The following is a 70,859-nucleotide window of genomic DNA, read 5'->3' as shown; positions in this document are numbered from 1 at the left end:
TATCAGATTTAGCTCTTTGTCTTAAGCAGATATGAAACAGAACAAAATACATAAAGCAACTCTTCTCCAATATTGGACACTGATTGATCCTGTGATCCTGGGCAGAATGGAAACACAAATTGAGTTCCACTTTGACCCCAGCTTTCCACATAAGGGCATTTTTAAATCATGGTTGAGAAACATGAGATCAAAGGAGAATGCCACAGTTCTGCTGGAAGGAAGCAAGAGAACCCAGAGCCTGGAATTTCTGCAGAGGATGGAGTTGCAGATCAGGGCCCTGAAGAGGCGAGGATTATACAGAAGGAGCTCCAGAGCTCTGTGGAGCTGCAGCACTGGGCGTCAAGTCTGAAACTCAGCAAGCACAAGGAAAGCTCTGGGGGCTTGGCAGAGGGAGCAGGGCAGATATGAAGGTGATCTCACATCCAGCATAGTGGAGTTCTGGGGTCCTGAGAACCCAGCAGGACATGAGGGCCATGCAATGGAGACTGCAGGACATGGTGCAGGACACACCCGATGTGTCAAAGGTCAGGTACCATGTTAAGCCCTGTCAAAGCCCCAAACAGACCTGTTCAAAAGGGAGTTGGTCTGTCAGCAAGCTAACACCTACCGGGAGAGTTCCAGTGCTCCTCAGAGGACACAGCACCCTTCAGACGCCAACTGTGGTCCCTGCAACGCCAAGCAGACATACCGGGAAACAGCTGTGGGTCAGTGATGAGAGCAGAAAGGCAGTCTACGCTGCAAAGAACAGGGTGAGGCTGACTACTGGCTGCTACAAAACCCCCCAAGCCAAAGGAATGCAAACACTTGGCCCCTTCCTCCTTCCTTACAGGTGTCCTCTGCAAAGGAAGACAAAGAGCAAATAAGAAAGCCAGGGCAAGGCCAGTGTGTAGCCCTGCTCATGAGACATGGACATGGCACACATAGATCTACACAGACGATGGCCGACAGGGGCTCCACAGAAGAATACAAAACAAGTCAGTATTTCAACAGAACAAGCCAAAGTGTGGACACCAAATAGCAAAGAACAAAATACAAAAAGCAAGAGGAAGAAAGACTGGTGGAGAGGTGGCCAACTGTAATGGGGCTCCCACATTCAGGCACAGTAACTAGAAGAGTAAGCAGGCTGTGGCTTGGCAGGCTCCTCCCAGCCATTGTGGGTTCAGACCCACCTGCCCAGGGACCTGAGGCCTGGCAGCACCGCCAGAAGACAGTGGGGAAGGACAATGTCTTCCACAGTGTTGGGGGAACTGGATCTGCTTGTGCAAGAGTGAAATTGGAACATTACACCCTACACAAAAATGAACTCAAAGGGTCAAAGACACATTTAACCTGTAAAACCCTGGATGAGAAACCCTGGTCTTGGCAAAGATTTCTCAGCTGTGGCACCAAAAACACATACAGCAAAAGTGAAGATAAGCAAGGGGGCTGCGTCAGCCGAACTCCTGCACAGCAGAGCAACACTCAGCAAAATGAAAACACAGCCAGGCAATGGAGAAGACACTTCCAAATAATAAATCAGGAAAACCGGTTAGTCCCCAAAATATGTGCGGCCTCACACACATCAATGGCAAAATTAGCAGCCAGAATAAAGCTGAGCGAGAGATCCAGACATTCCTCCAGAGAAGGTGACAGCTGAGCCAGGACACTAGAAGGTGCCCTATGACTGTTTCCAGGAGAAAACCAGCAAATGCCACCTCATGCCTTCCATGATGGCTGCTGTGAAGATATGAGCAATAGCACATGCTGCTGAGAGTGGGAGGAAAGGGCTCTCTCCTGCATGCTCACCACCGAAAGCAGCACAGATACCAAGTCTAGTGAAACTTTTTGCTTTGTTGTGGTCTGATTGACAAATAAAAGCTGCATACCTTTGAGGCGCCCAGCCTGGTAACTGGAAGCATCTCTGCTCTGTTGCATGATGAGCAAGCTGACGTCGCTGGGTGCTCCTGAGGGACGCACTTGTAAGTGCTGTCCTCCTGAAGGAGCCCTGTGAGATGGAGGACAGACAAACACCCTCAGAGGCGTAGAAAGAAAGAAACGAGGTTATCCCTGCTTGTGACAACTTCATGTGTGCACATAAAATACTAAAGAGTCTAACAAGAAAAACAAACAAAAAAACAGGAGGAGGAGGAGAAGGGTAAGGAGAAAGAAGAGAGAAGAAAAAGAGGAGAAGGAGGAAGAGTAGAAAGAAGAGAGAAGAAAAAGAGGAGAAGGAGGAAGAGAAGAAAAAGACGCAGAGGAGAGGAGACGGAGGATGAGGAATAGAAGGAAGAGAGAAAAAAGGAGGAGATGGAGGAGAAGGAGGACCTGGAGGAGGAGGAGGAGAAATAAAGGAGCCCCTCTAGACTCAGGTTTCAGAGCCAGTACACAGATGGCTGCAGCCTGGACAAGCAGGCACTGCAGGAAGACACCTCCCCAGGGACGGAGTGAGGTTCTACCTGCTTGGTCATGTGTGACTGCAGGTGTGCAGATTGGCTTTCTTAAGGTTGTCCTCTAAACAGCACAGTACAACAATTCTATCAGGCATTGAAAGCTGTCTATATGATCTCAAGTGCAGAGGAAGACAAGCTTAGGCTATATGCAAATACAGTGCCACTTTACTTAAGGGGCAGGAGCATCTGTGGATTTTGGTACCCTTGGGGGGTTGACTGTAGCTCTGATAGAAATAAATCTTGGAGATTAAAATTCTATACAACAATATTAAAAGTAAAAGTTTAAAATATTTAGGATGATTTCATGAGAAATCTATGCATGCCGCCAGCAGATGGCTCCCGGCTTAACCCTGGGCTTGGCTGGGACGGTTGGCTTCCCAAGCTGTGGCACTAGTCATTCTGGTTGGGCACCAACAGTCACTCTGCTTTCCTCTTCCCAGGCAGCATTCCACCAACTGCAGGAGAGGCTGATAGCCTCTGAGGAGCTATGTGAGGTGGTGAGGGGTGCGGCCCAGTAGCGGTGTGCAATGTCCCTGTGGGATCCAGGGGCTGGGCTAAGCCATGATGCCAGGTCAGACAGGTCAAGTGCATAGTTACCCATTGTGTTACAACTCAGTGGTTTATCAGGATGCAACTCCACCAAAAGCCAAGGAGAATCTGTGCTCAAGAGTGTTGAAAGAAAACCAAGACTAGTGCTTCTGAATTTCCTTGTTCATGAATTGGAAGATTCACTAGTATTGAGATGTTCATTTTTCCCACATTTGACTTAAAATTCCCCAAAATCCCAATTAATTTCTAAGCAGTTTTTAAAATAGAAATAGACATTGACTCAAAAATGTATACAGAAATGCAAAAGCCATAGGAAAATCAAAACAAATTTTAAAAAGGCCCAGTTGGAGGACATACCTTGTCTGTTTTCCAGAGCTTTCTTAAACCACAGTTATGAGGTAGCCTGGTTATCATTAGAATAGTGATTCTTATCATTAGAATAGTTATAAGCAGATTTATCAAATTAAAATCCAGAAATGCATGCACACTACTATACTAATGAAGTTTACAGAGGCACCGAGAAAGGGAAGTGATTTCAACTGACATTGCTCATAAGGAAACATCCACATGATGAAGTGAAATGTCCCCACTGTAAACTATGTCTGACCATGAAAAAACCAATATTGTGAATATTTTAGAAGCCAATGGGAAGTGTCCTCAAAGTCCTGAGCTGTGCCAGGACACCTCAGGACACAGAAAGCACAGGCTATGAAAGTGATGTAAAACCTTGCTTAGTAGAAGATACTATTAAGAAAATAAAAAAGGCAAGTTATGACCTGGAAAAACATTCAAGATAATCCCAAGGAACCACCCACATCCGGAATACAGAAAGGACTCCAACCTTTCAGTAATAGAAGGATAAGCAATGAAATGGGCAAAATGTAAGTGGGTGGGTATCGAAAACACATGCCTTCAACTCTGAGGGCCTTCTTACTCGTGCTCATTTTGGGATCAGGTAACTGACAGCTGCACTAAACATATGGTCACAAAATAACTGAGGGAAGCAGCAGAAACACTACTTGTTGGTGAGGGTCTTTGGGGGGAGATCTTCCTTGTCTCACAGGAAACAATGTACAATGGAAGAGCTATACTAGATAAAATATGAGAGCCTCAAAGTTGACCTCCTGCTGCAAAAGGTTCAGCACACATGAACTGCATTCCTTACCATTCCTGTGCTGAAGTGGCAGTGGGAGCAGGTGGACTGCACCATCCTCACTTCCTGTGCTGGAGCTGAGTGGGAGCAGGTGGACTGCACCGTCCTCACTTCCTGTGCTGGAGCTGAGTGGGAGCAGGTGGACTGCACCGTCCTGACTTCCTGTGCTGGAGCTGAGTGGGAGCAGGTGGACTGCACCGTCCTGACTTCCTGTGCTGGAGCTGAGTGGGAGCAGGTGGACTGCACCGTCCTGACTTCCTGTGCTGGAGCTGAGTGGGAGCAGGTGGACTGCAGTGTCCTCACTTCCTGTGTTGGAGCTGAGTGGGAGCAGGTGGAATGCACCGTCCTGACTTCCTGTGCTGGAGCTGAGTGGGAGCAGGTGGACTGCACCGTCCTCACTTCCTGTGCTGGAGCTGAGTGGGAGCAGGTGGACTGCACCGCCCTCACTTCCTGTGCTGGAGCTGAGTGGGAGCAGGTGGACTGCACCGCCCTCACTTCCTGTGCTGGAGCTGAGTGGGAGCAGGTGGACTGCACCGTCCTCACTTCCTGTGCTGGAGCTGAGTGGGAGCAGGTGGACTGCACCGTCCTCACTTCCTGTGCTGGAGCTGAGTGGGAGCAGGTGGACTGCAGTGTCCTCACTTCCTGTGTTGGAGCTGAGTGGGAGCAGGTGGACTGCACCGTCCTCACTTCCTGTGCTGGAGCTGAGTGGGAGCAGGTGTACTGCAGTGTCCTCACTTCCTGTGCTGGAGCTGAGTGGGAGCAGGTGGACTGCACCGTCCTCACTTCCTGTCTGGAGCTGAGTGGGAGCAGGTGGACTGCACCGTCCTCACTTCCTGTGCTGGAGCTGAGTGGGAGCAGGTGGACTGCACCGTCCTCACTTCCTGTGCTGGAGCTGAGTGGGAGCAGGTGGACTGCAGTGTCCTCACTTCCTGTGTTGGAGCTGAGTGGGAGCAGGTGGACTGCACCGTCCTAACTTCCTGTGCTGGAGCTGAGTGGGAGCAGGTGGACTGCACCGTCCTGAATTCCTGTGCTGGAGCTGAGTGGGAGCAGGTGGACTGCAGTGTCCTCACTTCCTGTCTGGAGCTGAGTGGGAGCAGGTGGACTGCACCGTCCTCACTTCCTGTGCTGGAGCTGAGTGGGAGCAGGTGGACTGCACCGTCCTCACTTCCTGTGCTGGAGCTGAGTGGGAGCAGGTGGACTGCAGTGTCCTCAATTCCTGTGTTGGAGCTGAGTGGGAGCAGGTGGACTGCACCGTCCTCACTTCCTGTGCTGGAGCTGAGTGGGAGCAGGTGGACTGCAGTGTCCTCACTTCCTGTGCTGGAGCTGAGTGGGAGCAGGTGGACTGCACCGTCCTCACTTCCTGTCTGGAGCTGAGTGGGAGCAGGTGGACTGCACCGTCCTCACTTCCTGTGCTGGAGCTGAGTGGGAGCAGGTGGACTGCACCGTCCTCACTTCCTGTGCTGGAGCTGAGTGGGAGCAGGTGGACTGCAGTGTCCTCACTTCCTGTGTTGGAGCTGAGTGGGAGCAGGTGGACTGCACCGTCCTCACTTCCAGTGCTGGAGCTGAGTGGGAGCAGGTGGACTGCACCGTCCTCACTTCCTATGCTGGAGCTGAGTGGGAGCAGGTGGACTGCACCGTCCTCACTTCCTGTGCTGGAGCTGAGTGGGAGCAGGTGGACTGCACCGTCCTCACTTCCTGTGCTGGAGCTGAGTGGGAGCAGGTGGACTGCACCGTCCTGACTTCCTGTGCTGGAGCTGAGTGGGAGCAGGTGGACTGCAGTGTCCTCACTTCCTGTGTTGGAGCTGAGTGGGAGCAGGTGGACTGCACCGTCCTCACTTCCTGTGCTGGAGCTGAGTGGGAGCAGGTGGACTGCAGTGTCCTCACTTCCTGTGCTGGAGCTGAGTGGGAGCAGGTGGACTGCAGTGTCCTCACTTCCTGTGCTGGAGCTGAGTGGGAGCAGGTGGACTGCACCGTCCTCACTTCCTGTGCTGGAGCTGAGTGGGAGCAGGTGGACTGCACCGTCCTCACTTCCTGTGCTGGAGCTGAGTGGGAGCAGGTGGACTGCAGTGTCCTCACTTCCTGTGTTGGAGCTGAGTGGGAGCAGGTGGACTGCACCGTCCTCACTTCCTGTGCTGGAGCTGAGTGGGAGCAGGTGGACTGCACCGTCCTCACTTCCTGTGCTGGAGCTGAGTGGGAGCAGGTGGACTGCAGTGTCCTCACTTCCTGTCTGGAGCTGAGTGGGAGCAGGTGGACTGCACCGTCCTCACTTCCTGTGCTGGAGCTGAGTGGGAGCAGGTGGACTGCACCGTCCTCACTTCCTGTGCTGGAGCTGAGTGGGAGCAGGTGGACTGCAGTGTCCTCACTTCCTGTGTTGGAGCTGAGTGGGAGCAGGTGGACTGCACCGTCCTCACTTCCTGTGCTGGAGCTGAGTGGGAGCAGGTGGACTGCAGTGTCCTCACTTCCTGTGCTGGAGCTGAGTGGGAGCAGGTGGACTGCAGTGTCCTCACTTCCTGTGCTGGAGCTGAGTGGGAGCAGGTGGACTGCACCGTCCTCACTTCCTGTGCTGGAGCTGAGTGGGAGCAGGTGGACTGCACCGTCCTCACTTCCTGTGCTGGAGCTGAGTGGGAGCAGGTGGACTGCAGTGTCCTCACTTCCTGTGTTGGAGCTGAGTGGGAGCAGGTGGACTGCACCGTCCTCACTTCCTGTGCTGGAGCTGAGTGGGAGCAGGTGGACTGCAGTGTCCTCACTTCCTGTGCTGGAGCTGAGTGGGAGCAGGTGGACTGCACCGTCCTCACTTCCTGTCTGGAGCTGAGTGGGAGCAGGTGGACTGCACCGTCCTCACTTCCTGTGCTGGAGCTGAGTGGGAGCAGGTGGACTGCACCGTCCTCACTTCCTGTGCTGGAGCTGAGTGGGAGCAGGTGGACTGCACCGTCCTCACTTCCTGTGCTGGAGCTGAGTGGGAGCAGGTGGACTGCACCGTCCTCACTTCCTGTGCTGGAGCTGAGTGGGAGCAGGTGGACTGCACCGTCCTCACTTCCTGTGCTGGAGCTGAGTGGGAGCAGGTGGACTGCAGTGTCCTCACTTCCTGTGCTGGAGCTGAGTGGGAGCAGGTGGACTGCAGTGTCCTCACTTCCTGTGCTGGAGCTGAGTGGGAGCAGGTGGACTGCACCGTCCTGACTTCCTGTGCTGGAGCTGAGTGGGAGCAGGTGGACTGCACCGTCCTCACTTCCTGTGCTGGAGCTGAGTGGGAGCAGGTGGACTGCAGTGTCCTCACTTCCTGTGTTGGAGCTGAGTGGGAGCAGGTGGACTGCACCGTCCTCACTTCCTGTGCTGGAGCTGAGTGGGAGCAGGTGGACTGCAGTGTCCTCACTTCCTGTGCTGGAGCTGAGTGGGAGCAGGTGGACTGCACCTTCCTCACTTCCTGTCTGGAGCTGAGTGGGAGCAGGTGGACTGCACCGTCCTCACTTCCTGTGCTGGAGCTGAGTGGGAGCAGGTGGACTGCACCGTCCTCACTTCCTGTGCTGGAGCTGAGTGGGAGCAGGTGGACTGCACCGTCCTCACTTCCTGTGCTGGAGCTGAGTGGGAGCAGGTGGACTGCACCGTCCTCACTTCCTGTGCTGGAGCTGAGTGGGAGCAGGTGGACTGCACCGTCCTCACTTCCTGTGCTGGAGCTGAGTGGGAGCAGGTGGACTGCAGTGTCCTCACTTCCTGTGTTGGAGCTGAGTGGGAGCAGGTGGACTGCACCGTCCTCACTTCCAGTGCTGGAGCTGAGTGGGAGCAGGTGGACTGCACCGTCCTCACTTCCTATGCTGGAGCTGAGTGGGAGCAGGTGGACTGCACCGTCCTCACTTCCTGTGCTGGAGCTGAGTGGGAGCAGGTGGACTGCACCGTCCTCACTTCCTGTGCTGGAGCTGAGTGGGAGCAGGTGGACTGCACCGTCCTGACTTCCTGTGCTGGAGCTGAGTGGGAGCAGGTGGACTGCAGTGTCCTCACTTCCTGTGCTGGAGCTGAGTGGGAGCAGGTGGACTGCACCGTCCTCACTTCCTGTGCTGGAGCTGAGTGGGAGCAGGTGGACTGCAGTGTCCTCACTTCCTGTGCTGGAGCTGAGTGGGAGCAGGTGGACTGCAGTGTCCTCACTTCCTGTGCTGGAGCTGAGTGGGAGCAGGTGGACTGCACCGTCCTCACTTCCTGTGCTGGAGCTGAGTGGGAGCAGGTGGACTGCACCGTCCTCACTTCCTGTGCTGGAGCTGAGTGGGAGCAGGTGGACTGCAGTGTCCTCACTTCCTGTGTTGGAGCTGAGTGGGAGCAGGTGGACTGCACCGTCCTCACTTCCTGTGCTGGAGCTGAGTGGGAGCAGGTGGACTGCACCGTCCTCACTTCCTGTGCTGGAGCTGAGTGGGAGCAGGTGGACTGCAGTGTCCTCACTTCCTGTCTGGAGCTGAGTGGGAGCAGGTGGACTGCACCGTCCTCACTTCCTGTGCTGGAGCTGAGTGGGAGCAGGTGGACTGCACCGTCCTCACTTCCTGTGCTGGAGCTGAGTGGGAGCAGGTGGACTGCAGTGTCCTCACTTCCTGTGTTGGAGCTGAGTGGGAGCAGGTGGACTGCACCGTCCTCACTTCCTGTGCTGGAGCTGAGTGGGAGCAGGTGTACTGCAGTGTCCTCACTTCCTGTGCTGGAGCTGAGTGGGAGCAGGTGGACTGCACCGTCCTCACTTCCTGTCTGGAGCTGAGTGGGAGCAGGTGGACTGCACCGTCCTCACTTCCTGTGCTGGAGCTGAGTGGGAGCAGGTGGACTGCACCGTCCTCACTTCCTGTGCTGGAGCTGAGTGGGAGCAGGTGGACTGCACCGTCCTCACTTCCTGTGCTGGAGCTGAGTGGGAGCAGGTGGACTGCACCGTCCTCACTTCCTGTGCTGGAGCTGAGTGGGAGCAGGTGGACTGCAGTGTCCTCACTTCCTGTGTTGGAGCTGAGTGGGAGCAGGTGGACTGCACCGTCCTCACTTCCAGTGCTGGAGCTGAGTGGGAGCAGGTGGACTGCACCGTCCTCACTTCCTATGCTGGAGCTGAGTGGGAGCAGGTGGACTGCACCGTCCTGACTTCCTGTGCTGGAGCTGAGTGGGAGCAGGTGGACTGCACCGTCCTCACTTCCTGTGCTGGAGCTGAGTGGGAGCAGGTGGACTGCACCGCCCTCACTTCCTGTGCTGGAGCTGAGTGGGAGCAGGTGGACTGCACCGTCCTCACTTCCTGTGTTGGAGCTGAGTGGGAGCAGGTGGACTGCACCGTCCTCACTTCCTGTGCTGGAGCTGAGTGGGAGCAGGTGGACTGCAGTGTCCTCACTTCCTGTGCTGGAGCTGAGTGGGAGCAGGTGGACTGCAGTGTCCTCACTTCCTGTCTGGAGCTGAGTGGGAGCAGGTGGACTGCAGTGTCCTCACTTCCTGTGCTGGAGCTGAGTGGGAGCAGGTGGACTGCACCATCCTCACTTCCTGTGCTGGAGCTGAGTGGGAGCAGGTAGACTACAGTGTCCTCACTTCCTGTGCTGGAGCTGAGTGGGAGCAGGTGGACTGCACCGTCCTCACTTCCTGTACTAGTGTTGAGTGGGAGCAGGTGGACTGCACTGTCCTCACAATGTGGTCAAGCTGAGTGGGAGCAGGGTGCACTGCATGTCCCCTAGCCTGTACTGGAATTGTATCTTGGCAGGCCAAGTGAAGGACCTCATGGGTGTCTGACCTCTCTCATGGCTTCACTCTGAAGCCACACATTTTGCTGGTATGTAGAGGCAGCTTCTTGGCCTGCAGTGTCTCCACCTTCCTTGGGATCCTCTTTCTGATTTCCAACTCTGGGCTTTATTGTGTGTGTAGCTCTGGATTGGAACTTACCATTCTTTGTGCAAAATCTGACCTGTTGAAATCTGAGGCAGTAGTGGCTTGGCTTGAGCCCTAGCTTTTTGTCCTCTCTTGTATTTCAAGTAGGTCTTCATTTCCCATCTGTTCTGTCTGTGGACAACCAGCTCCTGCATGGGACATAAAGACAAGAGGCTTCCAGAGGCTGCTCAGGAGATCCCCACAGGCACACTGTCCTACCAGGTGATACCTGCACTTGTCTCCTCTCTCTCTCTCTCTCTCTCTCTCTCTCTCTCTCTCTCTCTCTCTCTCTCTCTTCGCTCTCTCTCTCTCTCTTCTCTAGCTCCATCTTAGTAACTCTGCTTTCCTGATAGTGGCTGGCATAGGATTTGCATTGAGAATAGTTCCAGAGGAACAGATTCTTATTCTCTGCATTGCTTCTGTGATTTCTGATTTGTTCTCAGATATTACGGGGGTTTTTAAAATATTCTGTTTTTAGTTGTAGTTGGACACAACCCTTTATTTCACTTATTTATTTTTATGTGGTGCTGAGCATCGAGTGCAATGCTTCACATTGGGAGGTAAGCACTCTACCCCTGAGCCCCGCCCAGTCCAGATATTACTGTTTCCAGGTCTGAGTGCAAGGGCGGCATCATTCCCATCACCTTCTGCACAGGTCAATGCACAGAGCAGGCAGAGGGGCCAGATGCTCTTTGACAGGGGGAATGCAGTGGTGCTGGACATTGCTTCCAGCTGGAGAAACAGCCTGAGCCAGGACTTGAACTCCCAGATGATTGCAGATGTAGAGATCTGAAAACCCCACGACTTCCCAGGAAGAGAGATGCACCTCCCGTAGCCGCAGGGCCTAGAATTCTGAAAATCAAACCCATCCATTCCAGGAGTCTGAATTACAGTAAAAGTTGAATTCTCAGTCTCAGAGGGTCTTTCTTACTAAATCTAGGCCACTCACTGGGTAGAAATGGAATTCTTAAAATGGGATCAGGGCATATGCCCAGGTTCTGAAGCAGCTGTGGACCTTGGATGTCTGAATTCTACGCACTGCTCCGGGTAGTAACGCCAGCTTTCCCACCTGCCTGTGGAGGGTCCCAGCTGCCCACACCCCACTGCAGTGGCCTCCTTTCAGATTGTTACCTTGTGGAGCTGTTGGCTGTCCTGCTTCCTCTTCTTGCTTCTTTACCCATAGCCAACTCAAGTCTCAGGAGATTTCCAAGAGCAAGGTAAAAAGTGTGAGCACTGTGGTGCGAATGAGGCGCCCCCAACCTCCTGTTAATATAGGACATTCAGAGGTAAATGCCCAGATTGTGAGAGCTGCGAGCTAACCATCCCAGTGCCAGCGGGCTGGCTGGGTGGTAATATCAGCAAGTGGAGTGTGGCCAGGAGGGTGCGTCCCTGGGGGCTGCCCTGGAAGGGCTCCTTCCCCTCTCTCCTTCCCAGATGCCATGTCCTAGGCTTCCCTCCACCCCACCCTCTGTCAGGATGTGCGGACTCACCTGGGCCCAGAGCTCTGGAGTCAGCTGATTGTGCTCAAAACCTCTGAAATTGTGACCTTGTAGTAATTTTTCTTTCTCTAAGCTGTTCTTGTCAGGCATTTTGGTCACATGGGGAAATCTAGGTTACTCAGAAACTGGCAACAGAGAAGTGGGCTAGTTACTGTGACCAACCCGAACAAGTGGTTCAGAAACCTCTGGAACTGGTTTGCAGGATTGGGGAGAAGTCTAGAGACACAGGCTGGAGAGGCCTCAGAATGCTGTGAGCAGAACTGAATGGGCACTTTTGATGGGCTTCCAGGAGTGCGAATGGCAACAGCAACGCCGACAGCCAAGAATGCACTGCTAGGCCTCAGAGGGAAAGGGGACTACGTGGGAAACTGGACAGAGGCCATGCGTGCCATGTTCTGGCTAAGAACTTGTCCATATTTGCCCATGTCTGAGATGGTGAGGGTGAATTGAAGGGAGTGGACTAATTAATCTGGTGGAAGAGATTTCAAGGCAGCATGTCCTTCAGGCCAAGGCATGGACATTTCTGGCAGTTTTGGCTGTTTACTGTGAGAATCAGAAGCATAGCAAAGAAAAAGGATTTTAAAAAATTACAGTTTAGTAAAAAAAAAAAAAAAAAACAAGTGAATCTGCACAAGAAGAGTGAAGTTGTTGAGACATTACAGTCACTTAAGAATCATAGGTACCTCAAATACCGACTACAGGAGAGATGGTCCCAGGGCATCTCAGGAAATGGCAAGACCACACCCATTTCAGGCTCAGGGGCGTAAAAGCAAAATGTCCTTTGAGAAGAGGACAGTGGGGCATCCTGCTTGCACAGGGGGGCCTAGGAAGTTGTTTTTCCTCACTCAATCACACTCGCACTCAGAGCTGCCGCAGACATGGCTCCTGGAAACTTAGCTTCGGCTTGAGATAGTGGTGGACCTGGGGTCCACCACGTGGTGCTGGTTCAGCAGATGCTGGAGTTAGGGGCCTGGAGGCTTCCACCAAGATTCAAAAGAAGGTCTGGAGGCCAGGCATTTGGCCCACCCTTCTTCCTAGGCCCCTCTTCTTCCTTCTGGAGTGGAATGTCTGCTCTGTGCCAGTGTATATGGGACATGTATGACTGGATTCTGAGTTCCACTAGGGCTCAGAGGCAAGAGTTTGCCTGGAGTCTCAGACGAGACTTTGGGGCAGCGCTGGGACTGATAAGACTAAGGGGGTCTGGGAGATGGAGCTTTTGGAAACCAGGGACAAAGCATTATGTTTTGGGTACCAGGAGTCCCTAAAAGCTCTGAATTTGAAGAATGTTCAGGTAAAATGACTGGATTGTGAGAGCTGTAGCCTGGTCAGTCCATCTTTGTTCGAATGGACTGACTGAGTGGTGACTGTAGGCAGGTGGCCAAGGCTGGAGGAGGTGGGTCCTTGGGGTGTGCCATCTTCTGTGTGCCCCTCGGCTTCCTGGCTGCCATGAGCTGAATGCTCCCCTCCAGCTCCCTTCTGCCGTGATGTTCTGCCTCACCTGGGCCCACATCAGCCATGGACTGAGCCTCAGAAACTGTGAGCCCAAATAAACGTTTCTTCCTCTAGCTTGTTCCAGTCACATGTTTTGGTCACAGCAATGAAAAGCTGCTTAACAGAGGAGGTGTGTTATACTCCAAAAGAGTGGCCTGATGTTATAAACTTGTATCAATGGAAACCTCGAGTGTATGTGTGCAAATGGATCCTAAAGCTTTAGGATCAAGGTGGAAGAAAATAAAAACAGATAAACCCAAATTTATGGGCTCCCTAGGCAGAGATTCAAGAATGCACACTTTAGTTCAAGGGGATAGAAAATTGTTTGGTCGTCTGACTTAAAAAGGCTCCAATGGTGGCTTTCTTGAAACGTGAGAATCCCCCTGGCATGTTTTAGCTCAGGGAATTGGGGTGCTGGGCTGTTTCTTCATACAAGACCTTCTTAGCCATCCGAGTTCAGAGGAGACCTCTACCAGGTGGGTGCTGGGAGCTCTGTGGTGGCCGGTCCTGTTGTCACAGGTACAGTGGAGACTGCACAGCAGAGTAGGGTCCTAATATAGCCCTAGGCATCAGAGCACTGGTAGCATGGTCATCAGAAAAGGTGGGAGGGGACCCAAAGGGACAGTGGAACCAGCAGCAAATACCAGAGTCTGGTGTTGGCATTGCCAGGGGAGTCCATGGGCGGCCCTTAGTCTTGCTTGATCTGTATACGTGGGATTTTAGTAGACAGACGTCTGAGTTTAGTTCCCCAAACAGAATCCCCCTCCAATGGGCTTGGTGGGCCTGGGGACCAGAAGGCAAACTGGGCAGTGGGAAGAATCCCCTGGGTGGTCCCCTGACCCACAAGTGAGGGCTCCTTTGGCTGAAGACACTTGGCCCGCTTGGCCCTGCACCACCAGCAGGCCCAGAGGAGCCAGAGTGTCACAGACAGGGCCTCTCTGGGTGGACCGCTGCTGCCCGCTTCCGAGTCTGCAGTTTCTTCCTAACCAGGGAGACAACTCTGAACCTGTCTGCTCCGGTGTGTCTGCGGGATCTGCGCAGAACATCTAATCTCCCTAAACTGCTTCAGCGTTCGCACCCATCCACTGAACACCTGCCCGAGAGCTTGTGCCTTGCCGCAGGCACCTCCGTGCCCTGCTTCCTGCTGGGAATAGGGAATGAGGCCTGGATCTGGGTCAGGGCAGCGGCACCACACCTGGCCTGTCTCCTGTGGTCACGGCAGCACTCTCACCTGCCCCTCACCTCTGTTCCTCGAGGTCACTGAGGGGATGGGAAGAAGTGCTGTAACAGGCCTGCAGAGCACGAATCTTTATTTTACCTTCCTTAGTGCCATTATTTCAGAGAGGGCACTGAGAAGAGGAGTCTGTGTCTAGAGGAGTGTGGCCAGTGCCTATGTGGCCTTCACGGATGTCTTTAAGAATGGGTGAGGGTGGGGACCCTGGCTCCTGAGGAGCACCAGGATGGTGTGCAGGGCAGCGGGTGCAGGAGGACATGGCAAGGGGTCTGCTGTGTGTGCAGGTTCTGGGGAGGATCCTCCTGTAGAGTTCCACCCTCCCGAGCCTCAGCACATTGCTCACCGCCTAACTGTGGAACTCGGTACTTCCCCTGGTGTCTGTCGAAGGAGCCAGGACCTGCAGGGTCAGGACTCAGTGAGGTGCTTGCATTCAGCACCTTCGAGGAAGGCTGAGTGGTTGAGGCTCTGACAGCAGGTGGCAGGGAGGCCAAGGTGCAGAGTACTCCCGAGCTTCCTGAAGCAGAGGTCAGGAATCGGACCAGGTCCTGGTGTTTACCCTACAGACTGCGGGCTGCAAAAAAGGACCTTCTTTGTGACTTGTCCACAATCCCTCAGCATCTAGAAAGTTCAGCTGTTTGTCTTTTGAAGCATAGGAATGAACTTTTCCACAGCAGCAGATTCATCAACTCTACCACAGTTATGGAAACCTGGTCTGTCTGGGCTGAGTAATGGGCGAGCTGGAAGAAAAATGTCTTCAAACTTAAAACTGGGGCATGCGGCCCACCAAGTGTACATACAAGGAAAGAGAACAGCAGCTGCCCTGGAAGATCTCTGGCCTTTCACTGCTGCCTGCAGAGCCCTCGGCAGACCTCGGCAGCCCTCGGCAGGAGGGGTCTACGCATTCGCACACTGGCACAACCATCTTGCCAGGGATCTTCCCTCTGGGCACACAAAGGCCCAGGGTCTGAGCTCTTTCACCAGCCCTGAGACCTGCACAGAGCTGAGCTCCTGACCCTGCCACAGGATCGTCTCACTGGTCAGCTCTCCCTGGGCATCTTGCTTGGCCATCAGAGCTTGGGGGAGAGGAATGATCACCCATGTTCACTTTGCACATGAGAAGTCTGAGTGTGGAAGGTCAGGGACTTGGTAGAGTCATGGGAAACCCTCAGCTACCTGAGCCAGTGAGACGATCCTGTGGCAGGGGGCTGTCTGTGAGGAGCAGGGGTGGAGGGGCAGGGGCTGTCTGTGAGGAGCAGGGTGAAGGGGACAGGGGCTGTCTGTGAGGAGCAGGGTGGAGGGGACAGGGGCTGTCTGTGAGGAGCAGGGTGGAGGGGACAGGGGCTGTCTGTGAGGAGCAGGGGTGGAGGGGGCAGGGGTCTCTTAGGAGCAGGGTGGAGGGGGCAGAGGTCTCTTAGGAGCAGGGGTGGAGGGGGCAGGGGCTGTCTGTGAGGAGCAGGGTGGAGGGGACAGGGGATGTCTGTGAGGAGCAGGGGTGGAGGGGACAGGGGCTGTCTGTGAGGAGCAGGGTGGAGGGGACAGGGGCTGTCTGTGAGGAGCAGGGTGGAGGGGACAGGGGCTGTCTGTGAGGAGCAGGGTGGAGGGGCAGGGGCTGTCTGTGAGGAGCAGGGTGGAGGGGACAGGGGCTGTCTGTGAGGAGCAGGGGTGGAGGGGGCAGAGGTCTCTTAGGAGCAGGGTGGAGGGGGGCAGGGGTGGAGTGGTGCAGGGGCCTACTCTGAGGAGCAGGGGTGGAGGGGCAGGGGTCTGTCCGTCAGGGGGCAGGGGTGGAGTGGTGCAGGGGCCTACTCTGAGGAGCAGGATGGAGGGGCAGGGGTCTGTCCGTCAGGGGGCAGGGGTGGAGTGGTGCAGGGGCCTACTCTGAGGAGCAGGGTGGAGGGGCAGGGGTCTGTCCGTCAGGGGGAGGGGTGGAGTGGTGCAGGGGCCTACTCTGAGGAGCAAGGTTTTCTCCTTTTCCTCGTGCAGCGCAGTGCTCTTTGACACCAGCTGAAGGACATCTGTCACTGGGCCAGGAAGGCATGTGGCCATGGCATGGCCTGGATTTTTCTGAGGGAAAGCTCCTCACAGGAGGAATCGATGGCCTCTGAAGATGGTCTGTCCTGACAAAGACTTGGAAGACATTGCTGCCCATGGTCCTGGGTTTCCCGTGGAGGTCGAGGGTCGGGATGATCAGGGAGGTGGGGGTTCTGCATGTGCTGACAGTGGCCGGCCGGCCTCTCCAGGCCCCTGGGCCACCCTGCTGCCGGCTTGGCATGACTTCAGCCTGGCCGAGGAACGTCTGTGAAGCCTTCTGGCTCCCACACGTCTCAGGACCCGGAGTCCCCTGGAGCTCCTTCTTGTCCCCTTGGAGAAACTCAGCAGGCTCCAGCTGCTAGGTTGGGGGCCTTAGCTGCCACCTCACTCACTGGCCCTAGCTCCCACTTACTGGGCTTCTGGGACTCAGCTGCAGCACACGGGCTTCAGGGAGCAGAGCAGATCCAGGTGCCACCTGGTCTTCCCATGGTTGACTTTCCCCCCCGGCACTGGAGGGCGTTGCTGGCTCAAGCGCAGCACCCTCACCCCGTCACCTGCCACCAGCAGCAGCCCCAGTGGTGCAAGTGACTTGGAATTGTGACCTCAAGGAGGCGACCCTGAGGCCTGTCTGCCAGGATGATCCAGGACCGCCCCAGCAAGCTCTACTTTTCAGTGACATTTTTATCTGTGTCACTGTTTTAACAAGTTAAAACCAGAGGCATGAAAATGGGAAGTGCAGGAAGCAGCCCAGGGACTTGCTGATGGGCTGACTGAATGGCAGAACCCAGTGGAGGCCCTGGGAGCCCGGCTGAAAGTCAACATTCGAAAGAGGTCCACGGGTGGCATCATTTGCAAGACCCTGATGAGTGTGCTTTGGACATCTGAATGTGGGAGAGCCTGCCTTACCTGCCTGGTGGGGGCAGAATGGGCTCCCACTGGACAGGGCCGGTTCTGCTCAGGTTGGGGCCAATAACACCAGCCTCTTGGAGTCGCAGGTGGCTCCTCTGATCTGGTGGACCAGACAGGAGCCTGGGAGGCATCTGATCTCTGAACCCTGCTTTACATGTGTTTTCATGGTGGCCTGAGAAAACCTCTTGCTTGGGGGGAGTCAGAAGTGTCCGTGATCTTTATCGTACTGGAGTTTCTTGGTGGAAACTCCCAGAAATGAACCCAACCAAGATGACTGCAGTGAAGAGGCAGTGTTGGAGTGATTCAGGGTGTTGCACCTATAGGCGATGCAGCCGGGCCCATAGGAGCAGGACTGAGAACCTGAAGCCTGCCGAGGCCAAGGCAGGCGCGTCCCCATCTCTCCCATGTCCACCTGTCTTCTTGCTGTCTCTGTCTCTTTCCATGTGGCTTCCTATCACTGCTCCTATTTTCACTTATTTTCTGCATAAGCTCTGCCCTTCCACTCCGTCTGAGTCTCACTAGCTTTGTGACCTCAGCATGTCACTTACCACATGTCAGATCATAGAGGTGCATGTAGCCCTGTGTGCACAGGATTTCAGACCCTTCACTGGCTCAGGGAGAACAAGAAGCCATCACCCTCACTGAGCATCACAGGGTCCACATCAGTGCTGTGCTGTCTGTTCTCCCAGGGGTGACAGCAGTGACAATACTTACTGTCACCCCTGCCAGAACAAAGTGCCATCAGAGAATATGGACATGGCACTTTGTATCTCCTCTGTGGAGTCCCGCAGGTCGAGCTGTTCCAGCTGACTTCTCAGGAAGGGCACCTGCACCCTGGGAAGGAGGACCCTGAGGTGGCTGTCACATAGATGCCCATTTAATGTACACATGCCACATGGTCACAGATATGGATGTGGTGCTTTATTTATCAAGAAGCATGAATCACATAGTATGTAAAGTGTTGGATATAAAAACCAGAAGACAGACATGACTCTCCCACAGTTACCAGCTGTGGACAAATGCTACATGTGGGGAGATGACCCTTCCCTTCTGCTCTCTTTGTGGCCGTGGCTGCTGGAAATGTCCAGGGAGATGCAGCTTTCTAGAAGCCTTCAGCTCCCGAGTCCTGACACCACGTGACATGAAGAGGACTCTTAGCAAGCATATCAGATAATCACTCATCTGCAGGGGCAAATCTCTGCCCTGCCCTTTGCCCACCACAGCCTGCACTCCCCGGGTGGCCAGGGAAAGCTCTGCGTACACCGTGGCACATTGGGCAGACATGGTGGATGTTTCCTCTCGTAGAGGGAAGAAAGGAGACCATCAGAGTGAGGAAGGAGGAAAAGCAAGTAAGATCAGTGATGGGCAAGAGGCTGGCTAGCGTGGACATGAAGAGGGTGGCTTCATAGCTTCTCTTCTATAAGAGGAGCCTGCTAGATATGACACAAAGGGACACTCCACAGGTCTCCAGTGTGTTTATCCTGCTCATCTCTGTGTGCCATGAGTTCCCCTCCTGGACACCTCCTCCAGGGAGCCCTGGCCCTGGCAGCTGGGGTGGGCAGTGTAGGAAGGCCTTTCTGTGGGTACTGGGTACTGACGGCTTGGTCTGCCACAGGACCTCCTTGGTAAATCATGTCAACACAAGCAGAACATGACCCAGCAAATGACAAACACACACTTGTCTAGCGGAAGCAGAGACTGGACAGCTGGCCAGACCCTATTACAGCTCAGGGATGCACCCTGAGCCCATGCAGGGCTGCCTGGCCCCAGGTTTGAATGCATCTGTGTTGAAAACTGGTCTCTCCACTCTGCCCTCTGGTACCTAAGGCAAATAGGGAAAGAAGGGGGCGTCCACTCTGTCTTTCCAGGGCCAACAGCTGGGGTGCTGGCTTGAGGTCTCCTCCGGCTCCACTGAGTCAGGGACCCACCCTGCTGCTCTACAGTAAGACGCAGCTGCACTGGCTACCAGGCTGGGTTGCTGCCTCCTGGCCAGTGGGCTCACCTTACAGGTCTTGGCCTGCTAGAGGGAGCAGGGGCAGCAGTAGGAAGTCACTTCCCCAGGACACAGCTGCCCTTAGGTGACCTGGAGTCATCACAATATGGGACAGGTGGCTTGGCGAGGCCTGGGGTGCTCATTACTTCTGAGCATATTGTAAATGGACCCCTTTTGTTCTCTGGGCAATGATTAAGGTCACCCTGTTGAAATGAACTATGTACCAAGAGCACATCACTAAGTAAAACCCAAGACTTTAGAGAGGATAAAAAAAAATTCTTCATCAAGTTCTTCTCCCTCTGCTAAAATCTGAAATCTGCTGAATCTAATTTGTACAGTCAAGTGGTACACAGGTGTGGAGAGCGGAAGTAGGACATTGACTTTCACCTGGTGACTGCTGCTCTGAGTGAGGTCCGGGAGCCAGGGCAGCGCCATGTGCCCAAGCTGTTGGGTGGGGGTTACAGGAGCAAGCCCCGCTGCAGTAGCCGAACACCATGCGCAGCTTCCTAATCTGCTCTAGAATCCAGTCTCCTTGTCCTGCTCTAACTTAAACCTCATCTGCCCAGCCCCACCCTATACCAAACCCAGGCAGAACAGCCACCAACACCTGGGCCACTGCACCGTCTCACTCCATCTCCTGAGACCACAGCCTGCTCCAACCTCCCTACTTCCCAAGTCCTCCTGCAGGGGCTGCGACTCCAGGGGAGGGAGACCGCCAAAGCCTCTCAGGCTCCCGCCATTCACTCAGGGCAGGGCAGAGGAGTGGGAGAAAGGGATGCACATGGCTCCTGGAGAGCTCCTCCCACTTTTCTAACTTCTCAGTTCCCCAGATCTAAAGGAATGTGTTTTCTTCCTGTTACCATGGAAACAACTAATAACATGGGGTGTTGTTTTGTTTTTCCAAGTTTCAAAATACTTTCCAAACCTTTCAGAATTTCTTCTAGGGCAGTTTTAATACATTGGGTTTCTCATTTCAGGCTGGAAAATTTATGTTCCTTGCACTACTTGTATGCTGGAAGAGTTTCTGATACGACCTATGTATTCTGCTCTGAATGTACAGCTACATGTAGGTAAGCAGAGCATGCCTGGCCACATCCCAGCAAGGTACCACTGGGGCCCTTCCTGCGCTTTGCCTCCTCCTCCCCTACCACATCTGCCACAGGTCTGCACTGGCTTGAGAAGCACCAGCTGCGATCTGCGATCAGCAGACCTCTGGGTGGAATCTGTAATGTCCACTTCAATCTCTGGGTGTTTTCAAATGCTTGGTATTTAAAATAACGTGGATAAGATATTTAAATTTTTAATTATTTTTTTCTTAAAAATGTTTGGCATTCAAGAAAAAACGCAAGTCACCTAGATTTTTTGGTCGCAACATTTCTAGCTGCATGAGAAAGGCAGGTGTTGGCATTTCCCTGACTCAAAGCAGAGCAGTCAGGTGCTGGGGAAGAGGGTGCCAGCATGCCCTGGAATTCCTGTCTGAGCTCCTGTCAACCCACACAGATGCACAGCTGGACTCACACACACAGCCTGGTCCCTGACTGCCCTCAACTGACACAGGGACTTTCACCTGGGCTGCACAAGTCCATCCCCCTGCAGATGTGGTGCCAACTCAGTCACTCCAACCCACTTCCAGTCAAGAATTCAAACACATTATCCCTTGAAATCACAAAAACACAAAGGCCAGCACACTTGGGTTGGCCCTAAGAACAGTAGCACAGCTGCCGCTCTCCGGACGTTCCTAGGGGATTACAAGCAGGAGCTGCACCCATGAGAAAGGAGCATGCACATGGGCAGGAGTGAATGTAGGACTGGACAGGGTCACCTTCCCCTGGATTCCCCTCATCACCTCCCTCTATGAACTAGCCCTGTGTCCTCCTTGATCTCATATACATGGTTCAGCTTGATTTTGCTTATTACCAAATTATGTGAATCATCAATAATGAGATGATTCACATAATTTGGTAATAACTACTACAGTTCAGGAAAAGTCTAACAACGTTTATGATAATGCAATGCATAATCAGAAGTTCAGGTCCACGATACAGCGTGGCCTATGCCTTAGCTGTGCAGGAGGCAGGTGGGGAGTGAGCCTCAGCCTCCAAGGTAGCCGCCACTCAGGCAGGAGGCAGGACAGGGTGTGGTCATGAAGGGCTGGTAGCTTTGCAAATTGCAAACTGCAGGGCCCCTTGGAACTGCCTCTCCTTGGAAGCCTGCAGTGGCAACCACACTGCCCTCCAAGGATGATGAGCCTTCCAGTCAGCCAGCCTTCACTGACAGGGATATTCATGCCTGGCAACCACTGCAGGCCATATCTACCCTTGGAAGTGCACGCCCTCCTGACACCTAGAAGGCAGTCACTCCAGGGAACAGCAGCAGCTTTATAAGATCAGAGAATTTTTGGAATTAATTGTACCCTCACAAGGATTTCAAATAATTTGGAAATAAAAATTTTGGTCTACATCCCATGAACATGAATACATTTATAAAATAGCCCATTGTTGATCTGAGGTCATTGATTTAAAATATAATTGGTAAATTTATAGGGAGGAAGTGAGGGAGGGATAAGGACAGAATTAGCCTGAATCGTATTTGGATTGGTTTTATACAAACACATATTTGTGGTTGTATCTCAACACTATCCAGCAAATATGAAGATGCTTGAAGGGAAAGAGCAGAATTTTAAATTCACTTTAGAATTAAACATCAATAAGACTCTTACCACCTCTTCTGACCAAATTCAGGAATGAAAAAGGGGTAACTAACTAAGGTCCCTGGAAACCGACTTCCCTTCCACACTCCTCAGCTGGTGCCGGTGGCCATCTGCTATCTAGGCCACACTTGATGACACCCTGTTCTTGTCTTGCACATGTGTCTGAGGCAGGACCATCTGATCTGACTGGGGCTAACAGAAATCAGGCAGAGCTTGATTAAGAATGGAGCAGAGGCAGAGCCACTCCAAAGCAGTGGGCCAGGATGAGCAGCGCTTGGCCCTCGCTGCGCACCGTGAGCAAAGCCTTGGAGGGTAGGTGGGTGTGCAAAGGGCCGGCTACGGTGGAGGGCATGGCTCAGGACCAGGCCACTACTTGACCAGCTCCTGATAGAACTCGGAGCGCAGGAAGCGAGGCAGTGAATCCTTCTCCATCAGGGCATGGACTTTCTTCTGGGCAGAGTCAAAGCTGCTCAGGGAAGGCTCCACCAGGTTCTTCACCGTGAGGTCCTTGGTGAAGTGGTCGATGTTCACCTGTGGACCAGAAGCAAGGCTGCAGGGTCAGCCCAGGCTGCAGGTGGAGAGGGGCGGAGAAGGAGGCTGAAGGTACCAATAAAACACCTGAGGGAAGAGTCCTAAACAGGGAGAAGGCCGGGTGAGTCAGCCCTGAGGCCAGGCACGCACACTTCGGTGACTCAGACTCTCCCAGCCGCCCTCAGACCCCGGCCCCACCAGAGCCTGCACAGCAGGCAGCACACTGTTGAGCCTAGCAAGACCAAGGAGACACTGCTTTACAGAACACACACGCACACACAAACACATACACATGCTCACACACATTCATGTGAACACACACGCACATGATCATACACATACACATGAACACACATGCATGTCTGCACACACCTGCAAATATGTACATATGCACATGCTCACACACATACACATGAATGCACATAAAACGTGCACACATGAACCCATACATATGTGCACACATGCACCCACATTCATGCATGCATGCGCACACACACACCTGCACATGATCACACACATGCACCTGCACATGTGTACACATGCACATGCTCTCATACACACATATGAACACCCATGCACATGTACACACACATATACATGTGCACACATGCACCCATGAACATGCATACACATGTACCTGCACATGTTCACACCTGCACACGCTCACACATGCACATGCTCACACACATACACTTAATCATGCTCACACATGTACACACATGCTCACACATGCACATGCACACACACGTACATGATCACATATGTACATGCACACACAGACACACACCTGCATGTGTTCACACATGCACATATTCACACACATGCACCTGCACACACATGCACATGCTCACACAGCACCCACACATGTACCCATAAACATGCTCACACATGCACATACATGCACCCACACATATGAACATCATGCACATGCATGCTTGCACACACACACACACACACACACATGCACACACATAGAATGTTCAGTGGCTTTGAGACCAGAACACTAAGGAGTGTGTCTGAGCCAGGGGTCTTGCCACGGAATCCCACACCTTTCTGCCGCAGCATCTGCTTTCACACCTTGCAGAGGGAGCGGAGAGAAAAGAAGATTCTGACCAGGGACCATGACCTCATCCATGACCTCATCCATGACCTCATCCATGACTCTAGAAAATCAAGAAAGTGAGGAAACAGGAGAGAATGATCACATAGCTGCTGACAGTTGTTGAGTGGTTCATCTTTGCCAGTGGTGTGCTCTTCCTGTGGATAAACTTGGGGACCCTATAACCACATCAAGAGGGTACTGCCATCTGTCTTCATTTCTCAGCTGAAACAGGTGTGGAAACAGTATGCGATTTGCTCAAGGTCACAGTGGTGAAAAGCAAATCAAGAAGCCAGCAAAGCCATGGAAGGTGGTGGGCTCACACGTGCTGTGTGCAGGGCCACGCACTGCCCAAGCTGGGCATCACTCATATCAGGACTGTGTGGCCGGTTCCCCTGTGGCTGAGCAGGGCACAGCCTCAAGAACATGCCTGAGTGTGATTTGAAAAGTATGTTTGTACTTCACAATATGCTTCAATGACTCTCAAGGGGTCTGAGTGTAATAGAGAAGAAAACAGAATCAAAAGGGCCAGTGGTCCTGAGTTGGAACCCTGGAGGAGGTTTGAGGGTCTCTCCTGGGTTTACTGGAGGTCCCGCCACTGAACAGAGCCATTTCCGGAATTCAGAGACTTAGGAGCAGCAGTAGGCTAATCAGAGACTAAGGCAGGTCTGGGGAGGACAGGGCAGGAAGACAGCAGGACTGAGCTGTGCCTGTAAGCTCAGGGCAAGTGCCCGGTACCGGCCTGGTGGAAGAGCAGTGGTGGGAGGGGAGCAGCCTGCAGGAGGACAGGGCCAAGACCTGCCTTTCATGCCAGTTTTCTGGCTGGCAAGCTCAAACTGCAAGTCCAGGGGCAGGAGTCTGGGCAGAGGGGTGGCCACAGCAGACTCCTCTATTCTCGGTTCAGAGTTCCTCCCACTGTATTGGCACCTCCTTTCTCCACAGAAAAGTCTTAACTGGGTGGCTCCAGAAATCTTCACAGTAGCTGATTTTAGGACTGTCAAAAAAGAGTCTCTACAAAAGAGTTCAATGTAGATTAACTTCCTATTTTCGAGTTGCCCACTTTTACTTGGCCACTGGCCGGGAAGAAATCAGCACTGCAGGTGCTGAACGCCCCTTTACTTGTTTTTCACAAACCTGTACCCAGTATAGTAGTTTGTAGAAGTGTGTAAACAAGGCCTCTGGCCTTGAGCTGGGCTTCACAGAGAGGTCTACCCTTCTAAGAGAAGTTACAACAGGGCTCCATGGTAACAGCTGGCAGGGGGAGGGAAGAAAGGGGAGAAGACGCTCTCCCCTCCTCAGGAGCTGTCCTTGAGGGGTTAACATGCCCAGAACAGTGAAAGAAAAACTGCTTTTATGTGAACTTCTACAGATTGTGAACTTCTGAGCCCCTCCCCTTACACTCTGAAACTCCCTGAACTCGGGGTTCAGGGGATTGATTGATTACAGCAAAAGCTGTGCCCTCTGAACATGCAGCCAAATAAAACTGTTCCTGCTCTCTTTAGTGCCTTGCCTCCTCCCTACATCAATAACTTAAATGTAGGGCTGGGATTATGGCTCAGTGGTAGAGCGCTCGCCTAGCACGCGCAGGACTCGGGTTTGATTCTCAGCACCACATAAAAATAAAGGCATTGTGTTGTGTCTATCTACAAAAAAAAAAAAGATTCTCTCTCTCTCTCTCTTTAAAAAAAATATAAATTAGATGTAGGCAAATGATGCAATGCACAAGTTGTTTCCGTATCCAGCTACACATGGCCATTTCATTTTAAAAATCTTAGTTCCAATCTCTACGATTGTATCTCTCAGACAGGTCCTGAAAAGCGAGCTGAAGTAAAAATTCAGAGAAACAAAAAACTTGGATGACTACTTTTTGTAATATAGATCAATCTTTTCAAATTGAAAAAGTGAATATTTACATCAAAATGCAACATTAGCAAAATACATTAAACATAGATGAATGCAAAACGTCCATAGTCAAGAGAAACAGGCTCTGAGAGAACACAGGCCTGAGAGAATTGCACAAAGCCACACATCTAGTATGGGTCTGCTGGATACAGGCATCCACTGACCTCAGGAACACTAACCAGACAGTCCTGGTGTGCCAATGCCAAAGAAGGATCCACCGCTCGGCTGTCCTGCTCTGGCTCATTACCAGGGGCAGGATCCACCTCTCTGCTGTCCTGCTCTGGCTCATTACCAGGGACAGGATCCACCTCTCTGCTGTCCTGCTCTGGCTCATTACCAGGGACAGGATCCACCTCTCTGCTGTCCTTCTCTGGCTCATTACCCAGGGGCAGGATCCACCTCTCTGCTGTCCTGCTCTGGCTCATTACCAGGGGCAGGATCCACCTCTCTGCTGTCCTTCTCTGGCTCATTAACCAGGGGACAGGATCCACCTCTCTGCTGTCCTGCTCTGGCTCATTACCCAGGGGCAGGATCCACCTCTCTGCTGTCCTTCTCTGGCTCATTACCCAGGGGCAGGATCCACCTCTCTGCTGTCCTGCTCTGGCTCATTACCCAGGGGACAAGATCCACCTCTCTGCTGTCCTGCTCTGGCTCATTACCAGGGGCAGGATCCACCTCTCTGCGGTCCTGCTCTGCCTCATTACCAGGGGCAGGATCCACCTCTCTGCTGTCCTTCTCTGGCTCATTACCCAGGGGACAGGATCCACCTCTCTGCTGTCCTGCTCTGGCTCATTACCCAGGGGGCAGGATCCACCTCTCTGCTGTCCTGCTCTGGCTCATTACCAGGGACAGGATCCACCTCTCTGCTGTCCTGCTCTGGCTCATTACCAGGGACAGGATCCACGTCTCTGCTGTCCTGCTCTGGCTCAATACCAAAGGGACAGGATCCACCTCTCTGCTGTCCTGCTCTGGCTCATTACCAGGGGCAGGATCCACCTCTCTGCTGTCCTGCTCTGCCTCATTACCAAAGGGACAGGATCCACCTCTCTGCTGTCCTGCTCTGGCTCATTACCCAGGGGGCAGGATCCACCTCTCTGCTGTCCTGCTCTGGCTCATTACCCAGGGACAGGATCCACCTCTCTGCTGTCCTGCTCTGGCTCATTACCCAGGGGCAGGATCCACCTCTCTGCTGTCCTTCTCTGGCTCATTACCCAGGGACAGGATCCACCTCTCTGCTGTCCTGCTCTGGCTCATTACCCAGGGACAGGATCTACCTCTCTGCTGTCCTTCTCTGGCTCATTACCCAGGGAAAGGATCCACCTCTCTGCTGTCCGGCTCTGGCTCATTACCCAGGGGGCAGGATCCACCTCCCTGCAGTCCTGCTCTGGCTCATTACCCAGGGACAGGATCCACCACTCTGCTGTCCTGCTCTGGCTCATTACCCAGGGGGCAGGATCCACCTATCTGCTGTCCTGCTCTGGCTCATTACCAGGGGCAGGATCCACCTCTCTGCTGTCCTGCTCTGGCTCATTACCAGGGGCAGGATCCACCTCTCTGCTGTCCTTCTCTGGCTCATTACCCAGGGAAAGGATCCACCTCTCTGCTGTCCTGATCTGGCTCATTACCAGGGGCAGGATCCACCTCTCTGCTGTCCTGCTCTGGCTCATTACCCAGGGGACAGGATCCACCTCTCTGCTGTGCTGCTCTGGCTCATTACCCAGGGGGCAGGATCCACCTCTCTGCTGTCCTGCTCTGGCTCATTACCCAGGGACAGGATCCACCTCTCTGCTGTCCTGCTCTGGCTCATTACACAGGGACAGGATCCACCTCTCTGCTGTCCTGCTCTGGCTCATTACCCAGGGACAGGATCTACCTCTCTGCTGTCCTGCTCTGGCTCATTACCCAGGGGGCAGGATCCACCTCTCTGCTGTCCTGCTATGGCTCATTACCAGGGGCAGGATCCACCTCTCTGCTGTCCTTCTCTGGCTCATTACCCAGGGACAGGATCCACCTCTCTGCTGTCCTTCTCTGGCTCATTACCCAGGGGACAGGATCCACCTCTCTGCTGTCCTGCTCTGGCTCATTACCCAGGGGGCAGGATCCACCTCTCTGCTGTCCTGTTCTGGCTCATTACTCAGGGACAGGATCTACCTCTCTGCTGTCCTTCTCTGGCTCATTACCCAGGGACAGGATCCACCTCTCTGCTGTCCGGCTCTGGCTCATTACCCAGGGGGCAGGATCCACCTCCCTGCAGTCCTGCTCTGGCTCATTACCCAGGGACAGGATCCACCACTCTGCTGTCCTGCTCTGGCTCATTACCCAGGGGGCAGGATCCACCTATCTGCTGTCCTGCTCTGGCTCATTACCAGGGGCAGGATCCACCTCTCTGCTGTCCTGCTCTGGCTCATTACCAGGGGCAGGATCCACCTCTCTGCTGTCCTTCTCTGGCTCATTACCCAGGGAAAGGATCCACCTCTCTGCTGTCCTGATCTGGCTCATTACCAGGGGCAGGATCCACCTCTCTGCTGTCCTGCTCTGGCTCATTACCCAGGGGACAGGATCCACCTCTCTGCTGTGCTGCTCTGGCTCATTACCCAGGGGGCAGGATCCACCTCTCTGCTGTCCTGCTCTGGCTCATTACCCAGGGACAGGATCCACCTCTCTGCTGTCCTGCTCTGGCTCATTACACAGGGACAGGATCCACCTCTCTGCTGTCCTGCTCTGGCTCATTACCCAGGGACAGGATCTACCTCTCTGCTGTCCTGCTCTGGCTCATTACCCAGGGACAGGATCCACCTATCTGCTGTCCTGCTCTGGCTCATTACCAGGGGCAGGATCCACCTCTCTGCTGTCCTGCTCTGGCTCATTACCCAGGGGGCAGGATCCACCTCTCTGCTGTCCTGCTATGGCTCATTACCAGGGGCAGGATCCACCTCTCTGCTGTCCTTCTCTGGCTCATTACCCAGGGACAGGATCCACCTCTCTGCTGTCCTTCTCTGGCTCATTACCCAGGGGACAGGATCCACCTCTCTGCTGTCCTGCTCTGGCTCATTACCCAGGGGGCAGGATCCACCTCTCTGCTGTCCTGTTCTGGCTCATTACTCAGGGACAGGATCTACCTCTCTGCTGTCCTTCTCTGGCTCATTACCCAGGGACAGGATCCACCTCTCTGCTGTCAGCTCTGGCTCATTACCAGGGACAGGATCCACCTCTCTGCTGTACTGCTCTGGCTCATTACCCAGGGACAGGATCCACCTCTCTGCTGTCCTGCTCTGGCTCATTACCAGAGACAGGATCCACCTCTCTGCTGTCCTGCTCTGGCTCATTACCAGGGGCAGGATCCACCTTTCTGCTGTCCTGCTCTGGCTCATTACCCAGGGACAGGATCCACCTCTCTGCTGTCCTTCTCTGGCTCATTACCCAGGGACAGGATCCACCTCTCTGCTGTCCTGCTCTGGCTCGTTACCCAGTGACAGGATCCACCTCTCTGCTGTCCTGCTCTGGCTCGTTACCCAGGGACAGGATCCACCTCTCTGCTGTCCTTCTCTGGCTCATTACCCAGGGGCAGGATCCACCTCTCTGCTGTCCTGCTCTGGCTCATTACCAGGGGCAGGATCCACCTCTCTGCTGTCCTGCTCTGGCTCATTACCCAGGGACAGGATCCACCTCTCTGCTGTCCTGCTCTGGCTCATTACCAGGGGCAGGATCCACCTCTCTGCTGTCCTGCTCTGGCTCATTACCCAGGGGCAGGATCCACCTCTCTGCTGTCCTGCTCTGGCTCATTACCAGGGGCAGGATCCACCTCTCTGCTGTCCTGCTCTGGCTCATTACCCAGGGGACAGGATCCACCTCTCTGCTGTCCTGCTCTGGCTCATTACCCAGGGGGCAGGATCCACCTCTCTGCTGTCCTGCTCTGGCTCATTACCAGGGGCAGGATCCACCTCTCTGCTGTCCTGCTCTGGCTCATTACCAGGGGCAGGATCCACCTCTCTGCTGTCCTTCTCTGGCTCATTACCCAGGGGACAGGATCCACCTCTCTGCTGTCCTGCTCTGGCTCATTACCCAGGCGGCAGGATCCACCTCTCTGCTGTCCTGCTCTGGCTCATTACCAGGGACAGGATCCACCTCTCTGCTGTCCTGCTCTGGCTCATTACCAGGGACAGGATCCACCTCTCTGCTGTCCTGCTCTGGCTCATTACCAAAGGGACAGGATCCACCTCTCTGCTCTCCTGCTCTGGCTCATTACCAGGGGCAGGATCCACCTCTCTGCTGTCCTTCTCTGGCTCATTACCCAGGGGACAGGATCCACCACTCTGCTGTCCTGCTCTGGCTCATTACCCAGGGGGCAGGATCCACCTCTCTGCTGTCCTGCTCTGGCTCATTACCAGGGGCAGGATCCACCTCTCTGCTGTCCTTCTCTGGCTCATTACCCAGGGGACAGGATCCACCTCTCTGCTGTGCTGCTCTGGCTCATTACCAAAGGGACAGGATCCACCTCTCTGCTGTCCTGATCTGGCTCATTACCAGGGGCAGGATCCACCTCTCTGCTGTCCTGCTCTGGCTCATTATCCAGGGGACAGGATCCACCTCTCTGCTGTCCTGCTCTGGCTCATTACCCAGGGGGCAGGATCCACCTCTCTGCTGTCCTGCTCTGGCTCATTACCAGGGGCAGGATCCACCTCTCTGCTGTCCTGCTCTGGCTCATTACCCAGGGACAGGATCCACCTCTCTGCTGTCCTGCTCTGGCTCATTGCCCAGGGGACAGCATCCACCTCTCTGCTGTCCTTCTCTGGCTCATTACCCAGGGGGCAGGATCCACCTCCCTGCAGTCCTGCTCTGGCTCATTACCCAGGGACAGGATCCACCTCTCTGCTGTCCTGCTCTGGCTCATTACCCAGGGACAGGATCCACCTCTCTGCTGTCCTGCTCTGGCTCATTACCCAGGGACAGGATCTACCTCTCTGCTGTCCTGCTCTGGCTCATTACCCAGGGACAGGATCCACCTCTCTGCTGTCCTGATCTGGCTCATTACCAGGGGCAGGATCCACCTCTCTGCTGTCCTGCTCTGGCTCATTACCCAGGGGGCAGGATCCACCTCTCTGCTGTCCTGCTCTGGCTCATTACCAGGGGCAGGATCCACCTCTCTGCTGTCCTTCTCTGGCTCATTACCCAGGGACAGGATCCACCTCTCTGCTGTCCTGCTCTGGCTCATTACCCAGGGGACAGGATCCACCTCTCTGCTGTCCTGCTCTGGCTCATTACCCAGGGGGCAGGATCCACCTCTCTGCTGTCCTGTTCTGGCTCATTACTCAGGGACAGGATCTACCTCTCTGCTGTCCTTCTCTGGCTCATTACCCAGGGACAGGATCCACCTCTCTGCTGTCCTGCTCTGGCTCATTACCAGGGGCAGGATCCACCTCTCTGCTGTCCTGCTCTGGCTCATTACCCAGGGACAGGATCCACCTCTCTGCTGTCCTGCTCTGGCTCATTACCAGAGACAGGATCCACCTCTCTGCTGTCCTGCTCTGGCTCATTACCCAGGGACAGGATCCACCTCTCTGCTGTCCTGCTCTGGCTCATTACCAGGGGCAGGATCCACCTTTCTGCTGTCCTGCTCTGGCTCATTACCCAGGGACAGGATCCACCTCTCTGCTGTCCTTCTCTGGCTAATTACCCAGGGACAGGATCCACCTCTCTGCTGTCCTGCTCTGGCTCGTTACCCAGGGACAGGATCCACCTCTCTGCTGTCCTGCTCTGGCTCATTACCCAGGGGGCAGGATCCACCTCCCTGCAGTCCTGCTCTGGCTCATTACCCAGGGACAGGATCCACCTCTCTGCTGTCCTGCTCTGGCTAATTACCCAGGGGGCAGGATCCACCTCTCTGCTGTCCTGCTCTGGCTCATTACCAGGGGCAGGATCCACCTCTCTGCTGTCCTTCTCTGGCTCATTACCCAGGGGACAGGAACCACCTCTCTGCTGTCCTGCTCTGGCTCATTACCAGAGACAGGATCCACCTCTCTGCTGTCCTTCTCTGGCTCATTACCAGGGGCAGGATCCACCTCTCTGCTGCCCTGCTCTGGCTCATTACCCAGGGGACAGGATCCACCTCTCTGCTGTCCTGCTCTGGCTCATTACCCAGGGGGCAGGATCCACCTCTCTGCTGTCCTGCTCTGGCTCATTACCAGGGGCAGGATCCACCTCTCTGCTGTCCTTCTCTGGCTCATTACCCAGGGGACAGGAACCACCTCTCTGCTGTCCTGCTCTGGCTCATTACCAGAGACAGGATCCACCTCTCTGCTGTCCTTCTCTGGCTCATTACCAGGGGCAGGATCCACCTCTCTGCTGTCCTGCTCTGGCTCATTACCCAGGGACAGGATCCACCTCGCTGCTGTCCTGCTCTGGCTCATTACCCAGGGACAGGATCCACCTCTCTGCTGTCCTGCTCTGGCTCATTACCAAAGGGACAGGATCCACCTCTCTGCTGTCCTGCTCTGGCTCATTACCAGGGGCAGGATCCACCTCTCTGCTGTCCTGCTCTGGCTCATTACCCAGGGGGCAGGATCCACCTCTCTGCTGTCCTGCTCTGGCTCATTACCAGGGGCAGGATCCACCTCTCTGCTGTCCTGCTCTGGCTCATTACCCAGGGACAGGATCCACCTCTCTGCTGTCCTGCTCTGGCTCATTACCCAGGGGACAGGATCCACCTCTCTGCTGTCCTGCTCTGCCTCATTACCCAGGGGGCAGGATCCACCTCTCTGCTGTCCTGTTCTGGCTCATTACCCAGGGACAGGATCTACCTCTCTGCTGTCCTTCTCTGGTCATTACCCAGGGACAGGATCCACCTCTCTGCTGTCCTGCTCTGGCTCATTACCAGGGGCAGGATCCATCTCTGCTGTCCTGCTCTGGCTCATTACCCAGGGACAGGATCCACCTCTCTGCTGTCCTGCTCTGGCTCATTACCAGAGACAGGATCCACCTCTCTGCTGTCCTGCTCTGGCTCATTACCCAGGGGACAGGATCCACCTCTCTGCTGTCCTGCTCTGGCTCATTACCCAGGGACAGGATCCACCTCTCTGCTGTCCTGCTCTGGCTCATTACCCAGGGACAGGATCCACCTCTCTGCTGTCCTGCTCTGGCTCATTATCTAGGGGGCAGGATCCACCTCTGATGTCCTGCTCTGGCTAATTACCAGGGACAGGATCCACCTCTGATGTCCTGCTCTGGCTCATTACCAGGGACAGGATCCAAATCTCTAGTGTCCTGCTCTGGCTCATTACCCAGGGACAGGATCCACCTCTCTGCTGTCCTGCTCTGGCTCATTACCCAGGGACAGGATCCACGTCTCTGCTGTCCTGCTCTGGCTCATTACCCAGGGGACAGGATCCACCTCCCTGCTGTCCTGCTCTGGGTCATTACCAGGGAAAGGATCCACCTCTCTGCTGTCCTGATCTGGCTCATTACCAGGGACAGGATCCACCTTCCTGCTGTCCTGCTCTGGCTCATTACCCAGGGACAGGATCCACCTCTCTGCTGTCCTGCTCTGGATCATTATCAAAGGGGCAGGATCCACCTCTCTGCTGTCCTGCTCTGGCTCATTACCAGGGACAGGATCCACCTCTCTGCTGTCCTGCTCTGGCTCATTACCCAGGGGACAGGATCCACCTCTCTGCTGTCCTGCTCTGGCTCATTACCCAGGGACAGGATCCACCTCTCTGCTGTCCTGCTCTGGCTCATTACCCAGGGACAGGATCCACCTCTCTGCTGTCCTGCTCTGGCTCATTACCCAGGGGTAGGATCCACCTCTCTGCTGTCCTGATCTGGCTCATTACCAGGGACAGGATCCACCTTCCTGCTGTCCTGCTCTGGCTCGTTACCCAGGGACAGGATCCACCTCTCTGCTGTCCTGCTCTGGCTCATTACCAGGGAAAGGATCCACCTCTCTGCTGTCCTGATCTGGCTCATTACCAGGGACAGGATCCACCTTCCTGCTGTCCTGCTCTGGCTCATTACCCAGGGACAGGATCCACCTCTCTGCTGTCCTGCTCTGGCTCATTACCCAGGGACAGGATCCACCTCTCTTCTGTCCTGCTCTGGCTCATTACCAAGGGACAGGTTCCACCTCTCTGCTGTCCTGCTCTGGCTCATTACCCAGGGGGCATGATCCACCTCTCTGCTGTCCTGCTCTGGCTCATTACCAGGGACAGGATCCACCTCTCTGCTGTCCTGCTCTGGCTCATTACCAGGGGCAGGATCCACCTCTCTGCTGTCCTGCTCTGGCTCATTACCAGGGGCAGGATCCACCTCTCTGCTGTCCTGCTCTGGCTCATTACCAGGGACAGGATCCACCTCTCTGCTGTCCTGCTCTGGCTCATTACCAGGGATAGGATCCACCTCTCTGCTGTCTTGCTCTGGCTCATTACCCAGGGGACAGTATGTTTCTCTTTTGCTCATTACCAGGGGGCAGGGTCCACCTCCCTGCTTCCCTTGTCTGGCTCTTTACCAGGCGATAGGATCCACTTCCTTGATACCCTTCTCTGGCTTATTTACAAGGGGCAGAAAATACTTCTCTGGTGCCCTGCTCTTGCCCATATCAGGGGCAGAATCACCTTTCCGGTCCTCTGCTCTGCCTTATTATCAGGGAGCAAAATCCACCTCTTTGCCCTGGCTGGTTATCCAGGAGAAGGTATCTACCTCCCTACTGCCCTCTCTGGCTCACAATGCAGGGCCTGCATTTGGAACCCATGCATAGGATTATTCCATTCCATCAGCCTGTGTCATTTAGAAGGGAGGTCTATGTTATTTTAATTGGAAGCTTGTTATTCGTGTCCTCTGTTTTCTTGTTCTAGTAGGTTATCCAGCCAGGATTTATTTTGAAACTATTTAAGAATCATATTTTCATACCAATGATAACTTCAAAGGGACCTTGAGAGCAATGTTTTCCTGGAGCTTAGAACAACTTTCAAAGGTCTGGGTGATTTCCACCATTTTTAGGTATTTCAACAAATCATAGAATCCTATGAATAGGAATGACGTCAGTAGGAATGCAAGCTGCAGAGGAGAATATACTGGGAATAGGGAGTGTAGTCCTAACCCAACTTCAACGTAACCTCCACTCCAGTTCACCTGCTCACTGTACACAGGGTGCATAGGGACAGAAATAGGATGCTGGACCCGAATGGCAGCCCAGGAGGGAGAGCTCGCAGTGGGCATGGAGGAGCGGAAGGCAAGCGGGGTATTCCAGAGCTCAGAGCACAGAGAGGGATCCCAGTTCCCTCCAGCACCTTTCAGCTCCTGGACTGCCCAAGGTCCTCTGCACTCCTGGCCTGATGGCCACTGGTCATGGCAGGGGCACATCTGTCACCCATGGGTGTACAATTTGCCATCCATCCATACACATGGTCCTCTCAACAGGGCCAGAGAGGGATTACAAAGGAACTAATGATCGATGCTGTGACTGCAGCTCTTGGCCCTGGGGGGCAGAGGGCGTGTGATTCCCAGCCAGTCACCGTGAAGGCACTGTTGCTGCCTGAAGGCGTGCTCAGCCAGTCTCGCTGAGACCTCTAGTGTCCAGGCTGGGTTTAGAGTGGCCTGACACAGCACTGACGTCCTTGCTGCTGTGTCTGCACTTCCTCGTCAGCTTTGAAGTTTGGTTTCAGTAATAGCAAGAAAAAAACAAACTCCCTCAAAGTCTCCTCATGGCTGAATCAGAGCCGGTCTTGCGGGCTCAGCCAGGGGCACATGGGCTCCATGTCTAGCAGCTATCTGTGCTAGCCTTCATAGACTGAAGTCTTGTCCTGTCGTCCCAAGGACAGAGGAGATGCCCAAGGCCAGGGGCAGGGGAAATAGAATGGGAGAGTAGGGAGGAGGGGGAAGGAGCTGAAGGGTTAGGGTTAGGGGCAAAAAGACAGTGTGGGATGGAGGCGGGATGCTCGGGGGCACCATTAGTCCAGACACTGGGGTGGGTGCTTCCAAGCCTAATTTAATCCTCCAACAACTCTACAAAGCAGTCTCCCTTATTCCTGTTTCACAAGGGGAGGAACTAGGTTACAGAGACAGCAATTCCTCCAAGATTGCAGCTTACTGCTCACACCAGGGCATGGGGCCATGGGTGGAAATTGACCAGACAGAATCGAGAGCTCCAATGTTGCCCTGGGCAGACACTGTGTCACCAGGAGCAGACCTGAGCTCCAGTGCTGGCCATATCTCAGCTGGACCATCCTGGGGACGAGTGGACCCTGGCTAATGGTGCCCACCCACCTGCCACCAGGACCCACCTCCTTAGGAGCCTCCGTTTGGATGAATTCCTGGTAGATTTGCTTTGCCCTCTCCGCCATCTCGACAGGTGACCGGATCTTCTTGTAGTCCTCACAGGCAAGCCAGAACTCAAGGTTCTCCTCACTGAACTCAGACTGCAGGAAACTTTTGAAATTGGCAAGGGCATCTAGCAAGGCAAGAAGTCAGTTGGGAAATTTGTTAATTTATTTAGTGACACTGAACCTTTCCACACCTCCCAAGTGACTTCCCGAATGTGTCTGTCATTGACATAAGAACCTTACAAATGTCAATTCCTGGATCTTCACTGCAAACCTGAGAGAAAGGTACTGAAAAGTCCAATTTTACAAGTGAGGCCAGAGAGGTCAGTGACTGCCCACAGAGGCCCACCTGGCCAGAAGCAGAGTGGACTCCAGGCTAGGCAGCTGGACTTGGAGTCCGTGCTTCAGAGCCTATCTGCTCAGAGCTGCCTTGTTCTGCTTCTTGGACCAGACTGACCAGTAGCAGCAGCTGCTCTCCACTGCACTTGAGAATACAAGGCCAGGTGTGTGCCAAGAGGAGAGGTCGGGTAGCTCTCCTTCCCTGCGGCTAAAGCTCTCATGAGTCTTAAGCCAAAGGTATCAGTCTCTGTCAAATAGATATTTCTAAGGCACTTTCTGTTTGCCAGAAAATGAAACCTGAGGAGATCCCATACAACCAGATCTAGGACTGCAGAGGAGCCAGCCATTCTATAGAATAAGCCAGGCAAATTGACCCCTCAGCCCACAGGACCACCTGAGGACCTCATCAGTCCCCACAGGACCACCAGAGGACCTTGTAGGTTCCCACAGGACCATCTGAGGAACCAGTCTGTCCCCACAGGACCACCTGAGGACCCTCATCAGTCCCCACAGGACCACCTGAGGACCTCATCCCACAGGACCACCTGAAGACCCTCGTTAGTCCTCACAGGACCACCCAAGGACCCTGTGAGTTCCCACAGGACCACCTGAGGCCCTCATCAGTCCTGAAGGACCATCTGAGGACTCTCATCAGCCTCACCCATGGGACTCACCTGGCTTTTGTGAGATCTTTCCCACCCAAGCCTAAATGCCCCTTCCTGCTCGAGCTAAATGGAAAGGACCAGTGGCCCTTCAAACAACAAGCAGGCTACAAAGTTCATTGAACCCTTACCACTTATTATCCAGACCTTAAAAATACAAATCTCTTAAGAGGATAATTATCTGGAGCTTAAGATTACATAAACAAACACACACTGTGTCCACAAACAGACACGCACATCATGTACACAGACACACGCAGTACACAAACATGGACACTCACATCATGTCCACAGACATAGACACACGTTACATACACAAACGTGAACGCACAATAACTCTAAAACACAGTTATCTCCACTGGAAGCTCTGTGTGGTGTTCTATTTACATGCCCATGTGCACACATGAGCTCTGTGTGGAGACAGGTCCTCCCCTCTGAGAAACAGGAGACCGCTGTGAGTCCAGAGGGGCCAGCTGCTCAGGGTCCTCTGCACATTGCTGACTCCCGGCCTTGGCATCAGCACCAACTGCCTCACACTCCACCCCCTGATGGCTTTCTTTCTTTCTTTCTTTCTTTGTGTGTGTGAGTGTGTGTGTGGTCCTGGGGATTGAACCCAGGGCCTTGTGCAAGTGAGGCCAGCACGCTACCACCTGAGCCAGGTCCCAGCCCCTGCTGGCTTTCTTAGCCCCCAGCGCCCAGCCCCTAGCAGCCTGAGATGCCTGAGTGTGTGGCCGACCAACTGATGCTGTGGGAAAGGGCTGTAGAGGGCAGGGAACCGAGGCAGGGGGGGTGCAGCCCTCGTGGGGTCCCAGGAGCACTGGAGCAGTCTGACAGGCTGCGCTGCCCTGCCCTACCTGTCAGGCCAGCTCCTTCCTCACCATTAGGAGATGGGCAGCCAACTCTGGTACCAGGGGTTGAATCCAGGGGCACTTGCCCACTGAGCCACATCCCCAGCCCATTTTCTTTTTTTTAATATTATTTTTTAGTTGTAGTTGGACACAATGCCTTTATTTTATTTATTTTTATGTGGTGCTGAGGATCGAACCCAGCGCCTTGCACGTGCTAGGCGAGTGCTCTACCTCTGAGCCACAACCCAGCGCCCCCCTCAGCCATTTTTTTATGTTTTATTTTGAGACAGGTTCTCACTAACTTGCTCAAGACCTTATTAAGTTGCTGAGGCTGGCTTTGAATTTTCAATCCTCCTGCCTTAGCCTCCCAAGCAGCTGGGATCACAGGCGTGCCCCACCGTGCCTGGCAACAGCACTACTTTCTTCCTTCCATCCTTGATTCCTTCCTGGCTTCCTTCCTTCTTAACTAACTAATTAATTCCACAGTAGAATGCATTTTGACATATAGTATACAAATAGAGCACAACTTCTCATTCCTCTGGCTGTACATGATGCAGAGTCACTCCGGTTGTGTAATCAGACATGTATACAGGGTAATAATGTCTGTCTCTTTCTACCATCCTTCCCATCCCCTCAGCCCCACCCCACCCCTCATTCCCCTCGACACAAACCAAAGTTCCTTCATTCTTCCCTACCCCGCCCCACCAGCCCCACTATGGACTAGCATCTGCTTATTAGAGAAATCATTCAGCTTTTGGTTTGGGGGGATTGGCTTATTTCACTTAGCATGACAGTCTCTAGTTCCATCCATTCAAATAAGGTTTAGGATGCACACAGGTCTACTGGGTGCGGTGGCCAGTGCCTAGAGTCCCAGCTGCTCCAGAGGCTAGGTGGAAGAACACTGGAGCCCAGGAGGTCAAGGCCAGCTGGGCAACACAGCAAGACCGGGTCTCTGGAGAACACAAAGGAGGCAGCACGTGGGCCCAGCCACCTCTTCTGCCTCAGGAGCAGCAGGCAGAGGGCACACAGCCGGCACTGTGCATCCCTGCATGCCCGGCCTGTCTCCACCCTCCACCCTCCTTGCCCTCCTGGCCACAGCACAGCCACAGCCCATGCCAGCCTCCCCGGTGAGACCCTTGGCAGGACTGAAGAATCGCCAATGCGGGAAGAGGGCCAGGCGTGCACTTACGGTCATTCTGCAGGAGCTTGTCCAGCGAGTCACGCCACTGCAGAGCCTCGTCCCGCGAGGGCCTGAAGAAGGGGGAGGACGGAGAAAGCAGGCCTGGGCAGGCAGCCAGCATACGGCAGTGCCACTGCCCTGCTGAGCACGATGCCACTGACACCATTCTGGTACGAGGACGGTCGGTGGTGTCCCAGCAAATGGGTCCTGGCAGTCAGCGGCTGTGCTGTGGTGTCCCCTGGCAGATCTGTCTCCACGAAGCCAAGCTTCATGACCCGTGTGTCCCATGCCAGCGGCTTCGTGGTCTCCATCCCAGGCACACCCCAGGGCAGGCCACCCCTCACAGGGCTGAACTCCTCTCAGCCTTGCCCATTTGCTCTGCGGGGCCTGGGGCTCCCCATCCCCAGGCCATCAGCAAGGCTAGTGGAAGATGGGCTGTGACCGTGCCTCATGCTAGGAAGTGATCGTAGCAAGTCTGCGTTTTAAACATCCATGCCAGTTCTCCCTGCCCATTAGGACAGAGGAATATTTTTGAGAAAAGCGGTTGGTACACCTCGAACGGAACGTTGCCACAGATGCCAGCGGTGCTGACTAAGGGGAATTGGTGGCCACTTGCCATGACCTCTCTGGTGCTTCATCACAGTGCCCATCCCCTCCTTCCAGTCCTTCCCTCCCATCAGTGTGCCAGGGACCTGCTGGCCTCATCTGGGAGGTGTCCGGCTCTCCCTGCTACAGAGAGACAGACGGGGCACGGTGGGCCAGGGAGGTGTTTTAGCTCCGGCACCACAGCCAACTCTGCACACAGCCCATGGGTTCCTGTTTCTAGTTTGAGAAATAGCAGGTGGCTTTTTAATGTTTCGATCTAGTAGCTGAGATTGACACAGTTGTGGGTCCTTGTCCTGCAGGCTGAGAAGCAGCCTCACTGTCTGCAAGGGCAGCGGCACGTGCAGTGCTGAGCTAACCCCCTGACTCCAGGCCCCGTGACAGAGCCTTCACAGACTGAGGAAGACATAGCTGTCGTTGGCTGAACAGGTGAGCCGCCTTCTCTGCCCTTCATCCAGGGGGAAAGGGAGATGGGGAATGGCACAGACCTGAGTCCCTCTACTTTCTGGTCAGTGACCACTTTGGCTCTTCTACACTGCCTCATACTGAGACTCTCCCTATGAATGTGTTCTTTTGCTCCTACATTGCTGTCACAAGGCCTTGTATACCCTAATTTCTTCACTAGAGTGGTTTCAATATTTTGTACTTAATAGACACATATCACATCAAATTGTGCATAGAAGCAGCAGAATATTAAGTTACTGGATAAAAGAAACTGGCTCAGAAAAGGGGAAGGCCTGATGCACTCACGGAATCTTCTGATCCTGGAGTAAGTAAAATGAAGTCACTTCCCTGTGCCCTTCCCTCTGGGGTGAGAAGTGGGAGAGCCATGGTCTGAGCCATGGTCTGAGCACCCAGCTGAAACACCTTGCCAAATCCCATCTGTCCCAGGTGGTCTGGTGGGAGCCAGCTGACGGTCGATGCCAGCAGCACATCACAGCCCAGATCAGTCCTGGAAAGGATACATGCAGGGCCCACTCAGGGCCAAGTTGGCTCAGAGTAAGGTAAGGGTAGTCAGGTGGACGAAGCCCCACGGCTCCTTTGGATGACACCCTGGGAGGCCATCGAGGTTCATCCTGTCCTGATTCTCAGAATGCGTGAGCCCTCATTAGGTCCAGCTTCTTGGAAACAAGACAGATGCAGGATGGCCAGTCGGCATCCTGGGCTGAAGGTCAGAGCTGACCACACGGAGTGGGCACCCTCTGTGTGTGAGTGTGGAAGGAGGGACGGGAAGCTCGGTGAAAGGAGGGCAAATGAGCTTCGGTGGAGGTCTGACAAGGCCAAGCTTTTGTGGTTCAGGGGCCATCTCAACTGGAAGCCCCTCCTGTCCACTCTCCCACCCACCCTGCCAGATCTCTCTCACTGCCTGGGGGATCGCAGTCTTCAGGAAACCTTCCCCTTCTCCCTGCCCTGTGGCCCAGCCCCTGCAGCACCAGCCTCTAATGCATGAGTTTCTTGTGAGGGTAAAAGATGTCTGCAATTTGGGGTCCACACATGGACGTGGAAAAGTGCCAGGATTTCCCCACTGGTACCCTGTCCATGGTGCCCAGGGCAACATCAGCCACGGGATAAGGACTCAGCAAATCCTCATTGATCTGCGGCTGATTGTGAGCTGCATGCACTGCAGGGGAGCCTGCAACAGACATGTCCAGGTGCTGAGTACGGGAGTGCAGGCCCACTTACCCAGAGGCAGGATTGGTTGCTAATAGCCACAACTGAATGAACTGAGATTTTTCAGTGGCTTCCAAGAAGCTATGGCCATGCCTGCTGGTGGCTGTGCCATGCATGGGCTATAACCTCAGGTAGGGGGAGGGTGTCAAGACCTCTCTCAGCACCAATACTGGTGTGGGTTGCTATGTTGTCTGTCTGGGCTTGGGCTGGGTTTGCAGTCTGCGGGGTGCCTGGCTTGACTTAATATTCCTGGTAAGTGTCTTTGCAGGTCCCTGCTCCGGTGGGAAGGTGATCCCCAGGGGTGTAGTGATACTCACCAAGGCCTGCTCTGCTCGCCCTGCTCTCCCCACAGGTCTAGCTGCTCAGGACTAGCCCAAGTCTGTGAATCCTGTCCTGCCTTCACCCCGTGGCCAGCAGTGACCAGGCACACCAGTGGGTCATAACTTGTAAATAGCAGCACTTTCTGAGGTGGCATGTCTTTGATCCTCAGCAGGACCCACTTTGTAGACAGTGGGTGAATCCACCCTGGCCACAGCTGATGGGCGATGGTACTCAGAGCCCAGTAAGGGGCATTTGTGGGCAGTCAGCCCAAAGCCCCTGAGCTGCAAACAGCAACAGCAATAGCAGGACCCCCAGGCCCCGCCAGAGATGGGACGTCAGGCAGAAAAGGGAGCCTGGAGTGAGAACCTCAGAGGAGCGCAGGTCTGCCCTGCTGCACCATGGTCGCTCACAGCCCCACCTGCAGTGTCCACAGGCTAAAGCACATGGTCTGCTGACTCTGCTCATGGCTTGCTGTGAGGGCTGCAGCCGGCCTGGGCTGCTCAGATGCAGAGGGTGGGCCAACATGGGGCACTTGAAGAAGAGTCTGGAGGGGAGGACAGAGGCCCAGATGCTAGGAAGAACGCTGTAGGAGGAGGCAGCCAGTGGGCAGACACCCTGATAGACAGGTTGGAAGTCTAAGAAGAGGCAGCTGGTGGGCAGACACCCTGGTAGACAGGTTGGAAGTCTAAGAAGAGGCAGCTGGTGGGCAGACACCCTGATAGACAGGTTGGAAGTCTAAGAAGAGGCAGCTGGTGGGCAGACACCCTGGTAGACAAGTCAGAGCTCTAAGGAAAGGTAGCTGGTGGTCAAGTGGGAACTCTGAAGAGGACAGAGCTCATGGGCAGACACCAGGTGAACTAGGCACCCAAGCTTCCCTGAGCCATAAGCCTCAAGCCTGATAAGAAGGAGGAAGGAAATGCTGGGTGGTGGGGCAGGTATAGCCTTCAATCTCTGCAGTCAGCCATGAGAGTGAGTGGTTAAGAGCCAAGAAGGCGGCTGGGACCTGTGCAGACTGGAATAGGCACAGCCCCTCTCTGTGGAGGGCTCAAGGGACAGAGAACCAGGAACTCTGACCAGGCGAAGCCCCTTCTGGGGGAGGACACCCGCAGCTTTTTCTGTTTTTCTCAATGGCCTAATTTTTATGCAAATATGAATGTTTTTTAAAACAATAAATAAAACAAAGTGTCTCCCAGGAGAGGAATCCCTGCTGATGCCTAGGAGAGGGTCAGAAACACTTCCTCTGACAGAACGAGGGTAGAGAGCACCCAGGGGAGGAAAGAGATCAGGGTGCAGGCACCAAGCTGCCTGCCAGGCAAGGGGCACAGACCCGGCGCCCCAGGATGGGTGGGCAGGGTGGCAAGTTTGGGAGCAGCAGACATAAGCAGGCACTCCCAGGAATGAAAGGATTTTCTCAACCCTGAGAACTTTTGGGAGGGGTGGGGATGGAGGTCAAGGGGCAAGAGACCCTGCAGATGGGGTCCAGCATTCCTCCGGGACTTTAGCAGGAATCCCTGGGCCCAGACTGCAAGCATGTCTGTGGGGCTTCCGAGCAGCCCGTCAAGGCAGGCACAGTGCCATTTCTTAATGCCGATCCCGGCAGGTCAGTACCTGACCCACTGGCCACTTCCACACAGGTCTGGCCTGCTCCCACTGGCCTGAGACTGCTGCTTCCTGCTGATGAGCCCTTTCAGCTGTGAGAGTCCACTGGAGGCAAATGGAGATGTCCACTTAGGGTGAATGGCAATTTTAAAAAGAAAAATCCATGTCGGTGTGTCTCAACTAGTCCAGCTAGTTGGAGGTGGGAGGTGCCTAGACAGGCATGGCTGGTGGAGCACCCAAGCGTTAGTTTAGGAAGGAGAAAGAAGCTGACAGGCACACTCTGTGGTCTCCAGGACCTTCAGGAGCAGAATTCACCTGGTTTCTTCCTCTGTGCAGAGAGAGGAGGGCTGCCCATCCTGTGTGGTCGTCTAGGAGCGCGTGGGGACTCTGTGCCTCCCATGCTGACGGAAAGGGGGCCAGCATCCTGCAGGAGCCGACATCTCGACTCCCTAGCGCTACAGCTTCCTGTGGTGCCTAAGTTCACCTGAGCACAGGAAACCCAGGAATGCTGCTTCAGGACTGCAGGGAGCTCTGCTCTGCAGGACTTAACAATGGCCACCCAGCATCCACTCTTCTCTGGACCTGAGAGGTCTCCACACTGGAGAAGAAGCTGAGTCTTGAATCATCTGCCTGACCCTCAGGACCTCCAGAGGAAAACGCTCCTCACACCCTGAGAATGCTGGCCCTGCCCCCAGCTGCCAGCTGCAGCTTCCTGGCTCATGGTCAGGGAGTGCTCCTGGCCCCAGCCAGCGCCAGATCTGAGTGCTGGCTGACCAAGCAGGTGGCTGCTCCCTCTTACAGAGTATGGTAAGTCTTTCCCCAGGTAAGGGCTCTTTCTCACTCTCCTTCTCTGAGTGTGTGTGTGTGTGTGTGTGTGTGAGTCTGCCAGTATCTGATATTGTGCTCCATCAATGGATCATAGGGAAAGTGTATCTACAAGCCCACTCTCGGAGGACTCTGATCTGCAGAGAGTGATGAGGGACTGTGGAGCAGGGGAGCCAGGGCTCACTCACTTCGGGGGCTTGGCTGGCTTCTGCGCCTTCTCATTGTATGGAATGATGAGGTCAACAGCCGAGTCGGGCTTCTGCAGGAGGGTGCCCAACTTGATCTTGATCTCCTTGGCCCTGGAAGAGAGAGAAGGGAACAGGAATGTCACACCAGCACACAGAGCTCAAAAACAGACCTCCTCTGCCTCCAGGAAACAAAGGACAAAGCCATGTCACTGCCTCTGTGCTTTCGCAGCAGGACGAGCACCAGTGCAGAGACTGCTGGTCAGCACTTGCAGGCTGGCCCTGGTTAGTCTGCACCGTCTTGTTTCAATCGTAATGGCTATACATGCATTCTCTTCTTTACTACATAGAAGCTACCGTAGTGTCATTTTCATCCCGAGGATGAGAATAACAGGGAGCTTAAATACCTACGACAACCAGCCAGGGTGAGCCCGAGGGTCTCTGGAGGTGACAGGGTAATGGCTCCGCATAGTCCGCCCGTCCTCAGGACTCTGTGCCCAACTACCAGTTGGTACATGACATTTTATAAATTATTGTTTACTGCCTGACCCCAGCTCCCCTTTCTGCAGGACGACGGAGTGTGCCTAGATGTGTGTGAGCTGTCCCAGCCACAGCGTCGTGTATTCTGCTGGGTGACATTCCTCTCCACTGCGCTTCCTCCTCAGCCCCAGCGCCTGGCCCAGCCAGCTGGCAGAGCCTCTCACATGCAGCCGCCTTCACAGAGGCCGACTGGTGGCCTCGGACCTGCCAGAGCCGTCTGCTGCCCTGTGTGGCCAGCAGTTCAGGGCGTGAATGTAGTCCCGGTTCTGGACTCCCCTCCAAGAGGCAGCCTTCTCACTCTCAGTCCTAAGGGCAATCTTGAGGTCAGGCTTCCCTTTATCGGGACTGAGATAAAGAGCACTGAGCAATGCTCTGATTCTAACCAAGGAGCGAGCCCTGGAGACACCCAGATGGTCCTCGCCTGGGTGCTGTGGCACTTCACCCAGCTCTTAAGGGTGATGTCAAACTGTATGACATTCATGATTATGTGTCTGTTTCCAATTTGACAAGAGAACTCCTGGAAAGTAGGTATCTCAAAGGCTTCCATCCCCTGTGCCTGGCCAAAGGCTGGCATGAAAAGCATTCAGGAACACTTGCTGAAAATATCTAGGTCTTTTTCCTCATAGAGCAGTTAACATTTTTCTTCGAGTGGAAACTAATCATAACCAGGCGAGACAGAGAAGCCACGGGGTCACCCTGTAGTTAAGTTAGGTTCTGCTTCTTTTCCACAAACCCCAGGGAGACCAGATGAAAGACTTCAAGTTACAGAATGCCAGGAGGAGTGATTACGGATGTCAGAGAAGTGAAGAGCACTCCAGGAAATATCTAGTTTTGACACCCCATTTTCCCTTAGCACAGGGGGTACAATAACTACTGCCAAGAGAGTCCATTCTGCATTGTCCATCCCTTCTGCTCTTTCCCCAAGACCTTCTCACCACTAACCCAGTGGGTTGGCTCCCTCCCTGCCAGCACGGCAGGCTGTAGAACAAGATGCTCTGTGCAGGACCAGGCCAAGCCCAGATGTTAGGGTCCTCTAGGCTCAGGAGGGTGTGGTGAGGTAGGAGCTCTGTGCAGGACCAGGGCCAACTCCAGATGTTAGGGTCCTCTAGGGTCAGGAGGGTGTGGGGAGGTAGGAGCTCTGTGCAGGACCAGGCCAAGCCCAGATGTTAGGGTCCTCTAGGCTCAGGAGGGTGAGGTGAGGTAGGAGCTCTGTGCAGGACCAGGCCAAGCCCAGATGTTAGGGTCCTCTAGGCTCAGGAGGGTGTGGGGAGGTAGGAGCTCTGTGCAGGACCAGGCCAAGCCCAGATGTTAGGGTCCTCTGTGCACCTCTAGGTGTGTTAGGAACCATGACACACTCACTGTCTGGAGCAGTGCACAGCCTTCACCTGATGCAGAACCATAGTCTGGGAGGTATTGGGGAGGTTGTCCGCATTGTTCTTGCCTATAGAAAATCTGACATGAGTGCAATTATGACACAGAAGTAAGGAAAGTCATCTTCAAAGGCCATCCCTATGCCAGGAGCAGGCTCTGTCTTAGGAACACATTTTGTTTCAAGTTTTCTGTGACTATTTATTTATGCTTTCCCCATGAATACACTGTATATACTTTGTAGATAAGTGCTCCAGATACCCCACAGAAAACTTTTACCATCCGTTTGAATCAGATTCCCAGTAGTCACTTGATTATAGCTGTTTTTTAATGGAATTATGTGGAAATCAACTGTTTATAAAATTGTTGTAGATAATCACATTCCATTCCATTCCATGTTTCACATTTCATCATGTGTAGTAAGTCACGTTCTGTTTCACTCAGCCGTAAAGAAGAATGACTGGACGACAGTTGCCAGTAAATGAATGGCACTAGAGATGATCATGCTAACTGACAATCCCCCAAATCAATAAGAAGCCAATCCCCCAAATCAAAGGCAGAATGCTCTCTCTGATATGTGGATGCTCACACACAATAAGGGGAGGGAAGAGTAGAAGTTCATTGGATTAGACAAAGGGGAACAAAGGGAAGGGAGGGGGAATGGCAGTAGGAAAGACAGAATGAATCGGACATCACTTTCCTATGTACATATGTGAACACACGACCAGGGAAACTCCTCATCATGCACCACCACAAGAATGGGATCCTAATTAGAATAAGTCATACTCCACGTATGGATAATGTCCAAGTACTTTCTACTGTCATGTGTATATATAAAAAGAATAAATTTAAAAAATAAAGAAAGTCACATTCCACTTTCCCCCATGTTGGCCTCAGAGGTGGGAAGGGAAGCCCTGTTGGCTACGGATGCCTTGCTCCCTCTGGGGGCTGCCAGCACAGCCCCTCAGAGACAGAGCCTGCGTGGGGGATGCCAGTCTGCTTAATTAGAAGGCTGCTGGGGCACAAGGGCCTGGCTGCGTCTGTGTGCAGGATCCAGGGCAGTCACAGTTGGAGCCACGCCTAATGTGGGCGCTTCTCAGTCTCAGGAGGAAAGGGTTGGGCCTGTTTCCTCCTGGCTTCTGGAATGCCTTCACACCCCTGTCCCCTTCCTCTCCTCTTAGCTGCACCCACAGGACTCCGGGAAGGCAGCAGGACCAATGGAAACTACAACAAAGCCCAAGCTCACTGAATTATTTCCCCTTTAAAAATAAACTGGAGCCTAGCTGACCTTAGAGTCAAAAGCAGCTGTCTGGCCTGTTTTCTGGCAATTTCTGAACACACCGGCATTTCTTTCTGGCTGTCACTAAGGCCTGTTAACAGGAAATGATTTTATACCTTCTTACATCTGTCCTCCCTCTTGTTATCCTTTTGTTTTATAAGGAAAAACTTGTTTTGAAATGAAATCAATGGGAAATGCCCAGGTGAGAGTTTGATTAAAGGCTCAGAGGAAGATCACTCTTTCTGGAGACGACTCACATTAGTGGTTTCAACTGAAAGGGTTTGAGTGAGTCTAGGGTTCATCAGTTTTGAATCTGCTCCCTGTGTAGGTATGTGGGCTGCAAAATTAAAATTGAAAGGTACTGGCCAATTAAACTCAGTGCAACCTAAGTCTCTGCTGCAGATGCCCCCTGCTGGCCAGGAAGGCATGAGCCAGCCCAAGAGCCTAGAGTCCAGGCTCCTTCAGAGGAAACACTACAAAAGCACATTTGCATATAGGCAGAAAGAATATGTCATTTTTGCCTCCTAAAAATGCAGCAAACACCCACGGGAAATGAATGCAAGCGTTTACAAAACTTGCAACAATCAGTCTCAAGGACTGAAGGAGGAAATGGGCCAGCCAGTCCTGTGTAACTGAGCTCAGAGGTACACGGGGCCCAAGAGGGGCCGCCAGACATGACAGCCCAGAGGACACTGGCTCACTGCGCCAGGCCACCAAGAAGGACTTGTGGGCTGGAGGCAGATAGGACATGGGATCAGAGCACTTTGTGAGACAGGGAGCGCTCAGGAGAGACGAGCAGGGCTAGTGAGCTTCCAGGACCTGCACAATACAAGGGCATGTGGGTGGAAATTAGGTCAGCGCGATGACAGCAATTCTCAAGCCCAGGGTCCTCTGAACACAGCCCCTGAAATCAAGATCAGCTCTCAGGCAGGGAGAAAGCAGCAGTGGTTCACAGGGGTAGAGAAAGAACATCTATCACTTTGGCATCTTGCCTTTTTCCAAATTAACCCCCTTTGTTAGAACTGTATAAAATTCACCCATTGCTTGGGCTTTATCAGAGTATGAAAGCACAGAGGTCTGGTGCAGGACAGGGTGTTACAGCATGTATCACCGTCCTAGCAGAGGTCTGGCGCAGGACAGGGTGCTACAGCATGTATCACCGTCCTAGCAGAGGTCTGGCGCAGGACAGGGTGCTACAGCATGTATCACCGTCCTAGCAGAGGTCTGGCGCAGGACAGGGTGCTACAGCATGTATCACCGTCCTAGCAGAGGTCTGGCGCAGGACAGGGTGCTACAGCATGTATCACCGTCCTAGCAGAGGTCTGGCGCAGGACAGGGTGCTACAGTATGAATCACCGTCCTAGCAGAGGTCTGGTGCAGGACAGGGTGCTACAGCATGAATCACCGTCCTAGCAGAGGTCTGGTGCAGGACAGGGTGCTACAGCATGTATCACCGTCCTAGCAGAGGTCTGGTGCAGGACAGGGTGCTACAGTATGTATCACCGTCCTAGCAGAGATCTGGTGCAGGACAGGGTGCTACAGCATGTATCACCGTCCTAGCAGAGGTCTGGTGCAGGACAGGGTGCTACAGTATGAATCACCATCCTAGCAGAGGTCTGGTGCAGGACAGGGTGCTACAGTATGTATCACTGTTCTAGCAGAGGTCTGGTGCAGGACAGGGTGCTACAGTATGAATCAATGTTCTAGCAGAGGTCTGGTGCAGGACAGGGTGCTACAGTATGAATCACTGTTCTAGCAGAGGTCTGGTGCAGGACAGGGTGCTACAGTATGAATCACTGTTCTAGCAGAGGTCTGGTGCAGGACAGGGTGCTACAGCATGTATCACCGTCCTAGCAGAGGTCTGGTGCAGGACAGGGTGCTACAGTATGTATCACCGTCCTAGCAGAGGTCTGGTGCAGGACAGGGTGCTACAGTATGAATCACTGTTCTAGCAGAGGTCTGGTGCAGGACAGGGTGCTACAGTATGAATCACCGTCCTAGCAGAGGTCTGGTGCATGACAGGGTGCTACAGTATGTATCACCGTCCTAGCAGAGGTCTGGTGCAGGACAGTGGCGGCTTGTATCACTGTCCTAGCTGACACATAATTAACCGGAGGGACATGGCAAATAGCTTTATGGTCAGTTAGTGGGAACCATTCTTCATTGGTCCAATGATAGGAAGGTGGGAGGCCTCAGGGGATAGATGTGTTAGTGACTTGCGATACAGTTGCACCTGGCCATCTCTCCAAGGACATAGAGTCCTTCCTCATGTGCTGGGGCTGGATATTGATGCCTAAGGCATGCAGGTGGCTGAGGGAGCAGGAGTCAGCCCTGTTGGCTGTATCCATGGGAAGCACTTACCCTTCAGCCCTTGCAGCTCCCACAGTGCCCTAAGGCCCCCCTCAGTGCGTCCTCCTCACCACAGCTGCATTCTCTAGAGCTCCCAGTTCAGCTGCCACCACCAAGCCCCTCACGGGCAACCTGAAGGAAGAGGCTGGGGAGTCCAGACTGCTTGAACAAGCTGGCTTTCGGTCAGGACTGCCGGGCCACCACCTGCTATCCCAGCTAAGGGTGGAGGAGCCCTTGAGCCCATGAGTTCCCAACTGGCCTGGGCAGCAAAGCTGACCTCATCTTAAAACACCATAGCCTGGCCTCACACAGCTTCTCCTTTTGCTCATTCATTTAGTCAAGATAAAAAATATGCTTACTGAATGCCAGACCCTTGCCATTCACTATTACATGTTTGAAATTCCCCATGATATAAGACAGTCCTCTCCAGGAGTTTATGTTCTAGTTGGGTGAGACAGACACAAAACAAGGAATGAGAACCATGAAAAATGATGGCTTTTTGTAAAGGAGACTGGTTGTGTCTGTTTGTAACTGTGCTGGCTGTAACTGTGGCTGGTTATAATTCAATCTGGCTGTAATGGGAGCTGGCCGTCATTGCACAGTGTGACATCTGTGCAGTAGCTGACCTTTCTGCTGGCCCTAGTCTGGAATGCACTTTTTAGTGGTCATCAGCAGCTGTTTGAAGGTCATACTCCCGAGGTGGCTGCTCTGTGTCTCGGCAACCTGGTCAGGATCAAGGCCATACACTCTGCCAGTCAGCAACACGGCGCTGGCAATGAGCTTCCTGTGTGGGAGACAGTGGGCTCCCTTCAATCATGGCACTGATTCTGGAAGATCTGGACTGGGGGGGGACACCACTCTGGGAGCAGCTGCCCCAGCCACAGGATGGCAGAAATGTGCACTTAGCCCTCAGCCTACCACTAACTACTAATAGTTATAGGTATCTACCCAAAGCACCTGGAGTTGGTCATGAGCAAGTTGATGTGGGCTCATCTTCCAGGCTGCTTACTATCAGAGGGACCTTGTGCAAATTCTGCAATATCTCCAGGCCTTAGATCCATCAGCCCCAGAAATGATGGTGACATTGAATGCTGCTGTAGGAGGAGTGGGAGGAGTGCAAGAAGTAACGCGTCATTGCAAAATCTCCCTGGCTCCTGGCCCAGGAATGGCACTCAAGTCATGGCCGGTGTTGTGCCACTGCTGACACCAACCTTCTTGTCACCACATCCACTTAGGTAACAGGCATGCACTTAGCTGCCTTGAGGCGTTTCCTATTCCTGGGGAGTCAGTTTGATTCCTTAGGCTCTGTCCCTCCTCAGTGGGTGAATGGACTATCTCCTCAAATATGACTTTCTTGGTAATGTAACAAAGACACAAATGTGAGAAGAATTAAGACAAGCCAGATGTGATTCCTGGTGATTCCACATGTGGAAGGTAAGAAGAAAGCTAGGCTTCAAACACCAGGAGACAGTGTACTGTGAAACAGCAACTGGAAGAAGAAATGAGACCTGACTCGTTTCAGGCACAGGAGGAAGGTCCACTGCTTCCTGGTCACCTGGGAGAAACACATCCTGTCTCCCGGGTCCCGAGATGTCCAAGGGTGCACAACCAGGTGAGATCCAGTCGTCGAACTGATCACACAACCCCTGAACCCACAATCAAGGACTCCACCAGGGTCCATTGGCCACCACTCCTCCAGCCAGGGACAGAATACAGGCAACCTGAACCGCTCTACCGACAATGGCTCTCCTCCCCGAGGAGCCAGCTCAGGTGTCCCTCTGTGTGCACTTTCCTCTTGCTGTAGGACTCAGGCATTTGTGCTCCTGTCTCTGAGAAGATGATATGGATAGGAGCCCATTCCCACCTGTTCCCAACCCAGCACTCCCTGGGGAGAAATGCAAGCTTATCCCCAAAGAGGATGGAGAAGACCACTTCTCGATGAGTGATAAGAAAAAAGCAGGAAAACCAAGAGGGGAGAGAGGGGCACCCTGGGGCAAGGCCACAGCAGCCATGTAGGTTCTCTAGCTTGTCACCCCACACTGCACACCTTGGCAGCACCACAGAGAGGGACGGAGGAGCGGGACCCCTAGCACCGGGAATCCGGCTGGAACCCAACCTGCAGGACAGACATGGAATGGAGCTTCAAACAGGAAACAAACAGCAATGCACCCTTCTAGAATTATTCATCAGAATCATTATTATTAACTAGGATTACTAAGGAACCAGCCTCCTGGAAGTGCCGAAAGGCTCCCTTGGACAGGGCTTGCTCCAGCTGAACAGGGAAGGGAGCTCACTAGCCCTTCACCACCTGGACAGGGAGTGCGGCGGGATTCCCACCAAGGCCAGGTCAGCAGGAGACCAGATACCAGCCATTTCATACAGATGCCATGACATTTGAATGGTGCATGATATTACTAGGCATTTCCCAGATTTCTGGCCATGATCACGGTCACCAGCAACCTGCTGAGGGCATCCACTCTCTTCCCTGCACCTGGCAGGAATGCGTCTTTCAACTGCAGTGAACGTCCTGACTCGGGTGACGGGTGGTGTAGCTGGCAGCATTTGCAGGGCACTAATCTGCACCTTGCCAAGGCTGTTCCTGGAGAGAGCCACGTGGAGCCTTGCACTCTTGTCCAGAAAACCAAAATAACACTAAAGCCAAGCTCTATCTCCCTAAAGACAAGTGATGGAATACCAGTGGCAAAGAGCAAGAATGTTGGTGCCAAGTTACCCAGATCTTCCTTCCTGAAGGTGTGACTCTGGGTGAGCTTCTGCACACCCCTTTGCCTGTTTCCTCATCTGTGGGATAGGCGACCACAGTGCCTTGGTGAGGCCACTTCTCAATGAGTAACAGGCAGGCACCTAGCTGCCTTGAGTCGACATGAGTCCCCGCCATGCTGGTGCCGGGAGCTCCAGGAACAGCTGCCTTGGTATCACCATTAGACTGTCCTCCTCATTCTTAATAAACTGCATGCACATTGCTCTTGTCTCCTAGAAAGTGCTCCGAGTGTGCCCGTCCTCTCCCTCCTAAGTGCACCGCCCTCTCCAGGCTGAGGCTGAGACCCCGGCCTCACTTTTTCCATCTTCTCCTTCAACGCCGTCTTCATTCACTGCTGAACCAGCCTCTGGAGACCTCCCCTGCTCACCTGTGATGGGTCCCAGCCACAGCCACAGTGGCTCCTCCCTCGAGAGGGCAGGAGATTCACCTGGAGAACAGACTCTGGGCCCACCCAGAGCACCTTGGGCCAGGAGCACGGAGAACCACAGGTGTTCCCACCCTCCTCTCCGGCTTCCAAGTCCTCCCTCCCTAACCTCACTCCATTCTTCCTCCAGTGTCTCCTGCCCTATCCTGGAGCCTCCTCAGCACCTGCAGCCGGCTCCCTTCCTCCACCCAGGTACCAGCTTGAAACTTCTGATACTCTGGGCGAGACAGTCCTCTCCTCCCCAGACCTTTGAAGCCACACTAGCCTTGCCTGTCTTCTCTCCTCCCTACTGTGAAATCACAAGATGAAGGCATTTTTAAACCATGTTAGAGAGTCTTTAATCTGCTTTGCTCCCATTTTAAAAGTGGAAAACCTGAGTTCATAGACATTGGAAGATGTCCTCCACTTCTCATAGCTAGTAAGCAGCAGAGCTAGGACAGCAGACTTTCTTGGTTCCTAGCGTTCCGTGTTCACATTCTCAGGGAACAGCCTCCTGGAGCAAGGCAGGGCATGCTGCCTGCGTCTCTACAGAGCATCTCAACAGTGGTAAGTGGCTGACGTTGCTTTAGCTGCTGGGGCAGAGAGGAGAAGCCAGCAGGCCTCGGGTTTGTTCCAACTCCTTACCAGCAGGGTGACTTGGGCGGGTTCTCTCATTTCAAGTCTTCATTTCCTGGGTAAAATGGTGATAATAGAGTTCCTACCTCATAGACACATTGTGAGGCTGAGGAAAACAATGCACTCAAGCATTTAGAATACACTCGGTGCACGGAAAATACCCAACACATGGCTACTTCTTATTACTGTCACTCCCCCATGGTGGCAAGGTGTAGAAGGTGTGGTTATTGGGCAGATGCTAAACAGATGTGTGGAAGGGATGAAGTATGATTGCATAGGAAGGAGGGATGGATTGGGTGGGATAGGATGGGATAGGATAGATGGGATGGGATAGGATGGGATGGGATAGATTGGAGAGGATGGATGGGATGGGATGGGATAGGATGGATGGGATGGGAAGGGATAGAATGGGATAGGATGGATGGGATGGGATAGATTGGAGAGGATGGATGGGATGGGAAGGGATAGAATGGGATAGGATGGATGGGATGGGATAGGATGGGATGGGATAGATTGGAGAGGATGGATGGGATGGGAAGGGATAGAATGGGATAGGATGGATGGGATGGGATAGAATGGGATGGAATGGGATAGGATGGGCTGGGATAGGGTATTGGGATAGGATGGATGGGATGGGATGGGATAGGATAGGGTGAAATAGAACTGGATGAGATGGATTGAGAGGATGGATGGGATAAGATGGGATGGGATGGGTGGGATGGAATAGAATGGGATATGATTGGGTGGGATGGGGTGGCATGACATGGGTAGGATGGGATAGGATGGAGTGGGATGGGATGGCATGACATGGGATGGGTGGGATGGGATAGGATGGGGTGGATGGGATGGATGGAATGAGATAGGATGGGGCACGTGCATAGGATGAGATGGGGTGGAATGGGATGGGATAGGATGAGGTGGGATGGGTGGGAAGGGGTATACAAAGATCCCCTTGGCACTCAAGACGAGCTCCTTCCAGAACATCTCCCCCTCTTAACTATGGAACTCGTTCTGAAAGCATTGAGAATATTGCTGTTGGCCCTTCAGCGGGCGCCCGGAGGTGGGGGGACAAAGGTAGTGAGTTGGAGGCCTCTGCAGCTACCTTGGGTGGCTCAGGCACATTGCAGTATCACCCCCATGGTATTTTAAAAATAGTATTGTTTTCCCCAAGTTAAGGGTTCCCATGGAGACCAAGACATTCCCATGCTTTTGTGGCCTGTCTCTGACATCCTCCTCTGGAGTGAGGGGGGTCAGGGGAGGACACACAGGCAGGACAGAAACAGCTCCCTTCCCTCTGACCTTCAAGTCCCATCTTATTCAAAATGTCACTGGCAGGATTTCTAGACTTTTGGAGATCCGGTTGGAAAACTAGATAATGAATTGTGGGAAAATGGTCCTCTGGTTGGGGCAGACAGACGCCATGGCTATTTTGAGTCCCAAAGGTGGAGGGTCAGGGGAAATTCCCGTGAGACTTCTATAAAAGCTGTCCTCCCACAGCCCTGGAGCATCTCCACAGCCCTCTCTCAATGGCCATAAGGACTTCAGGATGCAGGGCTTCTGGTAGGTGGGCCTCATTCACCTTGGTTCATACAGGACAAGAGAAAAGCCCCCAGGGTGAGGCAGGGCCTTGGAGAAGGAGCCAGGGAGGGAGGGGAGGAGAGCTAGTGGATCTCAGTGAGCACGCACACGAGCCCTGTCACTCAATGACGTTCAGCCCCCAGAGCCTCAGTGGAGAGGCAGATTCACAGCCACCGACATTTTGGTTGGCATGTATCTTTGCCACGTGGCTAAAAGGGCATGTTCAGCAAGCCATGATGGCTCAGTGAGAATAAGAACACCATTCTGCAGTGTGGAATTAGGTCCCAAAATGTCGCCCTACCAAATGTCCTATTCTCAAGAACTCTGCTTTCTGTACTAATTCACTTGTAAGACCTGAGCACAGCAGCCGCTATTTGCCATGCTGTCCTGGAAACCATGGGGATGTTTCCCAAACCAGGGGAAACCCTTCCTACTTGTAGCTTCCACCCGCTCAGGGCACAGCAGTACACAGCAGGCTGCTGAGATGTGCTGCAGAGAGCTTGGTTGGGGTCGGCACCCTGCAGTTGACCCCAGCCCAGAGAGCACACTGAATTCACTGGCAAAGCTGTGAGGTTGACAGTACCTGCTCTGCACATCTTACTGAGAATTAAATTAGAGAATATCAAATACCAAAGTTGAATCTGAGAAAAATAGGGTAAGAAGTGCTGCTAACTGTAAGAAGGTTTTAAAAAAATTCTGCAATAGTTAAAAGCATGGAGAACTAGCTTCTCCCTGGGGAGAACTAGGAAGTTTCCTGGGCAGGCAGGTATCTGGGGATGTCTGACATGGCTGAGACCCTGCAGGCCAGGAAAGAAGAGAACATTTGTACCCCAAAGCCTCTCCCAGCTCTGTGGGGTTTCCTCCCAAAGTTTAATAGAAGCTCACACTTTCAGTTCTGAAACACTTCCTGGAGATTTTAAAGAGGTTCTCAAGGTCCATGCCTGTATTTGAGGATCACACTCCTGGAAATGTCTCCCCAGCATTCTGAAACCACCCTCCAGCTTCCCCCATCCAGCAGTACAGTCTGCCAGGTGACTCTCACATCTAGTACAAGACTGAGAGCCACCCACATGGGGGGGGGGTCACTGAACAGGGGTGGCTGCGCCCCAGACCAGACCAGGCTTTGAGTGGAAGCAGAGGGTAGGAGCCAGGTAGAGGTCACCAGTGCCACCAGTGGAAGCCCAGGTCTCACCAGTGCCCCGAGTTGCACCAGCCCGAGGCTGAGCTCCCTCGAGTGCCACTGAGGCAAGTGAAGAGATGATTTCATGTATCAAAAAAGCCAGTGGCGATCACAGACCCTTGTTGGATATCAAACACACCAAGGAATAAGACCTGAGAACTCAGAGACACTGTCGGGAACAGCCCCAGAGAAAAGGGAAGAACCGTGACTTCCAAGAGGAAACCACGAGGTTGAACTTTGAAAAGACCAGGCCTGCACTGAGAAGGTTCCCCTTCCCCCATGGTCCTGGCTGGACAGTAATGGCCCTCCAGTGACACCCAGGTCTCAGTGCCTGGACAGGAAGGGGCTTTGCAGAAAATATCAAATACCAAAGTTGAATCTGAGAAAAATAGGGTAAGAAGTGCTGCTAACTGTAAGAAAGTTTTTAAAAATTCTGCAATAGGTGTCAAGTGGGGGATCTGCAGTGGGGGTTATGCTGGGCTTTCGGGTGGTCAGAGGGTCATGATGGGCAAGGCAGGAGGGCCAGGGTCATGTGACGAGATGCAGAAGTACTGGAAGATGCTACTGCTGGCTGTGAGGGTAAAGGAGGGAGCCGTGGTCCAGGCATGCGGATGGCCTTTGAAGTAAGGAGAGGCAAAAGGTGTCTTCCTCCCTCGGCCTCCAGTGGGTGTGTGGGATGCACCTGCAGGTGGTGCTGGCCTTCTCCCTGAGACCTCCAGCCCTGCTGAGAATAACTCAGCCTGCGGCAAGGCTATAGCAGTGGGGCAAGTTGACCCCAAGGAGCACTCCGCCTTTGCTCCTCAGAGAGACCGTGTAGACACCTAAGGCCCTGCTCTGCCCATTTGCCCCTGGGCCAGATGATCTGCTTCTAGCCTGTGGTCTCCTCCTGGCCCAGCTGTGCCCCCTGTCGTTCCTCTGTCCCTGGCCCAAAAGCTCAAACCAGACATGTCTGACAGCCTGCATTACATACGTGTCCACATAGCCTGGTTTTTACACGTGTGTACATGTGTGTGCTGTCTGAATTAACCCCTAGAGCCTTGCATACAGAAAGTGCAGCTGTTTTTTTGGTGCTGGGGATAACACCCATGACCCAGCATGTGCTGGCAAACACTCTGCCACGAGTTCACTCCAGACCTTTTTATTTTGCTTTGAGACAGGGCCTCACTAAGCTGCCCAGGCTGGCCTGGAACTTGCCATCCTCCTGCCTCAGCCTCCTGAGTCACGGGGATCACAGGCATGGCTACCATTTGTGGTTCACACCTTTTAAAAAAAAATCAAACTAATAAGTAGCGATGTGTAAGCATCAATTTACCAACTCTTAAATTATCCAGAAAGATCAGGGCAAGGGATTCTGAGTAAATATCAGCTAATAAATCCTAGAAGAGGTCAGAGTTCAGAAAGACATGCTCAGGACCTTCTTCCAGAGGAGCCTCCCAACCCCAGCCAACCCCGGCCAGGCGGTCCTCTGTGACTCTCCCTCTCTGGGTCCTCGCAGTGGGCCCTTTCCCTTGGGTCCCGTTCTGCACCCGCTCTGCAGCTCTGTGGGGAGGTGGAGATGGCTGTCTGTTCTGGGCCAGGCCTGGGGCTGGCTGCAAGGCCCTTCTGGGGCAGGCAAAGAGGAAGAGCACCCCACTTTCCAGCCGACCGGGCAATCAGCACCTCATCTGCTGCTCCCAGTCATCCTGTGCCCGTGAGGACACAGACCTGGAGGAACCAGATTATTTGCCCAAGCTCACACAGTGAAAGGCAATGGCAGGATTCCACCCAATCTCATTTCAGTGTCTGGGCTCTTGAAAACTGCACATACTGCTCAGGTCCTCAGACAGTCTAACTGGCAGCTAAATGCATCTGATACATAAAAATGTGGGAAAAGGAAAACTTAAAGGCTGCAGTGTAGTCACCAAAGCCAAAGCACGGTGTTAACAGAAGAGTAAATGTTTTGAAATTAGAGACACAGCAGTATGAATTTAAAGACACATTTGTGAATCAAAGCCCATCAGGTAAAGTGAAATAAAGGTGACTTGTGAACCCAGAGGCTTCTCCTCAGCTCTAGTCCTGCAAGACACGTGGCCTGGACACATCACCACAGCAGTGCAGACCTGCCTGCCATCTGTGGAAAAGGGACAGGCTGTCTGTAGTCCCCAGCTGGGTGCAGACTGGGGAGGTGGACACGCCCTGTGTAGGGCAGGGGTCCATCAGCTCCCCCATGCCTGCGGTGTGCCCCGTGTGACAGAAGAGTGCTATCCATGTGAGCTGTCGCTCCTTCCCCTGCCCTAAGTGACCATGAGGCAGGGCCTGCTCCCTGATGCTCCTCCCCGCAGCTGTCCTGCCATCCACACTCACACCTCAGCACACTGCAAGCGTTCGGCCCTGACTGGCCCAGCAGGAACAAAGGCAGGACTATGGTCAGTGAATCTGGATAATGACAGAGTGGGGGGCGGTTTTCTAAAATAAAGGATTTCTGAGCCTTCTGGTGAGAATTTTGAGAAAACCCAACTTTCATTTTCCCCAGGGCCACAGCTATAACAGGAAGTGAGTGGCCTTGAAGCCCCCAGTACAGCCACCAGGGGCGCTGGAAGAGACCCATGCCTGTGGGTTGTCCACTGATTGTGTCAGCAGATGCGGTGAGAGTGGCTGCCCATCCACCCTGGGTTACTCTTTTCTGCAGTAGCTAAAAGGAAAGGCAGTGCTGGGCAGACCTCCACTGCAGACAAGCTCAGAGGTGGGTCTGTCCGAGCTTTAACTACCAAGCTAGAAGCCGCTGGCAAAGGGAAAATTCACCCAGACAACAAAAGTACCTCTGGTCACCGAGAGGTAGCCAGAGTGGGGTGGTGAAGCCAAGCGATGTCTGGGGCTTCAGGGAAAGGGGCTGGTGTGGGTTCTGGAGGGAATTCAGTCTCCTGAGGAGCTTCCTGCAGTGGGTGGGGCTAGCAGACCTCTACAGAGGCTGTGCCTGGTCTAGGGGAAGGCGGCTGTGGCCGGGTCCCCCCACCTGCAGGACTGCTGAGGAACACTGTGACTATCCCTCTTCCTGCAGGAATGCCAAGTGAAGTATCCCAGAGGTGGCAGCGGATGAGCACAGCATGTGAGTGTGCAGGCTGGCCGTGTGATTCTCGGTGTCCACCCAGAGAGTAGGCCTGCTTCCTGGGCACGGCAAATGCACCCCACCTTACTGCTGCAGGGGGGGCAAGAACCAGGAAGCCTCGTCAAATTCCCTGCTTCCTCCCGAGTGTCTTACAGGTGCCAATAAGACAGCAGACCGATTGACACGCATGGAAGAGTTTGGAAGGGAGAGCCAGACTCTTCTCCAAGGTCGAAATGTTTAAAAGGTCACCAAGAAATGAGGTGGCCCAGTGCGACACTGGACATGACAAAGAGGAGGGAGGATAGAAGAATACAAGGGCCATCGATGGCTGGAAGCCAGGCCTGTGTGACCCCGAGGGCTGGGGACAAGAAGCCCCATGATCCTCCCACATTAGAGGGCCCCACGCAGCCCCTCTGTTTTCCAGGTTGGAGAAGTTTAAAACCAGGAGACAATAGCTATGATCAGGAACCTGACCTGCAAAACTGCCTGAAGCGAAAGTTGGACCACTCTATCGAGACAAGATCAGGAGGGGCCAGGGCACTGGGCTGGGCTCGGCCCCTGCAGGGGATCCAGAGCTTCCTTATGAGTAGGTAAAATGATCAGGGAGTCAGAAGTTTTACGTTTCCTCATGCCCCCTGAGAGACAGGTAAGAATTGAAAGGTCAGCAGGTTCCCAGAGCTGGACTTTGAACAGGCTCTGTGAAGTGGCTCACGTGTTGGACCTTACATGAGATCACCTGCAACTGGAACCTGTTTCCATACCTGACTGTAAAACCAAAGACACTGAAATCGGATCTCTAAGCCCTGCTAACTGAAGACGCTCTTCGCAGGTCCACAACACTGTCGGTGCAGCCGGATCCAAGAGCTGCTAGAGTACTGGCGGGGACTCTGCCTGGGATGTGCAGGCGGAAGATGCCCAGACTTAGCCCAGGTCTGCCTTGCTGCACTCTCTATGTCCACCATTTTATGCACCTGGGGCTTCTGACAAGAGCCCAAGGACCTCCCACCAGTGCTGCCACAACACGTACTAGAGGATTCCCTCGGAGGGGCAAGTCCTACCTTGCCACTGGACATTAGTCAAAACCATCTCTCTAACCTTGAACAAAAAGGAGTCTTGAGCCTTGAACACCAGGTCTTGGCCATGTGCAAGCCCTCTCGTGGGCGGCTGTGCAGAGCAGGTAGCTTGTGAGCTGGGGGAACTTACACAGAATCGTGCTTCCAGGGTGCAAGGAGGAGATGGACTCACGGAGCCTTTTTCCCCAGAACTATTTGGGCACAGTGTGAGAGCTGCAGATTCTGCCATCACCTGGACCGTGCCCATGAGCACTCGACTGGCTGACAAAGCCATGCTGGGCTAATGGACAACACTTCAAAGATGAAGGGAGAACAGCTCAGACCAGAGGCTGGCCTGCAGCTTTCCCAGCGGTGATGGGAGAATCAAGCAGTGGAACAGCTGCCGCACTCCAGTTTCCACTGAGTCAGGGGGGTGGCCACAGACCTGGGCAGAGAGAGGGGCAGTGGCAACCAAACCTATCAAAGGCATACCCACAGCAAATGTCTCATCTCATGAGGGGGTTTCCATTGTGGGAATTTGATGGCACACTGAAGTAGGACCTGCCATCAGCAGGACATCCCGGGTCTAGAAGGAGATATCCCGGGAGCACGAAATGGTGGACATAGAGTCTGCAGCAAGGCAGACCTGGGCTGACTCTGGACATCTTCCTCCTGCACACAGCAGGGAGTGAGCTGAGGCTGGAACCTTGGAGGCCGCGGGCATCTAGACAGGATCAGATACTGACCATGGGCTTCACTTTCCAGGTAGGCACCAGTGCTCAGAGTCCCATGAGAGACAGGAAGGCACCGCCCAGGTTTGCAAGGCTGGCTGTCACTTCTGCAGACCCGGAGTTCAATTTGAAACCCATAACCCCCGACGGGCAGAGATCATCTTCAGAGTAATGATTTGATAGAGACATGGAACGGGAACTAACACATGGGCTGTCTAAAGGGGTGGAGTGGAGACAGGCAGGACAGGCTGGTCCAGCCTTCATGGGCTCAGCACAGGAGTGCCAAAGCAGAGGCCCCCACGCTGGTGGAGCTGGGAATTAGGGCAGAGGATGCTCTCCCAGCCCGAGGCTGTTCCCTTGATGTTCCATGTCACCCACATTACTTCCCATCACTAGACGCAGTAGTCAGAGGACCAGGGCTGCCACTGCAGGCCTGGGAGAAGGGAGGTCCCTAAGGGTCTGGGGCACTGTGCCTTCCCCTCTCTGGAAAAACCCCCAGTGCCCTGTATGGTGAGTGGTAAAAGTCGCCCCTCACTCAGCACCTGGGCAAAGCCCCTGGCCACTGCAGGAACAGGGTGACGCAGGAGGCTCCTGGGGACTGGCAAGAGCCCATGGCAGAGGCCACAGAATGGGCAAAACTAATGCCACCCCCTGAGTAGAGATGTGGGTAGAGATAAAAGGAAGAAGCCAAGGCAAAGGCAGGAGCAGGCAGTGAGGAGGAAGGGAGCCTGACATCACGTGGAAGGCTCAGGGCAGGAGACGCAGGTCTCAGCTCAAGCCAAGGCTGCGGGGCTCTTGGTAGCACCCAGCCTGTCATCTGACCAGCAGGATGGGAGAGAGCGCAGATGTGATTCCCTCCGCCTAAGAAGGTCTCCACATGGTGCAGGGCAGGCTGAACAGGTGGAAAAGAGAGGGTACCCACTAAGGGCCAGCATTTATTGACGGATATAATTGACTGTAAGGGTTTAGCCAGCCAGAGGCCAGGGGTAGCTCTGCAGCACAATGAGAAATATATATATATATGTGTTCTCAGTTCCAAATTCCTGACAGAGCTCCTACCTCCCCACACCCTCCTGAGCCTAGAGGACCCTAACATCTGGGGTTGACCTGGTCCTGCACAGAGCTCCTACCTCCCCACACCCTCCTGAGCCTAGAGGACCCTAACATCTGGGGTTGACCTGGTCCTGCACAGAGCTCCTACCTCCCCACACCCTCCTGACCCTAGAGGACCCTAACATCTGGGGTTGACCTGGTCCTGCACAGAGCTCCTACCTCCACACACCCTCCTGAGCCTAGAGGACCCTAACATCTGGGGTTGACCTGGTCCTACACAGAGCTCCTACCTCACCTCACCCTCCTGACCCTAGAGGACCCTAACATCTGGGGTTGGCTCTGGACCAGCACAGAGCTCCTACCTCACCTCACCCTCCTGAGCCTAGAGGACCCTAACATCTGGGGTTGACCTGGTGTGCACAGAGCTCCTACCTCCCCACACCCTCCTGACCCTATAGGACCCTAACATCTGGGGTTGACCTGGTCCTGCACAGAGCTCCTACCTCCACACATCCTCCTGACCCTACAGGACCCTAACATCTGGGGTTGACCTGGTCCTACACAGAGCTCCTACCTCACCTCACCCTCCTGACCCTAGAGGACCCTAACATCTGGGGTTGACCTGGTCCTACACAGAGCTCCTACCTCACCTCACCCTCCTGACCCTAGAGGACCCTAACATCTGGGGTTGATCCTGGTCCTGCGCAGAGCTCCTACCTCACCTCACCCTCCTGACCCTAGAGGACCCTAACATCTGGGGTTGACCTGGTCCTACACAGAGCTCCTACCTCCCCACACCCTCCTGAGCCTAGAGGACCCTAACATCTGGGGTTGACCTGGTCCTGCACAGAGCTCCTACCTCCCCACACCCTCCTGAGCCTAGAGGACCCTAACATCTGGGGTTGACCTGGTCCTGCACAGAGCTCCTACCTCCCCACACCCTCCTGAGCCTAGAGGACCCTAACATCTGGGGTTGACCTGGTCCTGCACAGAGCTCCTACCTCCCCACACCCTCCTGACCCTAGAGGACCCTAACATCTGGGGTTGATCCTGGTCCTGCACAGAGCTCCTACCTCACCTCACCCTCCTGAGCCTAGAGGACCCTAACATCTGGGGTTGACCTGGTCCTGCACAGAGCTCCTACCTCCCCACACCCTCCTGACCCTAGAGGACCCTAACATCTGGGGTTGTCCTGGTCCTGCACAGAGCTCCTACCTCACCTCACCCTCCTGACCCTAGAGGACCCTAACATCTGGGGTTGATCCTGGGCCTACACAGAGCTCCTACCTCCCCACATCCTCCTGAGCCTAGAGGACCCTAACATCTGGGGTTGACCTGGTCCTACACAGAGCTCCTACCTCACCACACCCTCCTGAGCCTAGAGGACCCTAACATCTGGGGTTGTCCTGGTCCTGCACAGAGCTCCTACCTCACCTCACCCTCCTGACCCTAGAGGACCCTAACATCTGGGGTTGATCCTGGGCCTACACAGAGCTCCTACCTCCCCACATCCTCCTGAGCCTAGAGGACCCTAACATCTGGGGTTGACCTGGTCCTGCACAGAGCTCCTACCTCACCTCACCCTCCTGACCCTAGAGGACCCTAACATCTGGGGTTGTCCTGGTGTGCACAGAGCTCCTACCTCCCCACACCCTCCTGACCCTAGAGGACCCTAACATCTGGGGTTGTCCTGGTCCTACACAGAGCTCCTACCTCCCCACACCCTCCTGACCCTAGAGGACCTAACATCTGGGGTTGACCTGGTCCTGCACAGAGCTCCTACCTCACCTCACCCTCCTGAGCCTACAGGACCCTAACATCTGGGGTTGTCCTGGTCCTGCACAGAGCTCCTACCTCCCCACACCCTCCTGACCCTAGAGGACCCTAACATCTGGGGTTGACCTGGTCCTGCACAGAGCTCCTACCTCACCACACCCTCCTGAGCCTAGAGGACCCTAACATCTGGGGTTGACCTGTCCTACACAGAGCTCCTACCTCACCACACCCTCTTGAGCCTACAGGACCCTAACATCTGGGGTTGTCCTGGTCCTGCACAGAGCTCCTACCTCCCCACACCCTCCTGACCCTAGAGGACCCTAACATCTGGGGTTGACCTGGTCCTGCACAGAGCTCCTACCTCACCACACCCTCCTGAGCCTAGAGGACCCTAACATCTGGGGTTGACCTGTCCTACACAGAGCTCCTACCTCCCCACACCCTCCTGACCCTAGAGGACCCTAACATCTGGGGTTGACCTGGTCCTGCACAGAGCTCCTACCTCACCACACCCTCCTGACCCTAGAGGACCCTAACATCTGGGGTTGACCTGGTCCTGCACAGAGCTCCTACCTCACCTCACCCTCCTGAGCCTAGAGGACCCTAACATCTGGGGTTGTCCTGGTGTGCACAGAGCTCCTACCTCCCCACACCCTCCTGACCCTAGAGGACCCTAACATCTGGGGTTGTCCTGGTCCTACACAGAGCTCCTACCTCCCCACACCCTCCTGACCCTAGAGGACCTAACATCTGGGGTTGACCTGGTCCTGCACAGAGCTCCTACCTCACCACACCCTCCTGAGCCTAGAGGACCCTAACATCTGGGGTTGACCTGTCCTACACAGAGCTCCTACCTCACCACACCCTCTTGAGCCTACAGGACCCTAACATCTGGGGTTGTCCTGGTCCTGCACAGAGCTCCTACCTCCCCACACCCTCCTGACCCTAGAGGACCCTAACATCTGGGGTTGACCTGGTCCTGCACAGAGCTCCTACCTCACCACACCCTCCTGAGCCTAGAGGACCCTAACATCTGGGGTTGACCTGTCCTACACAGAGCTCCTACCTCCCCACACCCTCCTGACCCTAGAGGACCCTAACATCTGGGGTTGACCTGGTCCTGCACAGAGCTCCTACCTCCCCACATCCTCCTGACCCTAGAGGACCCTAACATCTGGGGTTGACCTGGTCCTGCACAGAGCTCCTACCTCACCACACCCTCCTGACCCTAGAGGACCCTAACATCTGGGGTTGACCTGGTCCTGCACAGAGCTCCTACCTCACCTCACCCTCCTGAGCCTAGAGGACCCTAACATCTGGGGTTGGCCCTGGTTCCTACACAGAGCTCCTACCTCACCACACACTATGGGGCATGAGGTACCAGCTCGCCACTTTACCAGGGGGCAAACCTAGGCATAGAGACACAGTTCCCACACATTCGTGGCAGCTGTCTCTGACCTTGGGCTGCCCAGGCCTGGGAGAAGCTCTCATGGCCTTATGGCCTCCCTCATGAGGTCCAGCACAGCTCCTCAGGCTCTAGAACCACTCCTAGTTCCCCAGGCCTGGGACCCTAAGGGTTCCACATTTTCCCACTCCCTCCATCCAACCCACTCCAGAGTTTCGGAGAAAAGCAAGGGGAACCAACTTCCCTTGGGTTGCCTTCCTGGTCACTGATGTTGGGTTCATCTCTGTATTGCACAGAGCCATGAATCCAAGTCTCACCTGCTCAGCTGGAAAGCAGGGTCTCAAGGGAAAAGCAGCTGCCCTGGGGCATGGCCTGGAAACTGACAGAGCGGTCTGCCTGAGGGCCCACAGCAGGCCTCCATGTCACAGGGACACTGTTCACTGGGCTTCTGTAAGCTGTTTCTAGGGCCTGATGCAGGGTATAATTCAGAGCTTTCCCTTAGAAGTTGACCTGTTTGCAAAGCACAAGGCTACCCTGCCTATTTCATAAAGGTTTTCGCCTGCCCTCCGTGAGGCAGCCACCAGGTCCCTTCTGGTGCTTAGAGAGGAGGATGGAAAGGAAGGACCTTGTGGGTGCAGGAACTGAGAGCCAGGGAGGCCAGGGTGGTGGGCTGCACTTCCTCAGGTGCCTCTGAGAACAGTCCTAGAGCGGCTCCCTGGGTGCCTGCTAACAGCTGCCCAGGTCTGCTTCCATCTCTGCAGAACATTCTGCTGGGCTACATGTGATTAAAAGTCCAATTTTACTCACAGTGGTAGGAGACCATGCAGCACATGCAACAGCACGAATTAATCTCAGGATTCTACACATGCAGTAAATTAGAAAGTTCATCAATCAGCTAAAAAGAGCTTGCTCCCTAGCTGTTGTTTGATGTTCCATGTGAACACTCATCCTGGAGTATGAGGATTTACTGTACCTATAGAACCACACAGTGGGAAGTGTGCCGCCCGGCCCACCCAGAGCCCAGGGTGAGACCCTGCACGACACATGAAGATCAGGAGTGAGCTGACCTGGTGGACCTGGCACAGAATTGCTGATCTGACCCCAGCCCAGGTAAGTGTTGATGGTGACAGTGAATCAGACACATCAGTGATGGCAACGACTAGACAAGCCTTCCCTCATGAGTCTCAGGAAACTGAAAGCCGACTTACGAGAATATGAAGGGCAGAACCAGGGGCAAGCCAACTCTGGGTGCTCTGCTGGCCAAGGAGTGTGCCTCGGGGCCACGAGGCCTGAGGCTGTTGGGTTCTGGGGCAGTGGAAGGGGAGAGGAAGCTGGGCCCAGCGAGCCTCCAGGACACACAGGTAAGGCAAGCTGAGCTTCTCTGTGGGCAGAGGGTGCTGCTGGTCCTAGTCATCTCCACGTGTTTGGCTCCAGCCCTGCACCTGAGCCCATTCCTCAGGCTTTGCCCAGAGCAGGTAGGGGCAGGGGCAGCCATGAACAGCAGCAGCTCTGGCCTGCAGTTGGTCCCTGGGCCACATTGATGCCCTAGCGGAGGCTGACAGCTGGGACTTAACTGCTCCCAGTCCCTCTTGTGTGCAGGGCATTAACTATCTTCCTGTTGACCACAGTGAACAAGCCCCCTTGGGCCTCATTCAAATCACTATAGAGCCTTGTAGAAACAAGTAACAGGCCATGTTATCGCCCAAGAAATCAATTTGATGTTGTGTCTAGGGTGGAAGTCACCCAAAATAAGACCCGGGTTCTTAAAGAGACAGAAGTTCTAGGTGACTTTCTCAGATAAGCCTTGGCATGGCTTCAGGGCAGAATGTAAGTGCGTTTCCTTTGATAATACAGATCAAACTAAACTCAGTCACATCCATTCCTAATAATAGGAGAAACGTCCCTTCCTCCAGGCACCACATAGGGTTGTTAATGAGATAGTTGCTCTGCTTCTGTTCACTTTAGACCCTTGGGACATCCTCAAGAGCACTGTCCGGCCCCAGGACAACCAGCTCCAGGAATGCTGGCTGGGTGACCCTGCATCCCAATACCTTCTTCTGTCCAGCAATCTAGCTACTTCTATCTGGTGCAGTCAGGGTACAGAGAAGGCAGAGAAGCCCCCTCTGCCTCTAGCAGCCTCCTCCTCTCCTGGCCCCTGTCGTTGGGGAAAGTGACCATCTACACATCCAGACCCTCTGAGCACAGAGAGAAGCCCCCTCTGCCTCCACCAGCCCCCTCCTCTCCCTGTCATTAGGGAAGGTGACCATCTGCACATCCAGACCCCTTCTGAGCACGTCTCCTCAGGAACTCACTCAATTCCCGGAGCCAGCCTGTGGCAGACTCAGCATCTGCGTATCACAGATAGATAAGGAAACTGAAATAGAGCTTAAACACTGGCCAGAGCCTCAGTTTGAGCAGAGGAGGTAGGACATGGCCCAGGCAGTTTGCTGATGGCATCTGCATTGAGCCTTGTTCCCTCACTCTGCACAAGCACTTGTGGAACAGGCAGCGCCCCCCCCCCCCCCCCCCCCCGTGAGGAACACTGTTCTGGGTCCTAAGGGAGGTGTGAGGACCCTTCAGAATCTCTGCTCTTTACAGATGACCCCAGTCAACCCAGCTCTGCCACAGCAGATGTGCCTCAGGGTGAGGAACCCCCTGGCACCCCCAGATAACATCCAGAGCTCTACCTCTCACCTCTCCAGACAGGAATGGGGCAGCGCTGCGAGCCCCTTACACATCCTGGCAAGTGGTCTGGGGCCTCCGCTCTGTACACAACTTCTCAACAGCGAACAGGAAGTCTTTGAAAACTTCCTCAGGGTCTGGGGCTGCCTCTCCAGCTGAGACATATATAGGGCTCTGGCCCAGCCCCTTTGGCTCTGGGGACCAATCCAGGGCTGCAGAGGAAGCTGCAGCAGGAGAGGGCTGGGACCTCCCCAGGGCTGTGCTTCTGGGCTGCCACCCTCTCCTGCTGAGATCTCCTCAGTGTTGCAGGGCTGGCTGTGGTCCCCTGGACATAGGACCTTGGTTCCGACTCTAAGGTCAGGCCGCCATAGAGACTGGAGGCGGGAGGAGGCCCAGGAGCCAAGGCCAGAGTCCAGCCACAGATGAGACAAAGTGACCTTTATCAAATCAAAGCACTTATAAATGTGTGTATGTGTGTGTGTGCGTGTGTGAACATATGCACATGTATGTGTATGTGTGTATATATGTATATGCATGTGTGTATATATGTATGTGCATGAATGTATGTGTATGCGTGCACAAGTGAATGTGTGTGTATGTATGTCTATGTACGTATGCATGAATATGTATATTTATGTGTGTATGTGTGTGTATATGTATGAGTGTATGTGTGTATATGTATATGAATATGTATGTGTGTGAATGTATGTGTATGTATGTGTGTACACATTTATGCCTGTATGTATGTATATGTGTGTATGTGTATATGTATGTGCATATGTATGGATGTGAATGCATGTGTCTATATGTGTATATGTTTATATACATATGTGTATATGTGTGAATGTATGTGTCTATGTGTGTATATGTTTATATGCATGTGTGTATATATGTGTATGTATTTATGTGTATGTGTATATATGTGTGTGAGTGTACATTTATATATGTGTGTACATGTTTTTTGTGTATGTGTATGTATGTGTATGAGTGTATATGTGTGTATGTGTATATGTATGCATTTGTATGTATGTGTGTATGTATGTATGTGTCTACGTGTGTATATGTACGTGTATAAGTGTGTTTGTGTGTGCATTTGTCTTTGAACAAAGGCCCTCTCTGCTTTTTTGCAACCCTACCCTAAGCATAGTCAGTCACTTGGATGTCCAAATGGATGTCCACAAATACTGAGAACGTATCCAGGCTCTGCCGCTCACTGGACAACTCAACAAAGACAATTAATTAATCGTGGCTGATGACATGAACTTGAGAGAAAAGGAGCAGATGACTTGGGCCTTGGTGAGAAGAAAATCAGAGGACCTTGGGCTTTGGTGGGAGAAGAGCAGAGGACCTGGGGCCTTGGTGGGTGAGGGGCAGAGGACCTTGGGCTTTGGTGGGAGAAGAGCAGAGGACCTGGGGCCTTGGTGGGTGAGGGGCAGAGGACCTGGGGCCTTGGTGGGTGAGGGGCAGAGGACCTGGGGCCTTGTGGGTGAGGGGCAGAGGACCTGGGGCCTTGGTGGGTGAGGGGCAGAGGACCTGGGGCCTTGGTGGGTGAGGGGCAGAGGACCTGGGGCCTTGGTGGGTGAGGGGCAGAGGACCTGGGGCCTTGGTGGGTGAGGGCAGAGGACCTGGGGCCTTGGTGGGAGAAGAGCAGAGGACCTGGGGCCTTGGTGGGTGAGGGGCAGAGGACCTGGGGCCTTGTGGGTGAGGGGCAGAGGACCTGGGGCCTTGTGGGTGAGGGGCAGAGGACCTGGGGCCTTGGTGGGAGAGGGGCAGAGGACCTGGGGCCTTGGTGGGTGAGGGGCAGAGGACCTAGGGCCTTGTGGGTGAGGGGCAGAGGACCTGGGGCCTTGGTGGGTGAGGGGCAGAGGACCTGGGGCCTTGGTGGGTGAGGGGCAGAGGACCTGGGGCCTTGGTGGGTGAGGGGCAGAGGACCTGGGGCCTTGGTGGGTGAGGGGCAGAGGACCTGGGGCTTTGGTGGGAGAAGGGCAGAGGACCTGGGGCCTTGGTGGGTGAGGGGCAGAGGACCTGGGGCCTGGGCTGTTGGCGAACAGGACTCTGACCTTCCGTGCTGCATACGGCTTGCCTCCAGCCTCACCTCTGAATCTCGCTGGAAGCCCCTGGGACCTCCTAAACCTGTGTCTCCCAGGGCATTTAGGGTTTTTTTTTAAAATAATTTTTTAATATTTATTTTTTTAGTTGTAGTTAGACACATTACATTTGTTTTATTTACACCGTTGAGCCACAGCTCCAGCCCTGGCATTTAGTTTTCAAGACCTCCTTCCTTGGCCTTCCTTGACTCTTGGCTGAGAACAAAGGTTTCAGAGTGTTCCTGACTGTCTTTGAAAACACATCTTCATGGTTAGATTTGGATCCTGGAGCGCACAGGCCACATCCTCAGGGCTGCTTTGTCCCCGTGGCATGGCATTCAGAGGCGCATGGCTGGTGACCTTCACTGCCATCACCAATGTCATTAGTGGTTAGCAGGGTCTGAGGTTCTTCCACAGTAAACATGCTCTTTTATTAACATGTGGCCTGAAATAAAAGATGTGTGTCTGCCACCTAAGTCCAGGCTCCTCCTGGACTGTGAGCAACGGCTTCACCAGCCCTCAACAGATCATTCCCAGTGGAAATCGGATTCTGTGGAAATTTCTATGTAAACAACTATGTTGTTTTTAAGTAAATATTTGAATTGGTCAATCAATATGTACTCAGTTCTAATCCCAATCTTTTACATCTGCCCCCCGGATCTGCTTCTGGCCAGAACCTTGAGTTCTGGGTGGAGTGAAATGGGTGGGAGCAGGATGGCCCATTCTGGATCCTGGAGAAGGACTCTGCTGCCGCAGCACTTTCACGAGTGGCCTTCATCAGAGGAAGGTCCTTGCCACCCCTGCTTTCCCGAGTACTTCCTCATTGTAAGCACCTTCTCCAGAGACGGTGGTGTTCCCTGCTGTGTTCAGCTAGTGAGTGTGGCTGGCCACTGTAGACCGACTCTGCGGTCTTGGAACGGAACTCACCTAGTACTAGTTTGATT

General features: G+C 53.9%; 1 protein-coding gene across 1 annotated transcript; it reads right to left on the bottom strand.

Moving 5' to 3' along the window:
* Positions 1-18,050: 18,050 nt before the first annotated feature.
* Positions 18,051-67,953, bottom strand: Rgs5 (regulator of G protein signaling 5). The gene is made up of 5 exons (XM_027922873.2): positions 67,841-67,953; positions 43,936-44,046; positions 38,738-38,799; positions 35,661-35,827; positions 18,051-22,385 (listed from the first exon to the last, which is right to left on the bottom strand). The coding sequence occupies exons 1-5, from the start codon at positions 67,882-67,884 to the stop codon at positions 22,224-22,226; spliced, it is 546 nt and encodes a 181-aa protein (XP_027778674.2). The 5' UTR covers positions 67,885-67,953; the 3' UTR covers positions 18,051-22,223.
* Between the last annotated feature and the right edge of the window lie 2,906 nt (positions 67,954-70,859).

Source organism: Marmota flaviventris, chromosome 12, assembly GCF_047511675.1.
Source record: "Marmota flaviventris isolate mMarFla1 chromosome 12, mMarFla1.hap1, whole genome shotgun sequence".
Taxonomy (NCBI): Eukaryota; Metazoa; Chordata; class Mammalia; order Rodentia; family Sciuridae; genus Marmota; species Marmota flaviventris.
This window is presented reverse-complemented; position numbering and strand designations above follow the sequence as displayed.

Excerpts from the sequence above, each read along its gene's own strand:
- Rgs5 (XM_027922873.2), bottom strand. The coding sequence starts at position 67,884 with ATGTGTAAGGGGCTCGCAGCGCTGCCCCATTCCTGTCTGGAGAG. Across the intron at positions 35,828-38,737 it reads CAAGCTCCTGCAGAATGACC|ATGCCCTTGCCAATTTCAAA; the intron begins GTAAGTGCACGC and ends TTGCCTTGCTAG. Across the intron at positions 22,386-35,660 it reads AAACGGAGGCTCCTAAGGAG|GTGAACATCGACCACTTCAC; the intron begins GTGGGTCCTGGT and ends TCTGGTCCACAG.